The sequence below is a fragment of the Euleptes europaea genome, chromosome 2 (assembly GCF_029931775.1).
Source record: "Euleptes europaea isolate rEulEur1 chromosome 2, rEulEur1.hap1, whole genome shotgun sequence".
NCBI lineage: Eukaryota > Metazoa > Chordata > Lepidosauria > Squamata > Sphaerodactylidae > Euleptes > Euleptes europaea.
In genome coordinates, this window is record NC_079313.1 from 81,450,579 (window position 1) to 81,522,667 (window position 72,089).

Sequence of the window (72,089 nt, forward strand, 5' to 3'; positions counted from 1 at the left end):
CAGTTCCTTATCTATAAATGGTCCGAACTGAGATTCTGCTGAGGGTGATCATAATGGGTTGAAAATCCAAGTCAACATAATTCCTGTGTTGTTATATATTTGACCAACTCGCTAGTTTATAAATAAGCCCAGAAAATTAGATGGCATTTTTTCAAATCTTTCAGTAAATACGTTATTTGCAGTTCTCTGAAACTGGTGCAATTTGTCCCCACAGCCTTAATTAGACAGCTTATTTGCTTTCTAGTCTCCCACTCTCCACATACACATTAGGGAATTTTGTGACCCCAGCGATTTACTTTCTCCACCACTACTCACCCCACAGAGCTCAGCAGTATTGATCCCAGCTCAATGCTTTACCTGTTTGCTGTGGAGATGATTGCCCCACCTGTCTCACTAATCCCGACACAAGAGGTCACAGCAATGTGCAAAAGAATACAATGGACATATGGCTAGAGAGCTTCTCCACACACATAGGACATAGAGAGAAATGATACAACATTGAAGTGGTTATGTCAGGATTCTCACTCTGCTATTTAGAGCTGTATTTGTTCTTGACCATTTGTAAATACATCTGATGTTACTGTAGACAAGATTCTCTTTGTATCAATATTTACAGCAGAGGATCGCTTATACAGCTTCAACTAAGTGTAGAAAATCCAAAAATAAAGAAATGCACATATAAAGCATGGCTATGGTGTTTTGTTTTGAAAAGTAACTTAAAATGTAGCTTTCAATATCTACCTGATATACCCTTAAAGAAATACATATGGTACATTCCACAAAGGCCTAATAGAACTAGTGCAGTTCACTGGATAAGGCTGTATTTGAGAAAACTGTATTCAAACTGCAGCTCAACTACAGACTTCTACATTGTGGTAAGTTGCCACAACAAAATGAGACTTGCAGGTGTGAAACCGTCACAAGATAAGCCTCAGACAGAAAGTTCATTCACCCATAGGTCAAGCAATGGTTTTCAATGCAAGTATATCTCCATTTGTGAAATGTGATGTGAACTGAATATTCACTGCAAGTAGCGCAATGTGATTTTTTTGTATTTCCAAAGTAAACAAGGGAGAATACAGATGAATACTTATTTTAATCAAAGAGTACCTTACCACAGTGTGCATGTAGATAAAAGGTAAGTTGATCATCTATCATCATATCAAGTGACAAAGAAAATGTTCTCACTCTTCTGCTGTGATAGTAACCATTGCACATGGTAAAAAGTATTCTTGAAGCAGGGTTTCATATATATCCACTGTTATGACTTCTGCAGCAAGAGTTGGCAAAAATCTGGCCTCTATTCTGACCTACTGTGCCAGCTGCCCTATCCAATGCAAATAAAACTTGGCAAAATATTGCTCTAAGATCCAAGACACAAAAGCGTTACAACTATATACACTGAGATTTTGCAGTATCAAAAGCTAATCAATCTAACTAAAATCTTTATTTGCAGAAATAGGAAATGCAATTAGTAGCAGAAATTGTCAAAGATCATGGGTGAATTTCTGGAAATGGCTCCAAGAAAGTTAGGAACATCTAAGCTTTCAACTCACCATTTTAATATTGCCAGTAACTACATCACGTTGAAACCTGTACATGATAAATTTGGAAGTCTCAATGTAATGATTTCAACAAATAAATGTACTGACTCTGGTTAAGAACATCACTACAGTAAAAACAATGGCAAACAGGAACTTGGCACCACATTTACAGAGTAAAGGCATGCTGTTGATATATTTTAGAAATCTCTGAAGAGAAAAAGCCTGGTAAATGCAGAACAAATTGTACTGTCTACAAAACTCCCCACTGGTTTAAGACCAAACACACATACAAACAATTATGTGGTTGATTAAGTAGCTTTGTAGCAGCACATATTCCCTCTTTTCCAGTTTGGAATTTTACAATTTTCCTTTTTTTAAACTGAAAGCCACTTTGGGCATTTCGTAGGAGGAACAGGGTTCTGCCGGCTACAACGGCAGCACACTCAGTGGTTTGGTAATCAGCATAAACCAGGCTAACCTTCCCATCCCATAAGCCAGAAAAACCTGTTACCCTGCTGCAGAAAATCTCCTTTTTGAGGAAAAAAGCTTTACAGCACATGAAGCATAATGGGAACAAATTATACATCAGAAGAAGCCATAGCTTTAGCCATACAAATCCTAAGGCTCTTTTAAGTAGTTGCAGTAATATCAAGTTCTGACCACACTGGGTGTTAAAAACAAAAGGTTCCTGCTAAGAGGAATACTTTCTGCATGAGCTGGTCATACCATGTGCATAGTTAAGTGATTTTTAAAAACAGCAAAATGTCATTTGCAAAGAAATACAATTTAGACAAAATATAATTTTGATGGAAAAACCTTAAAAACAGACTAGTGGTGGGTTATTAAAAGAAAGAAAGCTACATATCGAAGTTCTGGGACGTGAACTTCATAACAGCTGTACACAGTTGAGATTATGTGATCCGAGTGACACTTGGATGGTCAAAAAAATCACAACAGTACTTCCTTTTTAAAGAGTCTAACTTTAGCATCCCATATCAATAAAAAGGTCCCTAGTACAGAAGATTGTGCTAAAGAATGCAAGGATTTTGCATGCTGTTTTCATTCCCCAGTACTGTTCATGCTTGCAGCTGTCCCACGAGGCAGCAAATAAACAGTCCAGCTCTTAAAACACCACATCTCAGAAATCTGAAAGAAAAATTCCTCATTAATTTAGCAATTATTCATTTTATAGCTAAACATATAGTCAGTGCAATGCTAAAACTCAGAGCAGCCTGCAAAGCTCATGAATTTACCTTTCACTGTCATCCTCTCCTTTTAGTAGAGTCCACATTCCTTCAAGTTGTTTTTAATTATAACATCCGTAACAGCATCAAAAACAAACTGCACATTCTTGGTATCAGTGGCACAGGTGAAATGGGTATAAATTTCCTTGGTGTCTTTTCTCCGGTTCAGATCTTCAAACTGACACTGAATGTATGCAGCTGCCTCCTCATACGTGTTAGAACCTAAAAATTAATGTAAGAATGTAAGATGCTTGCTGGATCAGACCAGCGGTCCATCTAATCCAGTTATCTTTTTCACCCAGTAGCCAACCATTATCCTGAATCTATTCAATGTAACTGGGCTTCCCCTGCATGCTAATATGCGAAAGGGAGAAAAAGTCCACCTGGATGTATTCAAAAGGAAGACCACTCTGAATGCAAGACAACCCCATTAATGTTACACACACACAACAAAATTATTTAACATAACTGTAACTTGTATGCAAATATAGGATGCCCCCCTTTTTTGATGGCATACCTGAGAAAAAAACAAGTCTTGCATTTGAGTTATCTACTTTCTCCAACCCATGCATAGTTCTATAAATGTTTACCATGTTCCCCGTTAGCCATCTTTTTTCTACTCATCTTATTTATTTTCAATACCTTTCCTAATAATCCAATCGTGGAGTTTGCCTTTTTTACCCGTTGCACACTGAGTCAACATTTCAACAAACTATCTAGAACCCCAAGATCTCTTTCTCTCTCAGTCTAGGCCAGGGGTCTGCAAACTGCGGCTCCCGAGCCGCATGCTGCTCTTTGGCCCATTGAGTGCGGCTCTCCGAACTTTGTTCGGAGTCCCTGCTCTCGCCGGCAGCCGCACTGCGGAGCCGGCGCGTCTGAGAGAGCGAGTGAGCACGAGAGAGCAGGCGAGCGGGCGCGCTGTCTCTCTCCCCCCCCCCCGCCGTGGAGAATGGCCAGGTCCCCCTTTCCCTTGCTCTCAATGGTTGGGAGGCTAAAGCCTCCCCTCCCCTCTAGCTGCGCGATTGCTGGGCGGGCCGCTCGGCGGTTCCTGCCCCCCCGCCTATCAGCTGTTGGGTGGGGAGGGCTTCCTTTGGTAGACCTGGCCTCATTGGGAGGCCATGTCTACCCACTAGCTTTCTTGGCGGTAGACCTGGACTCTGAGGAGTGGAAAAAGTCCCCCTTCAGATGCCAGGTCTACCAATTGGCTTCTATGGGCCTCCGGAGGCCAGGTCTACTGCCAAGAAAGCCAATGGGTAGACCTGGCCTCCCAATGGGACTCAGCCGGAGACCAGGTCTACCAATAGGCTTTTATGGCGGTAGACCAGGCTTCCAGACGAGGACTCCAGACGGGGAGGGGGAAATGGCAGGGACTTACAATTTAATTTTTATCAATAAATAAGATCACTATTAAGTATGATATCAAGTTTTATTCAGTGTACCTATAGTTTAATTAAGACTTAAAACTTTAATTAAAGTTTATTAAGTTAATAAACAGTGTGCCTACCTATATAGTTTAAGTTTAAGAAATTTGGCTCTCAAAAGAAATCTCAATCGTTGTACTATTGATATTTGGCTCTTGACTAATGAGTTTGCCGACCCCTGGTCTAGGCTACCCCACCAGCATATATTTTTAGATTTTTTGTTCCAATGTACATCCCCTTTATACTTATCAACATGGAATTTCATTTACCATGTTGCTGCTCGCTTGCCTAACTTAGAAAGATCCTCTTGGAGTTCTTCTCAGTCTGCCTTGATGGTCACTATCTTACACTATTTGTTCTAATCTGCAAACAAGGTCACTATGCTGCTTACCCTCAATTCGATAACTTACAAATTAAGTGGCACAGGCCCTAATACTGATCCTTGCGGGACTCCGCTGCTTACTTCCTTTTACTGTAAAAACTGTCCATTTCTTCTTAGTCTCTGCTTCCTGTTTAACTTATTTTTAATCCATAAAAGCACCCATTCTTACTCAGGAGTCTTTGGGGAGGGACCCTGTCAAAGGCCTTTCAGTAGGCCACATACATGTCTACCAGATTACCCTTACCCACAAATGCTAGGTAATCTTTTCAAAGAACTCCTAAAGACTAGTGAGGAAGGTCTTCTTTTTGCAAAAGCCATGGGATTGTTTGCAGCGCACCAGACATCAAGAGTCACTGTAGACGTAGTAAGAGGAAGCACTTATTTGCCTGCCCATCATCTCCTGCAAAAGCATGCCCCCACTGTTCAGCCAGAAAGTTACTGCATGGGGTCATAAGCTACTGTGTCCCCAACACTTTGTAGTGATTGCATGAGTTATGAGCTGTGAAGTAGGCAGATTTTTATTCACTTGAAGAGACAGGGAGAAAACCTAACAATGCAATCTCATGCACGTTTATTCAGAAATCATTTCTACTGAGTTCAGCAGGACTTATTCTAACTGAGCAAGAATGTTTACCCAAGTACAGTTTGCAGAATCTGCTAGGTAAATGCATTACTTTGTTTGCTTAATGCAGACAGCACAGCAACCAGAGGGTGCGCTTAACTAGGTCCCAGACAGCCATTAGGAAACTGTGTTTGTGACTCTATGCGAGATCTCTGCTCCAGCCTTTAAGGGGGGATTCTAGAGACTGAACTTGGGACTTTGTGCATGCAAGCCATGCATTTCACCACCATGGGTTCAAGCTCTCGCCTCAATAACGGCAAATATGCTACAAAATTTGCTATTCTTGTTTCCCCTTTGTAATACGCTACTTCTTTTAGACAGGGATTTTAAACCAGGCATCTCCACTCCCACTCCATTTTTAAACAGCAAACATTTTATAAAAATACTACACTATTATAAAGATCCTATACAGTTATCCATATTTTGGGGTACAAGCAATACACAAAATGCTTTAAAATTACTAGTTTGAATACAGAAGAACATAACCCTTTCCTAAAAGTGTTTCTTTGTGGATCTCAGCAACTGTTTAACAAATCCCTTTAATATATACATACATATAACCTTTATTGTAATAAAACCCTTTAGTAATATAATCTCTCTTTGTACTCACCACCACGTAACCTACCAATCTCACTGCGGCAGGTAATAATGGGGGGACCACCATGATATTTTCTACCAACCAGCTGTTAGCTATTACAAAAGTGGCAGCTGGCCAGTAGAAACTAATAAACAGTCACCAAGCTCATCCACAACTTTGGACCTCTGTATGCGAGAAACAGCAAGCTCAGCATAGTACATTAGATTGTCAAGAGCAGCACTTGTTTGAAGCTGAGAATTGTTATAACTTGAATGGATGCAAACAAATGGAATGTTCCACATGTTATCAAATTCTGACCTTGTCAGGCAGTTACACTAGGTACCTGGCGCACAACAAAGCCAATAATAAGTGGCATGAATACACGATGGTCTTAAGAGAATCCTCTGCACTAGTTTCAGAAATTTAAAATACCTTATTTTAGTGCTGAGAGAACTTCCTTTCCTGTGCTCACCTACATTTCTATAAGCTGAGTTTCAGATTTCATAGGGTAAGTGAAAGGCTAAATTTGAGTGAGTGTAAACATGTTAACACACAACCGGATTAAAGCCGAAAAGTCATCCAGCTGCTGATGCAAACAAAGGCGCAAGGAAAGTCTAAAGTCCTAAGCTTGTACAACACACATAATACTCTGGAAATGAGAAGAAACAGTGTTGCTCTAATAGTGAGGCAAGACATAGCACAAGCAACCGGGGCTACAATCAAAAGCCTCACCACATAATATCCATCAGATCTCATGGAAAGCCTATCAATATAACCATGATTCAAATTTACACCCCAACTGCAAATGCTGAAAAGAAATGGAAAGCTTTTATGCATCACTGGATGGCCAATACAGAAATCAAATAGGTTATGTAATGGGAAGCAGAAGATGGGGGAAGCTCTATTCTTTCTGCTAAAACAAGAGCAGCAGCCAGCTGTAGTACAGACCATGAACTGTTAATATAAAAAATTAAAATAACACTGAAGGAAAAACATTAAGATGATCTTGGTGCCAACACATAATTCCTGAAGAGTTTGAAGACCATGTAAATAATAGTTTGCATTAGTTAGTTCAACTGAACATGAACCAGAAGAATTGTGGTTTGAAAACAAAGATATTATTAAGGAAGAGTGCGCAAAGGCTACGGACAGTAGCCAAAAGAAATGAAAAGTCTTGATGGATGATTGATGAAACTAGCATAGAATCACTTTTACGCCTAGATGGTGGAACAAGAAGAGCAAGCAAGGATCAGATTCAGAGGTCACAGACACTAAACCACACAAGTCCACCTCCAGAAATTAGTCAACGTTCTACTGCTTTTATGATATATTTGTTGCGCCCTATCAACTCAGCAGTTTTTATCTTACCTGTGTATTCGGGGTAGCAAATTGTTAGTGGGCTCCTCCGTATTTTTTCCTCAAACAAATCTTTCTTGTTCAGGAAAAGAATGATCGATGTATCTGTAAACCATTTGTTGTTGCAAATGCTGTCAAAGAGTTTCATACTCTCATGCATCCGATTCTGGAGTGGGGGGAAGGTTTCCATTAAAAAAAGCAGTACTGATACAACTTAGTGGAGTGGATCCAATCTTCCTCCAACTTTAAAGTCATTTGAATTAAGTGTCCCCTCTAATAAACAGCTACTTAAGCTAGAGGAAGGTTTCAAACTTTGCTCAGTAGAGTGATAGGATTCATATCAGTAATTATACAAAGCTGCTATAAACAAGCTACTAGTATAAAGAATGGAATAGTCAAAGTTGATGTTCATATAGGAAAACGTTAGCAACCCTTTGGACAAAGACCAAAATTCCTCCAGTGTGACTGCACAAAAAAGCCCTTAATTGCCTATCTTTTCAGTTACTACAATTAGGTATTTTTCCACAAAATGTAATCCAAATGCCTTATTTCCTTCACTGCTAATCAAGTACTATTTCATTTGCAGACTGAAGCCTGAGTCAGGGGAGGTGGGATTTTATCTTCTATAGCATGGCAGCTTCAGAAATGCTATTGCCTACTCTCACTGCAGGGAACTTGAGAAAGCATAAAGAACAGATTGTTCCTATGCCACTCTGAAACTTGGTTACCATGAGTAATTCTCAAGACAGTGAAACAGCAAAAGAAGTCATTTGGATTAACTGTTCTTAAATAAATTGCACAAAGCTCAAAGTTGACTTCACATTTTATAGAATACAACCAGGTATTAACTCTATAGCAACATACCATTTCTTCATCCTCTGCAAGGACAAGGTCATAATCACTGAGAGCTACGCAGAATATAATTGCTGTCACACCTTCAAAGCAGTGGATCCATTTCTTGCGTTCTGAACGCTGGCCACCAACATCAAACATCCTGGTAGAGAGAGAAATAGCTTGAATACCATTATGCTACACCAAAATGAAGGGAAAGATAAACTTGCTCAGGCTGCTAAAAGCACATAGCAATGGGTATTTTAATAGTCTTTTCCATTACCAGTACCTATACAATTCACATTCACAAGAAGAGCACTACTGAAATTAAGTTTTTTCCAAACTACACCATTCTAATTATTCCTACCAGAAATAATTTCTATAAACTGGCCTCTAATCAGCTCTGATTGTAATCTTTAACCAAGAGCCAGATGAATCACCTGAGACTATTAGGTCAAGTTCCTCCAGCACTAACCTGTTTACCTGAACGCACAGCTCCCAGGATACACTGCCTCCAGCCTCTATTTAGCTTCACTGTATTTAGCAAGCTAATTCAGTTATGATATTTAATGTTATAATCATGTGAAAATGTCACAGCATCAGTATCAGCAATCACAGATCTCTCAGCATCTCAATAGCAGTGGAACTGAGTTTACAGACAATGATCATTTTGGCTGTGTGTGTGTTCATTCAAAATTTAGAGCATAGGTTTTGCCAGAGATGCAGTTAACTAATGAAACCTGACATCAGAAGGCACAATTTGGTAACCAATTAAGGTGGTAAGTGACAAAAAAAGCACTGACTCTCAAAAGCATACCCCCAAAACCTTGTTGGTCTCTAAGGTACTACTGGACTCCAATCTAGCTGTCCAGACCAACATGGCTACCTGCTGAAACTAACTATTCAAAGAAACACTAGTTCCTTCAAAATGTTTATGCATTTCTAAATATTCCCCCCCCCCAAAAAAAGAAGAAGACCAAACACACTCACAGGATGTTACAAGACAATACAAAATTTAAAATATTTACATCCATAAAAATTACCCAAGGCAGTTTATCATAATCATATCAAAACCATAAAGCACTCATGAGCTTGCTGAAGTGCATGGAAAGGAACAAGTTCTCAGAAACTGTCCTATAACAGACCTGGGAACTACATATCTGAAGGACCCCCTCATCCTGTATAAGACAATGTGCCAATGTGACGGACAGATGGCTGTCCTGCCCCAAAGGAAAAAAACAGCCACTCAGCTGAGTCTATAGGTGTGCTGCTCCAGCACCCAATCACCTTTGAGAAAGGGAACAGAACGTTGGAGGGAAGCACAGGAGAAGGGAGTTCAGGCCTGTCTCAGGGAGAGAGCAGTGATAGCTCAGGTCTGCCATGGCAAAAGGTCAGACAGAGTGAAGGGTAGCACTGTCTGGCAGTGTGGCTTAGCTCTAATCATTGGGAGAGAACAGAGTACCCAATTGTTAGGCTTGTTTCTGGTAATGAGTAGACCTTGTACCATTTAGTCTGACTCTTGGGAAAGGGCAGGCTGATGTGGGTGGAATCCTGTGGGTGAGACAGGATCCAACCTAGTGGCTAATCAGTAAAAGACTGTTTGTACCTGAAAGGATTAAAGAAAATTATTTCTGAAGCCATAACTAGTTTAAAGTTATGTGTCTCAGACAGGTTTCTCCTTTGTCTACCTGGAGACCTGTGCTGCTGCTCTGCTCCTTGAAACCAATCTGTAAATAAATACATCTTCTTTGTTGTTTATGTACTAACACCACCTCAGTGATTTCCATATTCTATTTGTGCTCCACAAAACTTACGTCACAGCAGTGAACCCATTCCTATATACACTTGCTACCTTAAGAACACCTGGTAACCAAGGGGAAGGTCTATAGTTTAAAACAAACCTGGTTCTCCAAAATCATAAGAGGCTGCGTGGATCCTTTCAGCATGTAGAAAAGGTCTGCCACAGCCAAGTATATTATTTGGATCAAGTCCTCCTTTATGTTCCATACACCACACCACCCACAATGTGGCACATACAGCTCTGCCAATTCCCAGACTTCTCCAGCCCTGCCCCTGTGTTATGGAACAAACTCCTGTAGGTGGTGAATAAGACTTCATCTCTGATAACTTCCACAAGATTTGCAAGTCTCTCTTTTTCCAGTGGGCCCTCCTGATGGTTTTAAAAAACTGGAGTGGATTTATCCTTTCAAAAAGAAATCAGTGTATCCTCTACTGCTCTTTTTAGAGTCTGCACTGTATTAATCATTTTAGACATATTAAAAATTTTAGAAATTGTCATGTTTGTAAGCCGCCTTGGGCTAATTCGAAAAGGCAGGATACAGATATTTTAAATTAATACATAAAAATGGGATACATTGAAACAGAATATACTACCACCACAAATTACAACACGAGATCAGCATCTCCCAGTGGAGACCTAAGGGATTTATATCCTACCAAGGCTAAAAACAACACAAAGTAACTGCACCACAACAGCAGAAATAGCCTACTTGCTCAAGAAATATTCAAGATAACAAGAAGGACTTCTCTATTAAGAGAGAGATGTCTTTCACTTTGTTTAGTTATCCTGTAACTGCAGTAATACCTGCAAAGGAACTAAAAGATTTCATTCCCTCAACATTCGTATCAGAGAAACAAAGTCAACATTGTTCAGGGCCGAAGTGGCCATATGAACAGTATCATTAAAGTAAAGAAACAGTCACATTCTTCACTACTAGAAAACAGTTATATTGAAAGCAGACGTCCCTCAGTTTAGCAGTTCTTTCCTTTCTAAATGAAATGCCGCGTAGGAAGGAGAACAGAATGTCATGGGAAAACATAGGAACTTCTATTATGACAGACATACCTTGCTCATCCTGGAACTGGAGAACTATCTAGTGCTTTGTTTACCATACTCTGCTGCTTGGGAACATTGTTTAGTTTGGCTGCTGCTACACAACATTTTTGATTATGCTGCAGATATGATCATTTAATATACTACCCCACAACAGGGAGACTGTTAATGTGCTTATAAGGTGCTTGCTGTGAGCAAGCTATAGCCAGCATTTACAAGCAGTAACACAAGGCATTCTAGTATTTCAATTTTTGCCCCATATCTAATGAGGAGACGGCATGCAGAAAGGATGATTTCAAAAAGCATTTAACTAAATGTCACAACAATGTGAGTAGACACTCCATTCCATTAAGTCCACCTATGTCTGGGCTAGCTTATATAAGGAACCTACTTAAACAATAACAGGGCATGCTGTAGTGCCTACAGAAGCATCATGAATTCTTTACAAATTAGCATAATGCTCTCTCGCTGTTACCGGTCTAAGGAGGTCTGGTTTCCTGTTTCAAGCTTCCAAAGACCACTGAGTATGTGCTTTGGCCTGATCTAGACATAGTCACATAGGCAAAGATGTAATACAAGATGTTTCTATGTGCAGCAGCTGCTAGGGATAGATACACCAACCATAGGTGGATAGATTTTTGTCACTTGTACTCAGAAACTAGCTCTCTGCATCTGAGTGCAAATATCAGAAACATTTCAGAGCTCATGGGATGCATTCCAGAGATCTGATAACACACTGAGGTGTGCTCATTTGCACATTTGTTGCAGGGGAATGCAGCCATTCCCCTCATCTGAGCAGTATACTCTTCATCTATCAGGATTCTGTTGGGTTACATGTACTTCAGACAGAAAAGTGTACCTGTGCCCCCTTCTCTGTATCATTTTGGGTGAGACTATAAGCAACAGCTCTACTGTGTGAAGTAGGACTTCAAAGAGTAAAGGAGCTTTATTTACTATACTCTGGTGTTAAAGCAACTCAGGCAACTTCTGGCTATGCACTTTACTAGCTACGAGTCATATTTCTTTTCACTGGGGCAGGAAGGGAGGACAAAGATAACTAAAATGCTTAAGTATCTCAGACACTAACTTAATGAACACATCTTTGATGGAAATGTTTTGATGGAACAGGCCATCAAGCTGCCCTGGAATTTACAGCTTTCTTCTAGACTAGTTAATAATCATTAATCAGATCTTGGATACTGGATGTTTTAGCGATTTCTACCACACAATTCATATGTGGTAAAGTAAGTAAAAGACAAGCAGGTCCAGAGGCATGTGTTACTTCTCATGTAAATAGCTCTTTTAAAAACCAAGAAGTACTTGGCAAGCTTTATTTTCAAAAGAACTTATAGTAACAGATGTAAGATAATATATCTGTAGAAAGACTGACATAGGTATCCAGTGTGTCTCCTTTTAAAGGGAAGCAAGAGATCTGAACTGAGACTGCCCAAGTCAAATACTTGACTCATTGAAGTGGACTGTAGAAAAAGAGCCATATTTTATACTCGTTATTCGACAACACGGCACCCTCCTCTATATGACAGCCCCTCAAGTACTTGAACATGGTTATCATATCCCTTCTTGGTCTTCTCCTCTTCAGGCTAAACATACCCTGCTCCTTCAACCTTTCCTCATAGGACTTGGTCTCAAGACCCCTTACCATCTTTATTGCCCTCCTCTGGACAAGTTCCATCTTGTCTACATCTTTCTTAAAATGTGGTGCCCTAAACCACAGTCCCTGTCTCATTCACCTTCATATGCAAATATTACTGTTTCCTCTTTACAGAATGGGAACAGAGGCTTGGCCATGGTCATTTTTCTAACGTCACTTTGTGGTTTATTTGAATGGGCTTTTAACTTAGGACTGAGCTCCACACTGCAAAATCCAATTCAAAATAGCAATTCAGTCGATCATTTATAAAAATTATTAACACACATTAACAAAGGGGGTTTGAAGTAAAGAGCTATAATTAGCCCATGACTATAGCCTGAAATAATGTCTAATAGCACAGTGGCTGATGGGAGAATACTGTCTTCATTGCATCCTTAAGACTGACATGAAGGATAAGAGTTAACAGTAAGGAGTTTATATTAAAGAGATACTGCCTAGTTGATGTGGACACCCCTTCATACCTCAGAGCTTTGTGAAAGGAATCCCAACATGGAAAGATGCAGTCTTTCAAGGTTCCACTCACTCCACATGGTATCATTTTATAAAGAAGTGGAATTTACTACCAAGACTCATGATGACAGCAGAACCAAAAGAATTTACTTGATGAGAATATGGCATCCCTCCAAGGTCCACTGAGAGAGAAGGCTACATAAAGGAATAAAGGGGTCACCTTCCTACACCAAGTACTATTAATTCCAAGCACTTATTTTCCAAACACATCTGTGCATGCTCCCTGCCAATGTTCTGTACTTCTAGCTGGTTAGTGCTAGCGCTGCAGTTTTGCTAGAAAGCCATGCACAGTTCAGAGAACCATGTTAATTTCAGCTCCATTTGCAACACAGGAAAACAACACATGGCAAACTGGAGTAGTGTGCATGGCCAGCTTTTAATTTTCAAGATTTCAATTAAAAAGTTAAAAATATAAAACAGTAGCCAGTATCCTTTTAGTACATATGTTCCTGTAAAGCAAGGGTTCAGTACCTGTATCTGTGATCCCAACATAAAAGCAGCTGAAAAGAACAAAACAATGAAAATAAAAAAGTGAACCGATACCAAGCATCTCCAGCAAGAATGGAATTTAGTAACAAAGATGTATTGCATTACATTTGAAGACAGAGTTAAAATAAGACTGCACAATATGTGCAGGAGTAATAGAAACTTCAGCACCCTACCCCGAAGTAGCTGTGACATAACAAGGAGTTTTATGTGACACCTTGAAGTTCACATCAAACTTACTTGAAGTATAAGTCTTTGAAGGTGAAGTGCGTCTCTACAATGCCTGTCGTTTTCACTCTGGTCCGCAGGACATCTTGCTGGGTTGGAATATAGCTCTGTTGGGATATTCTGTCCAGATCATTAAGGTAGCTTAAAGAGAGAGACACAAAATATAAAGAAGTAGGTAAGAGATACCATTCCTGTGAATGCTGATGTAAACTAGTCTTTGGGGGTTACCGCATTATGTATTCCCAGCGATGTATTAAAAGTTTGAAAACGTTATAAAAAATACCGTTTGCACTTTCTATGTATTCCCACCGATGTATTAAGAGTTTGAAAATGTCATAAAAAATACTGTTCGCACTTTGTTTGGCCCCTTTAGCTGTGAAGACGTTTTCCAACCATTTTTAGCGATGTTTTTTATAACATTTTCAAACTCTTAATACATCGGTGGGAATACATAATGCGGTAACCCCCTTAGTCCCATCCAGATATGCCTCTAGGAATCCTCTTTAGTGTCTCATTCTCAACAAAAACAAAAATCTAAAGGTAATCTGTCACACTTCTCTTTCTTGGGGTCATGTCTAGAGTAGTGGAATATCTGAGATTCCATATTAGTAAAGTAACTTACAGCTGGATCCTACCACCCTTTCTGCTGGCACTAGAGGCAGGAGTGATCTTGCCCAATTCCTCTCTTCACTGCAGCCCCCATATCACATAGTTTTGTTGTATGTGTAGGTCACACAATCCCACCATAGCCTTTGTGGGGGTCAAAAGTAGCTCCTCATTTCTCTGTTGTGCCAGCTGAACAGTTGATAGGATGCAACCCTTAATGTGCAGCCACCATGTAAAGTACAGTAGATGCTGTTTTTTTTTTAATGAGACAGACCTACACTGAGAACTGCATTGAACATGCAGTTTGTACAATGGGGGCTCAATGCTTCCCACAACACATACACCATTGGATCCATTCAGGGACTGAAATGGCCTTGGACACCCTGGTGGATGACTTGTGCTGAGAGATGGACAGGGGAGTGTGACCCTGTTAATTCTCCCAAACTGCTCTGCAGCTTCTGATACCTAGTTCATCGTGGTATCCTTCTGGACTGCCCTTTGAGGCTGGGAGATACTGTTCTGTGGTGACATTGGTCCTACCTCACAGATAGGTTTCAGTCTGTAGTACTGGGGGACTGCTGTTCCGCCCCTTGGCCTCTAGCATACAAGCTTCTTTGAGGTTCCATCTGGTCTCCCAAGATTTGTAACATCTACATACAGCCACTGGGAGAGGTCATATGGAGATGAGAGCTGAGTTGCCACCAATAAGCAGATGACACACAGCTCTATCTTGCACTTCCAGTAGATCCCAGGGAGTCTGTGAAAACCATGAACAGAAGCCTGGAGGCAGTTCTAGGATGGATGAGGGCTAAAAAACTGAAACTTAATCCCAACAAAATGGAGGTGCTATTGGTGTACATGGGGGGGGGGAGCTTCACCCAGAAACCGGGATATTTCCTGTTCTGGGTGGGGTTGCACTCCCCCCTAAAGCAAAAGGTTTACAGCTTGGGAGTGCTGCTAGTCCCGGGCCTCCTTTTAGATAAACAGGTGGAAGTAGCAGCCAGGGGTGCCTTTCACCAGCGCTACTGGTGAGCCTGCTGCAGCTCTTCCTGAGCAGGAAATATCTTGCCATTGTGGGGCATACCCTAGTAACATCTAATTAGGTTACTGCAATGCACTCTACTTGGAGCTGCCCTTGAAGACTGTGCAGAAGCTGGCTGGTACAGAATGCTGCAGCCAGAGTGTTGAGTGGGTCATAAGGACCATACCAATCATGTCTTTTTCCATCTATGCTAACTCCCAATTTGCTTCTGGGCCCAATTTAAGTTCCTAGTATTGACCTTTAAATCCCTGACCTGGATAGCCTAGGCTAATCTGATCTCATTAGATCTCAGAAGCTAAGCAGGGTCGACCCTACCAAGTATTTGGATGGGAGACCTCCAAGGAATACGAGGGTCGTGATGTGGAGGCAGGCAATGGCAAACCACCTCTGAATGTCTCTTGCCTTGAAAACCCTACGAGGTCGCCATAAGTCAGATGTGACTTGACAGCAAAAAAAAACAAAAAACCTTTAAAGCCACATACAGCTTAGGACCAGCATATCTTAAGGACTAACTACTTGCACATGAACCTACCTGTCCACTCCAGTCATCTTTGCAGGCCCTGTTTCAAATGCCCCCACCATTTGAGGTGGCAGCCCAAGAAAGGGCATTCTCGGTTGTGGCACTGAAACTTGGAAACTCCCTCATCTGTCTTCTTCTATTGTTGTCTTTTGCCAACCAGTTAAGATTTTTTTGGTTTAGTTTGGCATTCCCCCAGTAACTGCAATTGGCGCTCTTGTCCAGTTGTGTTGTGTGTGTTTATGTTTCACTGAATTGTTTAAATATTTTATATATACTTATACTTTAAATGCCGCTTTAACATTGAAATGCTTTAATGTTGTGATGCTTGCCGCCTTGGGGAAAGTATTTGGGTAGAAAAATGGCATTAAAAAAGGGTAAAGGTCCCCTGTGCAAGCACCGGGTCATTCCTGACCCATGGTGTGATGTCACATCCTGACGTTTTCTAGGCAGACTTTGTTTGCGGGGTGGTTTGCCAGTGCCTTCCCCAGTCATCTTCCTTTACCCCCAGCAAGCTGGGTACTCGTTTTACTAACCTCGGGAGGATGGAAGGCTGAGTCAACCTTGAGCCGGCTACCTGAAACCGACTTCTGTCGGGATCGAACTCAGGTTATGAGCAGAGCTTGGACTGCAGTACTGCAGCTTACCTTTACCTTTTTACCTAACACTTAAAATAAAAAGTAACACTTAACTGCCTTTGAAAACTGCCAAAAACTTCAATTGATATGAACTGCAGAAGCCTATCATTAGGGATTTGATATAAAGACTGATATAACGATAGTATCACACCTGCACTGGCTAGCCATCTTTTCCCAGGCACAATTCAAAGCACTGGTTCTAAAGGACTTTAGAGCCAGGATACGCGCTATGCCTCTTCCCATACTGTCCAGCCCACTAGTTAAGATCTACCTCACAAGCCCTGTTCTCTGTTTCCCCACCTTTAGAGATGAGGCAGGTGGTGCCTAGAGAGAGCCTTTCCAGTGGTGGCATCTTTTAAAAGATGACCCCCTTGAGGCTCATCTGGAACCTACCATACGGTCTTTTAGTGCCAGCCCAAACCATTTCTTTTTACCCAGGCTTTTAACTGCTTTTATATTTTTACTTGATTTAGCGGGTCTGCTTCTAAGGTCTGCTTTGTGAACTTTATAGGATGTTCAATGGTTGTTTTATGCAGCTGTCTTGTTGTGGTATAGCTTAACTTTTTTTATATATAAGCAGCTTCAATCAGGACCCTGAAGAGGCAGGGTATAAATTCCCTAAATAAAAAAAAACTGAGTGCATGTTGCCATGTAGAAAGAATGGGCAATTACTATTATGTTGATGGGCAAAAGCACCATCCAGAGCCTGAAATATGCATCACTGCCTGAGTTGCTGAGAAGATGACCTACTGGAGACCATTACAATGAGGTGCTTTAGGAGCACAAACAATGGGTTGAAGACACTAATTAAAATGTTATTCTAACATGAAGTCACTGAGTAGCTTTAAAGCCAGCGTTCCTCGCCATCAGACATTGCCCAACCAATGTCAGGGATCAATATTAGCTACTCCTGTACCCAGCCTTTTCTCCAAGGAGCTCAGAGCAGTATGTAGCCTTACAACACACCAGTGAGGTAGGTTAAGAGGACAGACAGTAGCTTGCAGATGGCCATCAATACCATGAAGTGTGAAGCTGGGTTTTTCACCTCTAAAGCCAACACACCACAAGTACATGTACTACTTGGGCCTCTGTTTTTCTACTTCAGAAGGAATTTCAGCTAACTTGAGGTCTACAGTTTGTTTAAGAAGTACTTGTAAAAAAAGTTTTTTTAAAAAAAACCTTACTGAGTAACATGGGACTTACTACTAAGTAGATCTGGTTAGGTCTGTATCCTCTGCCCCTTTGCTTCTAGGCAGTCTTCCTTTTCATAAAATCAGTTAGATGATTTAAGCTTTACTCAGAGCATAATTGCTGCCCAGGATGCTGTTTCTTTGCTGAGGCAGACTTTTTTTTAGTAGGTGTATGATTTTACTAACTGCATTTGAGGAGGGCAGAGTTCACTAGCTCAGCTCCTTGTGATAAGAGTATTTCTGCTGAGAAACAAATATCTCATCAACCTTTCAGGTCAGATATAAGTTATGACCAGGAGAAATACTAGAATTTTGCTGCAGCTTACATTATTGTCTTTCTTATATATCTCTCTATATATATATGTTTTTCCTTCCCAGTGGACCCACATTAGAGGAAAGAGAATGCTGTTCCACTTTTAAATTAGGCAATGGAACAGTGTCATGAAGCTTAAAAATAAAATGCAGGTAATTAAATGAAAACTGAGCAATTTCTGTGACATAAAATGGCTGGCTCAGAAGAATACAAGAGCTACTTCAGGACCTGAGAACAGCTCAGTCTTGAGAACAAGAACCAGTGAATTATTTAAACAAATGAAATACTTCCCTTGTGGGAAGCCAGTCATCTGCATACAACACCGTCAGGTCTTTGCACCAAATTCCGAGCAAGTAAAACTGGTTTAATTCTACCTTATTAGGTGCTGTGAACAGCTGATTCAGCAAGTATCTCTCACCAAGGAATTAACACATTTCTTTGCCCATATGCTAGGATGCTCTCATACATGGATGCACTCCAACGGCTACTAGGAAACTTTATCCTTTTCATGCTAGGGAATCTAGATGTCCATTGCATATTAACTGCAAAAGTCTAATGAGATGGGTTAAAGGGCTGGAAAACGCAAAAAACAAAACCCAGTTATTCAACAGAAGAGAAGTATTTCTTCAGTTTTTCTCCTATAACAGGCTAGTCTGGATCTGCCATACATTCTTTTACAGCAGTTTTGGCAAACTATACAGATGTGGCTTGCTGGTGAAAACCCAGCATTTCCCATTATTGGGTTGCCAGCTCTAGGTTGGGAAATACCTGGAGATTGTGGGGGTAGAGCCTGGGGAGAGTGGGGTTTGGGGAGGGGAGGGATCTCAGCAGAGTATAATGCTATAGAAACCACCCTCCAAAGCAGCCATTTCCCCCAGGGAAACTAATCTTGGTCATCTGGAGATCAGTTGTAATAGTGGGAGATGTCCTGGTGCCACCTGGAGGATGGCAACCCTACCCATGATCCTAGATGGCTTCCGCACAGCTGTTTTACATTTACTCAGCTGAACACATAGTGGAACAGTCACAGAAAAGACAGCATAAAGATGTCGAAAAGACCATAGCTTACCAATAGCTCAATATCCCCAACAATGTTAGTGGAAGTTTTCGGAAGAAATAATAGATTTAGCTGCCATCCAAAAAATTATTACCATTCCTTTCCAAACAGGATGACTATGTTTTAACAAACATCATGGACAAAGGAGCAATCAAGAGCATTTTCCTCCAGCTTTGATTCATATCCTGTGTTGCCTGTGTACGGTACACTTTAAGAAATTTATCTTCATGTTTTAATGCTGTATGTTTTAAACTTCTCCCCAATGAGCAGCACTAAATAGAGAATGTAACTGTAGAGTTCCGAGCTTAGCCAAGGCAAAACCAACTTGCATGATTCTGGAGATAACTCATTTACAGAAAGGAAGAGGATCAGTACAATTTTGGTCTGCAGTACTCTTTACATTCCAAAAAAGGAGATCTGAAGGAAACAAACATGCCATTAAAATGGATTGCCCAATGGCCTAACAAAGAAACAAAAGTGCACGTTGCTAAGACCGATGGCTCAGCTATCTCCATCGACCCACAAAACTTGGTTTGTTCAACTAAAGCATGATCCATCGCATCTTCAAAGTCAATCCTCCATTAATAATACACCGTCCAGTTTACCAAGCTTGAAGATTTTTTTGGGGAATTGCATGTGTACATCCTCAAGCCTTCTGAGAAACAAAGCCACAGAAGTTCCCCTTGCATTTCCACAACAGCTCTGCAAAATGAACAGTTCTGAAATGTAAACTATAATGCTTTTTTTAAGTGGTTAAGAACACAAGCTATTCTGTGAAAAGTGCTTAAAATCTGTAAAATGATTCTTACTACGATGCAGAATCATTAAGCTGGTATTCTCTTGATCGGCTGAAGCATGCTTGAACCCCAGGATCTCTCCATAACCGCTTAATCACTCCTGCAAGCTCAGGGGTCATAACTCCTTCCTCTGCACTTCCTGCCAATACGAACAGCTGACGGGCATCATCCTGCAGAAAAAGGTAAGTATTTTTGTTATGCTATTACCTCATTACCACACATTGCTCAACTATGAGTATAGGAAGTACTGTTTCTCAGCTGCAGTTTTACAACGGTGTGGCTGACCTCTGCACCCACCAGCGACTCTTTCCTTCCTCAAAAGGATCCTCCATCTGAAAAGCCAAATGCTAGTTGCAGGAACAATTCTTTGATGCATGCCATGTTAGGCAGTAAACTATACTGATCAGAACCCTCCCCCTTTAAAACCAAGTAAGAACAACTGTGGTGTATTATACATCCCTAGGACTATTTCTTCAAGGTGAACACAGTGTTACATACAGATTGAAGAAAGAAGTTTATTCATATTATAGCTCTGTCATGAAGCTCACTGAGATATGAATTGGAAGTGCTATAGAAACAACTGATTATGAGAATGAAAACCTTAGATAACACTAATAATAAAGCTCACAAGAATAAAGGTGGGCAAAATTAACTTTCAGGAAATTAGATATTTGAATTTACAATAGTACTATAGGCAAAGATTACAGAAATGAAATACAATTTTAAGAAAGAAAAACTTTATTAACAGTGCATACAATGCCAGCATAAAAAATCATGGAATTAAAATCACTGTCCTCACAAAAGGGAAAGTCACTGATCTACAGGAAGGCCTGCCCAACACAGCATTTTTACACTGACTGTGCATTAAAGATCCACAGTCTTGGAAAATTGCTGCTTGATCAGTACAAGGTTTCATCCAAACAAATGCTGAATAAAGTTATGGAATGGGCATCATAGTAATGGTAACAGAGCACAAAGTGGAGTGTTATCAGTTTCTTACATACACTCAGATGCATGTATAAACTATCACCAACTTGCTTGTTTGTATTTCCATCACCAGTTTTATAGATGAGTATTGCAGACCACTATGATCTGCAGTACTACTGAATTAAGATTAACTTACCGCTCTGGCAACTTCTCCAAAGTCTATTTTTAATCTTCCCATTGCTCTTATTATTGCAATGATAGATTGAATAGTATTGCTGTAGACCACCACTTTGTATTGCTTGCATTCTTCCTCTGAATAGCCATCCTCATGAATGATTCTGGAAAAGAAACAAATTCTAACTAACTGAATTCTAAGTACAATTTTTGACTCCTTACATCTCTGTAAACATTTGATACAAGCCGCTTGCCCTGTAGGCAAAGCAATCATGGAGGATATTGATAGAGGTCAACAGAGGACCCCCCTCAAAACAACATTATGGAGACAGAGGACATGAAGGCATTTAGAGATCTCTCATTCCTTCTAATGTCCCACTGGGTTGCTGTTATTTAGTGTTGCATAAGGAGGGGAAAGGGTGGGGGAAGAGGAACAAAGCTCTGTTGAGCCTATCTGGAAGCTACGTATGCATGCACCATGCCTGCGATACAAGTGGATTGTGCCCATATCCTTTTATCAGCCTAAACTACATGCCATTTTACTTACTTCATCTGTTTCACAATGGTACTTTTCCCAGATTCTCCAGCCCCTGTAAAACAAACATAAGCAAATCAGCACTAGCCTGATTAAAGACAAATGAAATTCCCACACCAGACAACTGAGAACATGGGATTCCAATGAACAACCTCAAAAGTGATTTCCCCCCCCCCCCACATTAACCAACTGTTCTGGAGCATCCAAATATTTTTCTTAATCAAGGCTGCAAGAAATCATTCAACAACTTAAGCCCAATTATATATTCTGATGCCCAAGGTAATAATTACTCATCGAAATTATTTAATAGAAAACTAGGACATTAAGATGTCTATATGACACTACCAATCACCCTTCTGGCAGAGCTCATTATATTCCCTGCAGCAAAACTCAATTTCTCTACCCAAACAAGAGCTGTTTGCATATAAATACCAAATAGTTAAGCATACAGCCATGTATGTAAAGGTAGCCCCCTGTGCAAGAACCGGATCATTACTGACCCATGGGTTGATGTCACATCATGACATTTACTAGGCAGACACACTTTTTTTTTTTGCTGTCAGATGACTTATGCCAACCCCGGGTTTTCAAGGCAAGACACGTTCAGAGGTGGTTTGCCATTGCCTGACTCTGCATAGTGACCCTGGTATTCCTTGGTTGTCTCCCATCCAAATACTGAACAGGGCCAACTCTGCTTAGCTTCCAAGATCTGACAAGATAAGGCTAGCCTTGGCTAAAGTGGCATAAAAAGGTATAAATAAATAACTTTGCATGAAGTAGACCTAAATTAACCAGAGTACTGTAAGAAAGATAAAGAAAATCGATCTGGCTGGATTAGTCAGCTTTCATTCTTGCAGAGGTTCAGATCAAGAGAATATATAAAATCTAATTCTATAAAAAAAACAATTATGGAATTTGAACAAGTTAACATAGTCAAATTCTATTCATGTATTTCGACTGTTTGCTTTGTATTATTTAAGAGAGTTTTTTCTTTTCCTTTCTTTTTCCAGAGTAACCAACTTGCTGGGGGTAAAATGTAGGTGACTGTGGAAAGGCAATGACAAATCACCCCGTAAACATACTCTGCCTAGCAAATGTTATGATGTGTCATCACCCCATGGGTCAGTAATGACCTGGTGCTTGCGCAGGGGACTACCTTTACCTTTTTTTTTCTTGGCAGAATTCAGCACTTTATTGGATATAAAGACAGGGACTGGGAAGAAAAAGGCAAAAGCTTATGGAACAGGAGAGGCAATTAAATAAAGCAAGGACAATTTAGTCCGAGCATCATAATTTCAGCATCCAGATGCTTAATTCAGTATTAAAACATGCATATCATCTTGAAAATGTAAGTGTTTATTTTTAAAGACAAGCAAATTTCTGTCCTTTATAGCTGCAAAGAAAAACATAAAAACATGTGAGCAACACAGAAGTCAGAGAAGGGCTAAAAAGGGATTGCAGCAGAAAGAATAGGTACATCAGTGTCCATGAAAGCTTTCCTGTTCTCCTGCGGCTACTGTTCTTGGACACAACCACCACACTCTTCCTATTTACGTAGTCCTTCTCAAAAAAACTCCCAAATCTTTGCAAACATAAGACTCTCAGAAGCAAAATAAACTATGTAAAATAAGCAGCATAAACAAACTCAGAAACAAAATATGCAAACTAGTATACTTATGTATGTAATTCTGGCTGCACAGAATTTGGACATGTACACACATACCCAGTTGAGTGTATAAAATGAGCACAACAGGGATTGGGATCTATGCTGAATTCTGAGTGCAGAAGGTTACCTTGGTCTTTAGAAATTTCAGTACATGCTGACATTTTTCCCAATTAGAAATAGAGAATTGCTGTTTTGCTGAGGTTTTTACTTTTTAAATAGAAGTATGGATTCCCAAGATTATACAGAAACTAGCTAATTCTACATTAGAAGCCAAATTTAAGCATAGCTGCAGTTACATCATGAAATAAGAAATCCCGACCTTCATGGTGATAATACATGGTGAGTAGATAACAGGATACTGATTTATTACTAGAATTTCCAGACTGACAGACATCCTGAATAGATTGAAGACTACTTTCAGGAAACATGTATTTCTTCCTACTTTCCCCCCCTTTTAATGCAGTCCTGCACAATAAAGGCTTTGACTGAAATGAAAACATTGGGGGGACGACACAAAATATGCATATATGTGCAAAGTTCCAGAATATTGTTTAGTATCCTTTTTAGGAAAAAGAAACAGAAGTCTAGTAGTATTTTAAAGACTAATGCAATTTTATTCCAGCATAAACTTTTATGGAGTAGAGACAAAGTAGGTTCTAGGCCATGAAGCTTATTCTGGAATAAAATCTTGCTATTCTTTAAGGTGCTACTAGACACCTGTTTATTTCTGCTGCAACAATCAGGCTCTGCTATTGCTCCGGAATACTTTCTACAACACTCTTGGGGTTTATAAGGATGTCTGTCCTTACTCCAAATGTCCTTATAGTAGTACCGTTTATGAATGAAATAGAGAGAATAATCATCATATACTGGAAAAAATAATCATCATATACTGGGAAGCATCCTGGAAAGCCCAAGATACCACCTTCCCCACTGTCTTTCCATGTCATTTCCCCCCCAACTAGGCTGCATCAGGATTACTGAACTCCAATGTCCCTACTCCTTTCCTTACAAAAGTGAGATAAATTAATTTCCAGTTGTTGTACATATATTGGAATAAGACAAGCACCTGCATGTAAAAGAGCTTGCAGAAGTACCAGTTTAATGAGTTTATAATCTAGAATCAAATGATGCTCCTTGTTTACCTACCTAAGAATCCCTTGGAAATAGTATCTTAGCAGCTACTTTCCCCAGAAGACTGTTTCTAAAGCATGTTGCACAAACTAAGTTAGAGCTGGGATAGGAAAGAACAGTTTACATGTATTTCATCATTAACAGCTTTTGTTTCAGTGAACTGAGAGCCAGTTCTCAACTGTTATGCCTTTGAGCCACTTCCTAAGCCTGTGGGAATAATACACTGTGTAAAATATTAACTGCCTTTCAAGTGGCAGATCAGATACCAATATGCCTCAAGTTCAGTTACAAGAAGAATAGGATTTTAATTTACATCAGAAATGTGTTGCCAGATGAAGTCAGAAGGCCAGCAAGGAATGACAAGGGGCACTCTTGATGTTTTCAAGAACTAGACCATGAAAACCACAGCACTATATAAATGGCTAACACAAACCAAACTGAAATACTACAGTTTTCATTGTTTCAGTAGCACCCTGTACATTCATTTGTTATAAAAACATCCTTTCCTTTACTGCACAAGCAACAAGATTAATCTGCTGCTGGCTTAATTCAGTGGTCTTGGATACCAAAGCTGCCCTGAAGCTCACACAAAAGAAGTTTTGTGTTTATCTGTTTTTTTTACCTTGACATGAATCATCAACAGATATGAGATTCTATCACATCTTATTTTTGAAACCTGCTAAACCAAGATGGCAAGACAGACTCCTTCAAATCATCATAGAATCATAGAGTTGGAAGGTACCACCAGGGTCATCTAGTCCAACCCCCTGCACAATGCAGGAAATTCACAACTACCTCCCCCACAAACTTCCAGTGCCCAGAAGATGGCCAAGATGCTCATGAACTGCCTAAGTTCATAGAATCAGCATTGCTGACAGATGGCTATCTAGCCTCTGCTTAAAAACCTCCAGGGAAGGAGTTTCCCACCTCCCGAGGAAGCCTGTTCCACTGAGGAACCACTCTGTTAGAAAATTCTTCCTAATGTCTAGATGGAAATTCTTCTGATTTAATTTTAACCTGTTGATTCTGGTCCGACCTTCTGAGGCAACAGAAAATAGTGCATATTTAAGAATTTATCTAGCACAGAATATGAGATTTTCAAAATTCTAGATGGTTGGGTGTTTTTCACAATTTTGCTCTATATGTTATGCAGGTTCATTGCATAAAAGACCCTGGGCGAAAATGCATGGGAGGTTTTGCCTTGGATTTACCACTTTCCCCAGCCAAATTCTCAGAACTAAAAAATAAGCCCCCATGCTGAGTTTTCAGAATTCAGATGGGGAAAATGTGTATCTAGAGAGTGGCAAATCCAAGGCAAAACCTCCCATGCGTTTTCGCCCCTGACTATTCCCTACAAACTGGCGCTGTGAGGCAGTGACTGATGTTTAGAACCTCCGCTTTATCCTTGCCGCACCTGTTCCCTATAACTCATCATCTCAAGGATATCTTTATGTCCTCCTCAACAAAAAAGGCAAGTGGGAGAGTTGCAGGGGAAAAGTTAAGCTCATTTTCCTTAGCCCACAGCTTTTAACTGCAATACTTGTCCCCTACAATGTTTGACAGAGATTAAATCACTGGGATTTTATTACAAACTGTCTATATAATATGTAGAATCTGCACAACAGGGGCACCCAAGGTTAGGTATTTAGTTCTGCAAATCCAGGAAAAACATCAAGTGTACAAAAAAACCCAAAAGGGTTTAACACTGCTCCCCCCCCAACAAAGAGCAATGTCCAGGCATGCACAGCCATTAGAAGTGTCAGAGGTACAGTGAACAAGGAGGGGGAAGCAGTGCAGAAGCAAAGTGGGAAATGCAGCGACAAGCACAGAGGGGGAATAAGTTTATCTCCAGTTTCATTCAAGCCACCAGGCCTTGCATTTCTTTGCTGCAGTGATTGCATTTTGCACACATGCCTGCCTTACCCATAGGTAGAGAAACTTCATTAAAATATTCCCAAACTGAGTCTCTGTTATGGCCTCCTGCCATTATAGATTTTCTCCTCCAGGGAGAGAATAATATGATAAACCTCGGCTATACACACAAAGATCCCAAAACTTGTGGAGTATTCTGCTCAAAAGGTTTCACTTGCATTTTTGCTGCTTGCCCCTCCCTCCTCACACTTAGTTCCTTGTGGAGATCTATTCCACTCCAAACAATTTTCTATTCATTGAACTTCCTGAAATTTAGCACTTAAGAGGTAAAAGGTTGATTCTGTGTGCTTAGATTTGCAAATGAACAATGGGATTAAGGACTTTTTCTCTCTGTGTTTATTTTATAACATTTTGAATGTGAAGAGGCATGTTATCTCTGCAGACACAAATTCAGTTTTGAGAACTGCAAAACCAAGCATCTGTGATAATATCTTCTAGATAGAAAATTGCCCAAAATAATCTCACAGAAACATCTGGAACAGCATGACACTGTGAGTGGATTAATGGTATTCATTTACCAAAAAATTTAAACACTGTACAAATATATAGTCTTGTGCTACATAATTAAAAACTAATCCTTATGCCATGATGAATAACCTTTGGACTGTAATTATCTTCAATAGAAAACTCTTTAAACTATCTTTAGATAAATGTTTCCTTAAAAAGCATTTTATTTAAAAAATCTGATTTAAATTTTTAAAAATCTGATTTAACTTTTAAAAATCTGATTTAACTTTTAAAAATCTGATTTAAAATTTAAAAATCTGATTTAAAATTTAAAAATCTGATTTAAAATTTAAAAATCTGATTTTTTAAATTTAAAAATCATTAATTTTTATCCACCCTGGAAGGGGGCAAGTGGACTAACACTCTCACTCACATGGAGATTCCCCACCACCACCACCTCTTGGGTATGATCAGGCAAGGGGACTGGTGGGGGGGTGTAGATTGTTATTGCATTTACCACAAGACAGCTTGATTAGGACAAGGCTGAGGAACAAACTGCAGGAGCAAATGTCCTGACTCTCTACTATGTGACTACAGTTTAAAGCATGTGTGTATGTGGGGGGGGGGAGCTGTATTCCATTGACACATTATAGAGTACACACTGAGAAATCAATGAATTGGGGCTTTAAGACATTTAGCCATTTTAGTACAACAGAAAAACCCTACAAAATGTTGGCTAAACCGAGTGGTCTTTCACAAAGCATGTACCTGAAGGCACTGTAATAATGGAACAATGGAAGGGTTCTCTGGAACAGACATATGGGGGGAGGTTAGAGGAACTGCTTATAATTCACCTATGCTCACATATACATTAGAAAGCTGATCTGTTACTAAGGGGAGATATCACCAAACTGAAAGTATACCCATAATGCCACCAGCTCAACTACACTATCATGTCAAAGAAACTTTAAATCATCTGAAAGACACTGATTACTTGGCTTTCACAAAAAAGCCAACTACCGTATTTTTCGCTCCATAAGACGCACCTGACCGTAAGACGCACCTAGGGGGAGGGCGGGGCCAGCAGCGCGTCCAGAGACCGCCGCCCAACCCCCGGCACAAACGGGGAAGTGAGGGAAGATGGGGGGAAGGCTGACGCCAGGGCCTGGGGGAGGCTAGGGAGGCAGGACGCAGGCTTACCTGCTCCCTCTCTCTCCTCCGCAGGACACCAGCCAGGAGGGGAAACGGGCAGAGACCCTCAGGTCGGCCACCGGGGGGGAATCAAGAGCCGCATCTGAGGCAGCGAGCAGGCGCAGGAGTGGGCAGGGCGCGGCACCCCCGCCGGCCAGCTGAGCGTCAGCCGGGCGCGGCACCCCCGCCGGCCAGCTGAGCGTCAGCCGGGCGCGGCCAGGGGGAGGGTGGGCCAGCAGCGCATCCAGAGACCAACCCGGAAGCAGGCGAAAGGGCCCAACCCTTATGGGCTCGGGGGCGGGGTTTGGAGGGGAGGCAACCTTATGAAAGGGAACCCCAGCAGCCTCCTCTGCAGCAGGGGGAAGCAGCACTCCGCCGGACAGACCGCCGGACAGACACAGGATCCCCAGCACTTTCCTCTCAGCGATTAGGCTCCAATTACCGGTAACATACACACATTCACTCCATAAGACCCACAGACATTTCCCCTCACTTTTGAGGAGGAAAAAAGTGCGTCTTATGTAGCGAAAAATATGATAATCGCTTCTTCACATTTGGATGAGTACAACATTCAACTTAAAAGAGCTTGTGGAGTGAAAATAAAAAATTGTTTGTAGAAAAATCAGCAACTATTGTATGAGCAGAGACAAAGGAAAATATTATGATCGCACATTCAGTCATTTTATGTAACAGCTTGCAGAACTGCCACCACAGAAAAGAGCATACTTTCCTACCATTTCCAGGGAAGCATTCTTGAACACCACCACCACATAAAGCAGCAGACTTTAAGGAACAAGCAGTGTTATCAAATGCATAATGAAAGATCCTTCATTTACTCTGTGCTTGTGTGTTAAGTGCCATCAAGTAGCTTTCGACTCATGACAAGCCTATGAATCAATGTCCTCCAAAACATCCTATCATTAACAGGCCTTGCCAACTGAGGGCTATGGCCTCAGGTCTTGCCAACTGAGGGCTATGGCCTCCTTTAATCCATCTAATGTTGAGTCTTCCTCTTCCCGCTGCCTTCACTTTTTCCTAGCAATGTTGTCTTTTCCAGTGACTCTAGTCTTCTCATAATGTGACCAAAGTACAATAGCCTCAGTTTAGTCATTTTAGCTTCTAGGAACAGTTCAGGCTTGATGTGAGCTAGAACCCACTTATCCGTCTTTTTGGTGGTCCACAGTATCAGTCTTTTTTGGTGGTCCACAGTATCCATAATACTATCTTCATACACCACATTTAAAATGAATCAACTTTCTTACTAGGTTTTTAAAAGTAGTGACTACAACAATACATTTTATTACATGTTGTTTACCTTTTGGGTCAGTAACAGAATGACTCCTCAGTTACAGCAAAAAACACACAGAATGGAGTACATTTTTTAAAAAATCTTTAATGTATAAAGTCTGACTCCAAATTCAACACTTAGATAAACATTGCCATTTGATTAGCCTTAAACGCTCACTGAAAGTAGCTCGCAAAGGAACACCTCTCTATTGGGTATTTGACCTCAAACGTGATCAACTGACTGATCAAAGAATGCTAAAGTAAATACCTCACTGCCTTTGGTTAGTCAGATTCTTGAGGCAACCAAGCTTTACAAAAGTTGGATTTTTATTTACTTTTACGCTACAAATTACAAATTTGGCTATGTGTTTACAGATACATCAGAATGCCCTTGGGTTGCCAACCTCCAGGTGGGGCCTGATGATTTCCCAGAATTACAACTTTTCTCCAGATTACAGAGATCAGTTCCCTTGGAGAAAATGGATACTTTGGAAGGTGGACTCTATGGCATTATACTCTGCTGGAGGACTCTCCCTCCCAGACTCCATCCTCAAATGTCCAAGAATTTCCCAACCTGGAGTTGGCAACCATACCTGAAAGTCTGAAACAATGCTAAACACTGGTGAGTGAAGATATTTCAGGTGAACTGGATCAAGTGCAGTGTTTCCACAGGTAGAATGGCTTGTGGACCATGACTTTAGTGACCTTTTCCCCAAGTGGCAGCCTGAAATGCCTCTTCAAATCTTGATCCTAAGGTTGCCCTCTCACCTAAGAACAGGATTTTGGGAGGGGGGACTAGCAAAGGTTACAGTCTAAAAGCAGAAGTCCTTCCACCTGTGGAAATGCTGTGTTTGATCCAACCCAAAGCATCTGAATTTCGGCAAACATCATATCAACGTATTAGTAATAAGCCTAGCTCACACAAAGAGAAAGAGGTGGTTGGTGGCTTCAATGTTAAAGGATTTTCCAAGTTCGTTCTACTTCAAATTAATGTAGCCATTATTCTGATTGTTGTCATAGTTCCTTCCTACCCTGCTAGCTATATTGGATCTGGACAGTTAAGCAAAGACTCATTCAAGGTTATTACAGTCAAAGTAATAGGCTATTTGTGCAAGTTAAAAATAAAACTGCATCTTGATACCACAGTATGCTTTAATATCTTATTGTATTTTCAGTGATCAACAGCAATCATGTTTACTAACTGATCGCCTTGTCTGTTCTGACTTCCCCACTCCAGGCCTGATGGCAGTAATACCATTAAGATGCCCTGTATACAGCTGTGATTTTTCCTTAACAAAAGAAGAAATCAAGAACTTGTGGCATCACACATCTGACACTCTATAAATACACTTACCTGGGAATTAGTCCCACTGAATTTAGTGGAACTTACTTCTAAGTAAATATGCACAGCAATACTCATTCTCTTTCCTCAAAATATCCAATTACATCATTCCATTATTCCCTAGAACTGACTTCCAAATAAGGCTACAACCCATATGCCAATTAGCTTTGATTATAAATATTAATAACATAACTGCTCTGGAATAGAGGGTGGGGCAAAAACCTAATCAATTAAGATCTAAAACCCCTCAATATTTCTATAGTTGTGCTGCTCTGATAATACAGATTCCTACCAAGATCAAACATATCAAAATACCTGCACCAATAAATGTATGTAATTAAGTAGGCCAACAAAGACAAGCTCTCTGAAAAGCCATACCTTTAAATAAAAATTCAATTTGAAAATACAGAGTCCCCTGCCAAGAAATTTACTTTCTACACCACCAGCACAATTATTCCTCTCCAAGCATTTAATGGTTTAAACCACCTACCAGGATTTCTCTTTTCATCTCACTATACTGCAAAGACCTAGATAGCCCAGGATAGCCTGATCTCAGAAGCTAAGCAGGGTCAGCCCTGGTAAGTATTTGGATGGGAGACTTCACAACGGCAAACCACCTCTGAACTTCTCTTGCCTTGAAAACCCTACAGGGTCACCATAAGTCAGTTGTCACTTGATGGCAAAAAATACATATGCTGCAAATAACGTCACACCTTGACCTTCAGTAGTTTAAGTACTGTTTATGCGCACACTTAAAAGCATCATAACTTCTGCAGCACAAAGAAGTGAACTTGACACAAACACCTTGTGGAGAAGGCTTCGGCTCAATTCCCTGATTACAAAAGGAAAAATAGAGTGCTGAAATCAGAAGAGGGAATTAAATGAAGACACAAGTCTTGTCTTAAGGCAAAAAATCATCAAAATTGCCACACTAAGGCTGCAATTCTGAAAGGGGGGGAGCTCCTTAGGAGCCGGCATGACCCTGCACCTGCGTAAGTGCCCCTTTAACCCAGGATAAGGGGCACTTACACCATCCCAGGGGAAAACATGCCGGAGTCAGGGAGCAGCGGAACTGCACTGGCCCCTGCTGCCAAGCACAGCGGCACCAGCAAGGAATTCCCGGAAGGGAAAGCCTGAGGTAGCATGGGGGGCATTCCAGGGGGCGGAGCTGTCTTTAGGCAGCTTCCTAACTTCTTTCACCCCGGGAACGTCCTTTGGTAGTGAAGCCTCGCTAAGCTCTATAGGAGATTTTCAGGTAAGTTCACTTTTCTTTTTAAATTTTTCTTAAATTTTGTCTCAGAGGCTTCCTGGCCACCGCGTATCCACACACACACACACACCTTTAGGAATGGGCTGCCCAGCTTGGTATTACGGATTTTAGGACTTCTGAATCATGAAAATGCTATGATCCTTTATCATGCTTGTTATCGCACCTAAGACCTCCCCACTTTGTTATAGTTTCACAACAAGACTGAGACAGTGAGAGGCCTACCCCAGTATGTTTCATAACTGCCGAGGGGTATGAACCCAGGCTGCGCAAATCAAAGTCCAATATTCTAGCCACTACCCCATACTGGCTTCTGAAATTGGTCCATTATTGATTGCAGAACTTTTAATTCATATATTTTCCCAATTGTAGTATTTCTGTAAAAATAACTTCTGTGGATCAGACAAATTTTTCATCTAGCCCAGCATTCTACCACCAATAGTGGCTAAACAGATGTCTCTGGTAAGCTACCCCTAGTGCAGGTATAAATCAAATGAATGAATCAATTGGTGGTAGCCATTCTTTTTGTTTTCATCATTTTGTAATCAGAATTATGTTGCATGTGAACACGGAGGTTATATTCCACCTTTAACCCCAATGGGGACCCAAAGTGGCTTACATCAATCTCCTCTCCTCCATGTTATCTTCACAACAACCCTGTGAGGTAGGTTATGCTGAAAGCATGTGACTGGCCTGAAGTCACCCAGCAAGCTTCCATGGCACAAGTGGGGATTTTAACCTGGTTTCCCAGATCCCAGTCTGACACTTTAACCACTACACCACCCTGACTCTCTATTTACAGCCCCTCCATTGTGAGAACTTAAGTGTAGTCTTATTTTCAGATTCCTACTCCCCGCCCCCAATCACTAATTCACAAGATGATCTCCTGTCTTCAAATCCCTATGTTTCCTGAGGTGATTCTGCCTCTGTTTTGTGACCCCAGCCTCTATACTTTTTTGGTCCATAACCAGTCTACCTGTCCTACTAACTTAAGAAAAATCTGGCCCTCCCTTGCCTAAAGAGTTGTTAAATGAATGAACTGGGTTAGCCTCCATTGAAGGATGTGTGCTTTCAATGCAGAGGAGGCTAAATCAATCAGGAGAGTAGGCTGAAGCAAACCCCCTTGGCATGGCAAACCTTTAATCATGGAAGATAATGGCCAGGTAGTTTGGTTGCTGAAGGATGAAGTCTTGGCACAAGAGGACAAGCCTAGAGAGAAAACTGAATCACATATGATTGTCCCTGACACATAAAAGATCACCAGTGATCTCAACCTCTAACTAAAAGATGCTATTCTCAAAGATACTCTTATTTGAAAAGCCATCTGCTTTGAAAACCCACCTTGAACACATCTCCTATTTCATGACTTTCCCATACACCCCTCTGAATCAATCCACAGGCTTGATAACTCTATGTCCCTCCAATCCTGTGAAAATCAAACTTGAGTCTCTATTATCCCTGACCCCCATAATAAGACTTGCCCCTCATTCTTCCAACTTATGCTCAGCAACACATCCGACCCCAGTCCCTTCTTTGTTAATCAGTTCTAATACTTCAGTTTTTGTGACCTTTAAAATGTGGCGCCATCAGCCTACAAGAAAAAAAAGTTTGGCATGGATATCCTCAGAAGTATTGAAGATAACTGTTCATTAGCAAAGATCATTAGTAAAACTGTTCATTACTTTTTCTGCAGTTTCTGGTCTTCCTTCAATGTTTCTTCTATGCCTGTCATCTGATGGTCATGTCTTGCTAGCTGTTTTTTTCAAGACTGTTCCCCACCTTTTGTGATTAACAATTTGCTGCTGAATCTCCTCCTTAGTTTCAAATTCCATGACAAACTAGTCCCTTTTACCCAGCACTCACAATCCTTACCTACCGCTCCTGGGGGTGGGGGGAAACAGGTACAACTACAGATATCACTAGCAGAAGCCAGGCTTGCCCACTGCCAATGCAAAAGCAACCTATACTTTATACAAGAGAAGTAAATTAAGCCTATTCCTATATTCTTCGTTGTATTATCCCAACTGTCAACTACTGCAGAACTCATAAGAGAAGGGAGGAGTTAACACAGTCTTCTTATGCGTGAATGAAGAGTGGTACTTTCCCCTTTCCTGTACAAGGGACTAGGGTATTGGATACCAAGAACTGAAAACCTTCACTCACATAGCAGAATGAAGTGGCAGAACTCTTAAAGTGGCGCTGTACCGCCGTTTATTCTACCACCATGGTCTACTGTCACCTTCTTTTTCTGCCTGTAGGCACAAGGCCTTAGAACTCATCTACAAGCAAAGCAAGCAATGGTACTGAGCACAGCCTACACGTGTATGTTACAGAAACTGTCCCCCACCCCTTTTCGAAGTAGCGTGCTACAGCGGACTGAAACCTGGAGGAAGAGCAGGGGTTTTTTGTTTTTTTTTAAGAACCACATAAACGTCCAAACAAACTTAACAACCGCACGGCCCATAATTGGCGGCCAGCAACAGATTGGCGCTTATAACCAGCCTCTTCGAGGTCATCTCAGGGAAAACGCCTTACATTGTTCGGATACCTTCAAAAGGCAACCCCCCCCCCAAAAAAAAACCCTCATCTCCTTGTCACTCAGCTTAATTTTACTGGGGGGAAGGGAGGGAGAAAGAGGGCTGGACGCTCTCCGCAAAGCCCTGCAGAAGACTGTGAGAGGGGCCCAACACGGTTGAGAGACCACTACCACGACGACGTCTTTTTGAAAAACCCCGACCGGCTGGGAAACTAGCCGTGGCTCCAAACGGCAGCGAGTCTCCGAGAGGGCTGCCGCAGCGCCCTGCGTGCGGCTGGGCCGAGGGACGCGCCCCGATGCCGGAGCCGCGGTGCCAGCCTAGACAGGCCGCCCGCCAAGGCGGCGCGAGGCTCCCCCTGAGCCCGGCTGACAGAAGCAGCGCTCGGGGCGGGCAGAGGCGCAGGCGGCCTCGCTTCTGAGCAAGCACGGCTGCCCTTCTCCTCCGCGCCTGCCTCTCGCCCTGGGAGAGCCCTGGGAGAGCAGCAGGCCCCGGCCCCACCCTTCCCCCTCGGCCGCCGCCGCCGCTTCTTCCTTTCTCACCCAGCAGGAGCAGCTTCACCTCCTTGGCCGCCTTCTCGCCGTCTTCGCGCAGGTTGCGGTCGATCATGCGGCTCCGCTCGGCGGCCGCCTTGTCCTCGGCGCTCAACGTGCAGCCCATGGCGGCGGCGGCGGCGGGACGAGAGAGGCGAGCAGCGGCAGCCCTCGCTCTCCTCAGCGGCCGCGGGCAAACGAGCGGGGAGGGGGGTGTGCGGACAGGGAGGCAACGGAAACCTACCGACTTCCGCCTCCCAACGCCCTAACGACGCACGTCCAACTGCACCCTGGGAAACGTAGTCCGCGCGCGCGCCTCGGTGCGCCGTAGTCTTAGAGGCGAAGCAAGAACGACGTCCGCTGGACTCGTGAGGTTCCGTAGGCGCATTGTACGCCGGGAGATGTAGTGCTGTCAAATGAATACCCTCAGACTTCTTTTGTTTTCTTTTCAAGCTCTGACAATTCCTTTGTCTGGAGAAGGGACTAACTGGTTTTTGTCTTTTTTTACCCCCTTTTTTTTTAATTGGAGCGGTGATAAGAAATAGTGGCGCTCAGGAAGCGGTGGCGAAATTTGGGACGTGGTGTCGCCGCAGTGGCAACGTGTCTAACCGTCACACCCACCTCCCACGAAACAAAAGTGGAAGCCTACTCAACTTTGTTTTTAAAAAATCTGTTATGCCATTGCAATACATCGAACAGAGTAACAGCAAATATCATGATGTATCCCTTGCCGTTTTCATGTTTGTATTTTATTTCCATTGGAAGGTTTGGACTTTAGGGCCTCAGGAGCTCACTGGGCAAGGACAGTTGGTAAGATGGCTCCAGTGTTACCAATCGCAAGAGCTCCGCTCCCCCTCTGTCAGTCTGGCCTGCAGCAGGAGAGGGAAAGCTCAGGGCTTGACTGAGGGAACTGATAATTTCTTTACAGGCCCAAGCCAGAGAAAGATCTGCAGCAGCAGCAGAAGCCACAGAAGAGCAGATGGGGAAGATTCAGCCCTGCACTTCTAGTTAACTTTTTGGACTTTCTTTTTTTCTCCTTTGTATTACTGGGCCCTATTTGTTATTTGCCATTGTTCTGAGGGCCCTTCCTGAAGGGCACTGTAGCTGCTGTCTACGTCAGTTGGGCTATAGTCATAGCCATTATGATTTACTTTTAGTTGTAAAGTTGTTGTGTTTATATTAAATGTTTGTTACGTTTAATGTTGTTTTTCTTGTTTGAAGCAATTTCACATTTAAAAAAATGTTTTCTATATAAGGAGAATACAAAGGGAGGTTTTTGGGAGGTTTTAAAGCAGTGGCTAAATGGTCATATGTCAGCAATGTTGATTTTATGACCCTAGGCAGATCATGAGTGGGAAGGCAGCAAAGTTTGTGTCAGTGCTTGGCTCTCATGGCACTTTCTTGCATGCCCAGGGTAGTGCCGATTGCCACTTTAGGGTCAGGAAGCAGTTTTCCTCCAGGCCAGACTGGCCAGCCATCCTGGAGGGTTTTTGTTTTTTTGGCCATCTTCTGGGTGTAGAGTAGGGGTCATCGGGGGTGTGGAGGGGGGAGGTAATTGTGAATTTCCTCCATTGTGCAGGGGGTTGGACTAGATGACCTTGGTGATCCCTTCCATCTCTATGATTCATAAGTCAGTTGTGACATGAAAGCACATATAAAAAGTGCTTCTAAGACCTTGCAGTATAAAACACACCATCTCTACCCAAGCGAACAATGCTGGATATTCTTTTTACTTAGAATGGATGTCTCTTACAAATGTTCCCAGAACATCCCCCTGAAAGGAAATGTTATGGCTGTAACAATTATTTCATTATCTTTTCTTCAAATTGGAAAGTTGCCATCCATGGCCTTCTATTACCTTCTAGATTCTGGGGCACTGCATCTCCAATGACTGAAAACAACCCTATTTTGGATTTTTGTGGGATGGCTCCCATGCCTGTCATTCTGCAATCTATGTAAAACAGAATATTCAAGAGGATATTTTTACTAAGGGAATAGGGCTGCTATAGTCTAATCAAATGCCTCGTCTATTGTATGTAGTATTCTGCTTTTAGAAACATAGATCTGGAAGGTACCTCAAGGGTCATCTAGTCCAACCCCTTGTACAACACAGGAAACTCACAATTACCCCTCACTCCCCCAGTGATCCCCTGCTCTATGTCCAGAGGAAGGCAAAAAACCTCCAGGATCCCTAGCCTATATGGCCTGGAGGAAAATTGCTTCCTGACCCCAAAGTGGTGATTGGCATTACCTTGGGCATGTAAGAAAGGGCCACGAGAGCCAAGCACTGAGGCAACCCTTCCTGCCCTCCCTTGCATGATCTGCCTAAGTTTGCAGAATCAGCATTACTGTCAGATGGCCATCTAGCCTCTGCTTTAAAACCTCCAAAGAAGGAGATCCCACCACCTCCCTAGGAAGCCTGTTCCACTGAAGAACTGCTCTAACTTTCAGGAAGTTCTTCCTAATGTTTAGCCATAAACTATTTTGATTTAATTTCAATCCATTGGTTCTGGTCTGACCTTCTGGGGCAACAGATAATAACTCCGCATCATCCTCTATGCGACAGCCCTTCAAATATTTGAAGATGGCTATCAGTCGTCTCCTCTCCAGGCTAAACATACCCGGCTTCTTTAACCTTTCCTCATAGGACTTGGTCTCCAGACCCCTCACCATCTTTGTTGCCCTTCTCTGGACATGTTGCAGCTTGTCAACATCCTTCTTAAACCATGTTGCCCAAAACTGAACACAATACTTCAAGTGAGGTCTAACCAGGACACAGTAAAGCAATACTATCACTTTGAGTGATCTGGACACTATATTTCTATTGATGCAGCCCAAAATTTCATTTGCCTTGGGTAGATTTTCATTCTATAAAGAGAAAACTTCATGGGAATGCCAAGGAAAAGAGAAATCAATCCAGATGTCTGGAAACAACAGTTGTTTTCTTTTTGCTCATGGTGCCATCTGCTGGCTATGCCTTGAAACTACATGCAGAAATCTTCATTTTGTTAAGACCAAACCTTATATTCAGTTTTATAGACCTCAAAAAACATACCATATGACGCCAATATGAATGTGAAAAAAGATCTGCCATCTTGCAAAATGATGGCTATAGAAAAAATGGCTGTCTCTACAATTAATATAATAGTGTATTTGGCTTCATCTAACTCAAAAACATATTTTGACGCCAATGTGAGCATCCTATGTGAATTTTAAAGATCAAAATAACCATATCTGCAATCTTGGAAAATGACAGCTACAGGGGGGGAAATGTCCCAACACTGGAAAGTCTACCCAAGACAATTTTAAAGTAATAGTGTTCTGAAACTCACACAAACAATAACATTCTCTGTTCATATATATCTATTTGCAAGGGGCTATTGTGGACCCAGGACTTCAAATTATTGTGGACCTGCTTCAAATTAGGACTTTCTTTCTTTGGTTGGAGTCCTTGCCAATGTAGTCCCAAGTAATTGGTTGATTTAGCCATGCTCTGAGGTCCTAGCAACATCTTACATTTTCCCAAGGAATGTCTCCCTAGTTGGTAAAAAGGCATGTTCAGAAGTTCTGTACTTCCCAGGCACATGGGAGTCTGATGTGAATCTGGAAAAGGTGGTTTAGACCTTCTGTCGTGCCATTTTCCTGACCTGAAATGGGAGGGAGGGGTGCTATTTGGCATACTTATAAGCCACATGTTACATTTCCACAATAGGGCAACTAGCACCCTAAGGACATTTCAAATTGGGTAAATAGTGAGGGGAAAGGTTTAAGCCCCTTCTCTCCCATTGTGGTCCCAATCCAAATCACATGTTAGAGATTGAGTGCCAACCCAGCTGTACACTGACTAAAGTATAGTCATTTTGCCTTCTCAAGTCTTTTCCCCCTTTGTGCTTCTAAAAAGCTGCTTCTATCGCAACGAGCCTGTTAGAGACAGCTCTTGCAAGATAATGCAGACATGGAGGGGCTTACTCTGAGGTTAATTGTCTACAAGAAGAGTAATGCTGTGGAACACTGGTACTGAGCGTACACACTGGCCCACACATATTTTAAGACCCCAGAGATAAGAGAACCGAGTGGCCTTCGGGGCTTTACGTTTTATATGTCATATGTAAAATTAAACATGGACAAGGGAGTACAGTCTGGCCAGTTGCCTTAGAAAGAAAGTAGCATGACCCATGAACATCCTAAGGCGTAAGTATGGGGAAAGGGTATAAAAAGGGGGCAAGTTCCTTTGATCAGGGTTCACCTGCCCTCCATCCTTGCAGAGCAGAACAGCACTTGTCATCCTTCTGCGGCAATGGCCAGCTAGGTAAACTCTTTGTCTGTGATGCCTGAGTAAAATCCAGGTACTCTGTGCTCTGCTCTACTTCTTGTTATCTGCTTGTTAAATAAACTTTGTCAAGACTAAGAGCTCTCTTTGTATGAACATGGCAATTCCAAGCTTTGCCACAGTTGAAAGATACCAGTGCTTCTCACTGGAGAAACCTGATCATGTTCTCTCAGGACAGGCACACCAACCTTCCAAAATAGCAATACATTTGCTATTTTATATGCACTCCAGGGAAACCTGGAACTTCAGAACACACCTCTCCATCCCACCAGTGGATGTCCTTGGGGAAAACATAACAGGTAGTTAGGCCCACAGAGGAAGAGTTAGCAGTTTGGCTTGGAACCTGGATAAGGTTTTATGGGCTTTCAAGCTGCAAATTCCAGTGTAGTTGCTGTGTTGTCCAGTCTGTCGGAACTGAATTCCTTTTACAAGAGGAGTGAATTGGAGGAATCCAGCGTGTTGGGGGACTGGAAGTAGAATTGTCAACTTCTAGATGGAGCCTAGAGTATTTCCAGAATTGCAACTAGCTCCAGTCTACAGAGATCAGGTTCCCTGGAGAAAATGGCAGCTTCACAGAATGGACTGTATGGCATCATATCCTTGGTGAACTCCCTCCCCTCCCCAAACTTTGCCTTTCCCAGGTTCCTCCCCCAAACCTCCAGGAATTTCCTAACTCGGAAATGATGACCCTAACTGGAGGAGTAACAGTTTGGCTCATCACAAAGTTTGCAAGCAAGAGTCAGTTTTGTAATTGAACTCACAGAGGCTGTTGGAGATTCATGGAGGAGAGGCCTATCAGGGGCTATTAACCATGGTGACTGAAGGGAACCTCACATGCAGAGGCAGTAAACCTCTGAATACTGGTGCCATGAGGCAACATCAGGGAAAGGCCTCATCCTCTGTACCCTGGACCTTCAGAGGAACTGGTTGGCCACTGTGAGATGATGCTGGACAAGATGGACCAGTGGTCTGATCCACCATCAGGGCTCTTATATTAGATACAAGAAGGATGGAGGGAGAAAGTTCAGGAGTAGAGAGAATGCTGAATGCCATTAGTGTATAAGGGTGGTACTAAAAGGCTGGAGATTTGATGAGGTCACCTGGGGGCAGTATATATAGAGAGAAGAGGGGAACAAGGAGGACCCCACGAGAGACAGGGAAACAAGAAGAACCTATCTTTGTGGAAATGGTGAAGAAGAAACTCAATGGTTAGGAAGGAAACCAGCTGAGGACAGAGTCACTCCCAGATCTTTACTGTGTGAAGGGAATCAACCCAAAGGGAGTCATCAACTGTACCAAAGGTGGGTAAAGAGTTCAAAGTGGATGAGGACTTCTAGATGTGGCAGAAAATCCGTTTTAACCTTCTCACACATGAACATTCCTGTTCTTCTGCCAGGAACCCAGCTTTCTGCTGTGTTGCTTGATTCTTGGCAATTTGTGTCCTGCTTGTGACCCAACAAGTATTCTGAGGAATTATCATATCCCAGAAGCCTTTGAAAGCAGAGTCTTTATTGAACTGGCCTCATAGCACTAGAAGGCCTTGCATTCTAAATTAGAAAAAAGGGGATAGAGCTTGTCCTGACCCTCTTGCAGAAACCAGGCAGTTCAACCCCCTGCTGTAGCTGTTAGAATTCCCCTCTGGGATTCAGTGGCTGAAAAATACTGCAGAGAGCAAGGACAAAAGAGAGAAAGAGAAAAAACAATTTCCTCCAGAATAAGACACCACAGGCTGCCGATCAAACGTAAACTATAAGACATGACCAGTTTCAAGCCAGGCTGCAGGGAAGCAGCACCTGTGTTCGAAAGTTATTTGGATAACCAATCTCTTCTTAGCTACAGAAACCTTTTGCTCTAGTTTCAGAGGCTGAGAGCCCATTACTCACACAGGCAGGGAGCAAATTTCATAATAAATAAAAGCTTTATTTGTTGCTCGAGGTTTCAACTGTCCTACATAAAGACTCCCTCTCTTTGTGCGAGGTCTCAACGTCAGAAACAGGGTGTGCTCATATAGCACTGTTTCTGTAGACTTGAGAGAGCCCGTTCAGTGCTAGGTTTCTAGTAAAGTCATGGGACACAGAGGGCATGACCAAAAGTTGGTCCCATCATACCCCGCAGAGAAAGTGTTAACGATGATTACCAAGACCTGCACACAAACCGAACCAAAATCTGGAAGCAACCGTGTCCTACAAAATTGGCCATGAACATGCATTCTGAAAATTGAATGGATTGGCATAACTTTATAGAGCTCACACAGTTTTCAAGTTGCATCCCTACCCTCTGCTGCCTTTGGATTTTAGAGGGAGGAAGTTCAGTGGTACAGGTACATCAGTTTGGTTGATATTATTAAGCACACTTTGAATGTAAGGTCAGCCCAGTCCAGAAAGAAATAGTTAGACTGCATTCCTCAAATGTGTGCTTTTACAAATCAAACCATACTTTAATAACAATCTGATATCATAGGCACAGAGTGCATTTGGAATACATCTCTAAATACATAACTGGGCTGTCACAAAATTGTTTTATCTGTTGATTTGAGTCTGTGTGTGTGTGTGCATAATATGTTTCACTAGACCATTGATGAAGGCCTGAGAGCCGAAACGTGTTTGGCATGTAGTTTTAAATTATCAACCTTGAATTTGTTGCCATATAGGCTTCTTTTTAATATATGCATGAGCGCTTTATAATAAATATATTTCATAGTTTACCGGTAATTGAGTTCTTTCCACTCAACTTTAGGGTACCCAGGATAGATAATAAGGAGCCACAACTAAGAGCTTGATTGTGTGCGGAGTCCCTCTGATCATTATGTACCCCATTCAGTCCCTTCTCTTTTTCGAACTTTTAGCAAACACTGCTCATATGTTTTCCATGTAACAATCACAAGGACTTTATTTGAAAAATGAGGGTTGAGACCACAGAGAGGCTGGGAAAAAACAGATTCTTTACTAGAAAACAAAATGCTATTATCTCACTGTACAGTCATATTCATGCAAAGGTTGTTTTTTTTAAGGGCACCAAAGGTACTCTAGCTGGTCATGTTCACAGGGCCACATTTTGCATTTTGGGCGCTACAGGGCATGCCCTAAGGCATTGCAAACATTTGGTGTGGTGGTCATCCCCATTTCTATACTACCTGAGTTGCCGGTAATTCTTCTGCTTCTTTAAGAGTATACTCTTTTCTTCAGGTGGCTGAAATGGGAGAGATCATCTCTTCCACCTTAGAATGCTGTGTTTGGAAGCAGAGATGACTCGGGCCAAACCAGATGTGCACTGGGAGCTCTATGTCTGGAGCTCCCAGTGATTTTTAAAACTCTGTTATTAGGCAGAAGAAGAAGAAGATGAGTTGGTTTTTATATGCTGACTTCCTCTACCACTTAAGGAAGAAGCAAACAGGCTTACAATCACCTTCCCTTCCCCTCCCCACAACAGACACCCTGTGAGGTAGGTGGGATTGGATGGGTAGGTGCCAAAGGCCTGATTCAGACTGGCACCACAGCAGGAAGGGAGAGGAAGAAGCATTTACTCACTGGGAGCTCTGGACACAGAATGCCCAGTGCACATGTGGTTTGGCTCACAACATGTAATGCTAGTGCTAAGCAGTGGTTGGAACCTATAGATCTGGACCAAAGATACTCTCTCATGAAAACAAAAACAAAAAAACTCTATATCTCAGGGGGCTAATGAAATCATGTTCCCCCTCCCCCAACACACAGAACAAAGTTCTTTTAGAAGGGGGGAAGAGAGAGCAACTATAAGGAGAGAGACAGCTGAATGAAAACAGTTGTGGGCCATTGCTTACTTTGAAGAAGAGTTGGTTTTTATATGCCAATTTTCTCTACCACTTAAGGAAGAATCCAACCAGCTTACAATCACCTTCCCTTCCCCTCCCCACAACAGACACCCTGTGAGGTAGGTGGGACTGAGAGAGTGTGACTAGCCCAAAGTCACCCAGCTGGCTTCATGTGCAGGAGTGGGGAAACCAACCCAGTTCACCAAATTAGCGTCCGCCGCTCATGTGGAGGAGTGGCGAATCAAACCTGGTTCTCCAGATCAGTGTCCACCACTCCAAACCACCGCTCTTAATCAGAATCAGATAACCTTTATTGGCATAATAACATTGATGGTCAGGCTCTTAATCACTACACCAAGCTGGCCTTCACTGCTGAAGAATCAATCTGCTAATGAAATTCTAAGATGCTGAACCATCAGCCACAATCAGGCATGACATCAGTGAGCAGCGGCATGAGATATTCCAGAGTCTTCATCACTGCCCAAAAGCCTCCATAATGAGGCCAGTGGAACTAGGAATCCTTGTGCTACATACAGTATAGGGTGGCCAGGTGGGACCCCGCATCTCACCTGGCCTCCGGTGGGGGATGAGGAGCATAGGGTTGCCAGATCCACGTTGGGAAACTCCTGGAGATTTGGGGATGGAGCCTGGGGACCTCAGTGGGGTACAATGCCATAGCATCCACCCTTCAAAGCATCAATTTCTCCAGGGGAACTGATCTCTGTAGTCAAGAGATGAGCTGCAATTCTGGGGATCCTCAAGTCCCAAGTGGAGGCTGGCATCCCTAATACAGTCCCTGGGGCTTAGTCCTTCCTACTGGGGTGGGAAGTATATAGCAGCAAGTGTTGAATGTTGAAAGGTAAAAAGTTGCCCAAATGTGGGCATCCTTACTGAGCTCTTCCGTCAGCACTGGTGACCTGGGGCCCAGTACTCACATGGTAATTGCCCAGTTTCAGTGACTTTATTCTCTTGCACTGTAAGATTTTAACAATGTCTGTGCCTAGCTGAGGGTGAAACCTGAGTTTGCCCCAATTGAGTATGGGTTGGGAAGTCCACTATTTAACACACAGGACAAGTGAGGTGAGCTGAACTTCCTTGGTGTCTACAGCTTGACACCTTTCCATAACCCCTTTCACCCCAAGCACTTTCCTCACAGTTGAGCTCACTTTTGGAACTCAAACTAAGATGAGGAGGAAAACACCTGGGAACAGTCTACTGGGAGGAAGGTCATGGGCAGGGGGCAGGGTTAGCAATTCCCACCCATATGCCCCTTTTGCTCTAAAATCTGGAACCCCTCTGGACTGAGACAGATAACGGTTTAAACAAACAGGTCACATCTAGCTTGACCCTGATACTTAAGATACTGCTAGAATGATCACTTGTAACGCTGGTGGCACTGCAAACCCAGAAATTAAGGGGGAAGTAGTACCTCCATGACAGGGGCACTAACTAGCATGGAAGTGGGGTACCACTATTGCTAGTGCTTTGGAGCAAAGGCTGCTTTTCCAATGGCACCAATTAAAGTTGTTATGGATAGTGAAGATGCCAGCCACCCACAGATCCCTTCATCTGGAAATATCTAAAAGCAGATGATCCAGACTTCAGGAAACATCCTACAGTATCTGTGGATGATGCAACAGGGATTGGATTCACATAATGAAATAGGGAGCGGGGTGGGTGGGTGTTAAAGTGGGGAACAATTAACCCTGCATTCTGTAGGTCTAACTTGGAATAAGTTGCTGGAAGACAACCGGATATGGAAAGATTGTGCTGGTTATATGGTGTGGGCACAAGAAAGCCTTGAGGAAGCAAGTGCTGAGGCTGGCTGTGTATCCTGTATGAGTGTGAAAGGTTCTGGACCACATAATAGCCTAATTGGTGACATTTCATTTCCTGTGTTAACTCTTTCTTTCCCTCAGGGGCAAAAATGCACTGGAAGCCCAACATGACAAGGATCCTGTTGAGGGGAGGCAACAAGCCACCATGCACTCCCTGTAAAGAGACCTGTTGCTTCACCACCTCTACCACTATACATGGCAGAACCCCTTGTCTCAAACAGTCACCACTGTGATGACTGTGCATTTTACTTCCTCTGCGGAAACCAATGACTTCTATTGAAGTCAGCTGCCGCAGGGGCTCAGTTCAAATGAGGCAAAACCTGGTTCCCGCTGACAGTGGGATCCCCAGGATATGAACAGGATATGAACTTCGATCTTTAAAACATTCCTATGCCATCAAGGCCAACTGATCTGCCTCAGCTTCTGTCTCCAGCTATCCTTCTTCTGACTCAGTCATCCCTCATCCACACAGCAGTGGTGCCTCACTCTTGAGTTACGAGTAAAGGACATTGGCTTGGCAGTGCGAGTTGGGCTGTGAGGAGAAATCCTTACTGCTTCCCTTCTTTTTCAACACAGAGTTAAGTTCAAAGGAAGTTATAAAAGGGCTAGCAGATAACATAAATGGCAGTTACCAACAAAATTTTGGAAATTGGGAAGGGACTGATAGAACCTGTGATACATTTTGAAACAAGGCTGCTTTTAACTCTAACTTATAAGAATGAGGTGGAACTGGACGGAGAACAATTCTCATCGTATATTGGTCAAAACAGAATAAAATGACTGAGATACTAGTAGCAGGTGTTTCTTGGCTTGAGCAGTGAGCTGAAGAGTTACGGTTCCAATGGCATGGCCGTATTTATTAAATACCCCCATCCACTGCTATGTTCTGCATTATTTCACACACCAGTAGAACTAGATTGTCAAGCGCAAAAACAGCTACGGCTCAGACCTGGGTGAACGTGCTGCCCTGATGTAGCTGTCAGAGACAGTGATGTCACTGTTCATATGCTGGTCCAGGAACTCTGAGGTCTCCTCTGCAATTTGTCCCGGGATCCGGAAATCAATGGTAGGCTGGTCCCTGTTAGGACTAGGGTGGGTGAAAGTGTTCCTTGCCTCAGCATTGCAGCCCGTCCCTTGCAGGAACTGCAAGAAGTTCTCCTCAATGGAGCCTTCCCTACTTGGTAGCCTGAGGTCCTCCTCCAGTGGCTGCTTGAAGAAACACGTGAGGTGCTTGCTGAGCTCTCCTCGGATCTGGCGGTTGAGGCACCCGTAGAAGAAAGGGTTGGATGTGAAGGAAAGGTAGCCAATCCATGTGACCACGTTCTCTGTCTGCCGGCCAGGGAAATGGGAGCTCAGTGCAGAATAGAGGTGAAAGGAGAAATATGGCAGCCAGCAGAAGATGAATTGGCCTCCCACTGCTAGGAGGATGATGGCAGCCTTCCCTCCTCCAAACATCCTCTGGGGGGTAGTCCGAGGGGCTCCTGAGCTAGTCACCATAGTGGATCTACTGCTAAGAGACTCTGATCTCTGCCGTGGGGTATCCATCCAGGTAGGAAGTGGACCATGATGCATGGCAGCTACCCTGGCTACTTTGAACATGCTGCAATAGACAACCAAAATAATGAAGACTGGCAGGAGGAAGTAGAACGTAGCAAAGAAGACCACAAAAAATTTGCAGTAGGCACTCCGACTCCACTCCAAAGTACAGCTGTGTCCACTGTATGCTGAGGAGCCACCAAAGCGGTCTTGGGAAAGCCATCCCAGGATGGGGATGATGGACATGACTACCGCCTTGATCCAGACCCCAACGAGTACACAGACCACCAGGCCTACAGTCATCTTGACCTCATAACGCATGGGGTGTACCACATAGTAGTAGCGTTCAACATTAATGGCTGAGATTGAGAGGATGCACATGGTGGTGAAGCAAACACTCAGGAACAAGTAGACCCGGCAGAGGGCATCCCCAAAGATGGTGCCATCGAAAAAGGCTGAGCTGGACAACATGGCCAGGGGCATGAGGGTGAGAGCAGCCAGGAGATCCACCAGACAGAGGTGGAATACAAACACAAACTTCCTCAGTGCTGGCGTCTTGATAATGACTGTCATAATGGCCACGTTGCCTACAATGGCTGTCAAGTCGATCAAGAGCATGAAGAAGAGACCCACAGACTCAGAAGCCACATCTCTGGTCTTGGCATCCAGGCTGGAATTGAGATGCATAGAACTCTCGGATGTCTGCAGCAACCTTCTTATCCTGGCGGAATTCCGCACCCATTGAGTGGGGAGAGGAGGCTCCATGGAGACTAGCACCTCCCTTTACAAGTCCATCACCCATCCTATTGTGGGTCTCCAGAGAGTAATCAGAGAGAATCAACAGTGGCCGTGAGAACCAGCAACCCCCAACCCCCAGAATTACATTCTTGCCATCTTTTTTGCCAGTTTTATCTCCCAGCTGAATAACCTTGTACGCTGAGGGCTATTGCACCTCCCAACGCCCCTCAGTTCTGCAAGCCATTATACCCTTGGACTATACTTAAATTGGGTGTTACTGTTTTCATCTCATTTTGATTGTACTTCTTTGGGCATAGCATGACATTATGGAAAGACCACGAGAACTGTGCTGGTTATGGAGAAGGGTCCCTTCCTTGCTAACTATGTAGATTCTTACTGGATCTCTTGATGTGTCCTGTCCCAGGCAAATGGTAGCACCTACAAATAAACATATTTATAGATTACAGTTTATCAGAAAAAGAGGATCCTGGAACATTTCCTGAAAAAAATTCTACTGAATTTACAACTAAGAGCTTGCTTCATTACTAAACAGCCCTGATCCTGAGGGGGGGGGAGTAGTGGGACAATACAAGTGGGTATTGAGCAGGGCCATCCTTATCTGGCAATGCATGACATTTATTTTATTTACCGCATTTCTATCTCACTTTTCTTCCCAAATAGGGACACAAAGTGGTTTACATATAAAAACAGATAAAAGGAAGTAATTTCTTCACACAACACATAGTTAAATTGTGGAACTCCCTGCCCTAGGATGTGGTGATGGCTGCCACATGGAATGGACATGTTCATGGAGGACAGAGCTATTCATGGCCACTAGTCAAAATGGATACTAGTCATGATGCGTGCCTATTCTCTCCAGGATCAGAAGAGCATGCCTATTATATTAGGTACTTTGGAACACAGGCAGGACAATGCTGCTGCAGTTGTCTTGTTTGTGGGCTTCCTAGAGGCACCTGGTTGGCCACTGTGTGAACAGACTGCTGGACTTGATGGACCTTGGTCTGATCCAGCATGGCCTTGCTTATGTTCTTATGTACATCATTCTCCTCTCCTCCATTTTATCCTCATAACAACCCTGTGAGGTAGGTTAGGCTGAGAATATGTGACTGGCCCAATGGCACCCAGCAAGCTTCCCTGGCAGAGTGGGGATTCAAACCTGGATCTCCCAGATTCTGGTCCAACACTCCAACCACTACATCACACTTTACATGCTGTCTACATGCTCTTGCAGTTGGGAAGCTCAGGGCAGATAATGAGACCCCTGTCTCTGCAGGCGGTTTCAGGACATCCTATCTTTGCACAGTACAGTTTTTACTCAACAGTGGCAGAGGACCCAAACATCTGCTCTCCAGGATGCATTTCTGTTACATAAATATTATATTTATCCAGCACTCAAACAGCAATATGGTATAATTGTAGATTTTGTCCTTGCTCTGTTAACCTGATTGTGACATTGGTGTTTTTCCACTGTAGATTCTATGTACAGGCATGCTTGGATTTATTGGAACCCGTAGTGGCTGACAGAAAACTGTTCTCAGAGCAGAAGACTCTCAAAATCTTATTACAGTAGCTGACCAAAGAACTACTGTATCTCTGGCAAAGGTTCTGCGTTCGGCAATGAGATAACATCAAGTGCATAATTTACTCAGATTCTAACCTGTGAACCTTTTAGACATATTAGGATAAGTAATGTAAACAGAGATTTTATGTTGATAATTATTTTATATTAGGGTTTTTATTTATCTGTTTTACTCTGCTTCTCAATGGCCAATGGGCTGTAATAAAGACTGGCTGGCTGGCTGACTGACACTCTGATCCATGAGGGTGAGGGCAGCAATGCTCAAATGGTGTGGGTCCAGAATTTGCTCTGGTCTCAGTTTATGTCGATCACTGGAAACTGGAGACCTGCTGGTTCTTATTGAGGAGGAGCCAAAGAGTGTTTCCACTCATAGCCTTCAAGCTTCTTCAAGCCCATCATACTCCGTTTACGTGCACGTGTGAATATTACGAATGTGTAACATAAAATGCGTGTGTGATAGCACATTTTAAATTGAATATATACTTTAGCCAATGTATGCCTTACATTTACATTACAGATGTAAAAACATTTTGTACAAACTTGTGTAAATATCATTTATGAAAATGTAACCCCCAAAGCATGCTTAAAAAGCCACCCCAAGGTATGGAATCCAGCATCATTGCTCTGTCACAAGACAAAACAGTGGTAATGATTTATCTAAAACAGACACCAAAAGATAAATGCCAATTACTCCAGTGTAGCCAGTCCATTAATTGGCAGCAGTTTAACCATGCTCAGGGCCAAACTAGATGTGACAGTGTCCTCATAGCTCCCACAGGGACACTGAGGCACTCTAGTGTTCCCTTCCCCTGTGCCTTATCAAGTGTCAAAACAGCCGAACCCCCCCCCCCCACACACACACACACAACTGTACTTGAAAAGGTGCTGGGGGGGAATGGGGACAAGAACAATGTACTGCAGGTCCAGTCAGGCCCAGGCCCTCATGGTAATTTTAAACCGCTTTAAAATGGCAGCAGCATCCTCATGGCAGCCACAAGGACTTCATCATGTCCAGTTTGGCCCTCAGTTTAGAATTGTACTTTCTTTGGAATTACTTATAGAGTGGGTTAATTACTTTACAAATGTGTTACTCTTAAACTTACTTCCACAGCTTTCCCCTTTATGATTAGACTTTGATTTCAGATCTCTTTGTGGAATTTTCTGAAAAACCAATGAGGGGTAACCATACTTGGCAATTGCTTGCTATATGAAAACCCCTGTGAGGAAGCAACTCTTTTTTACTTTTATAAAAAGAAATGTAAAATACGGCCCAGTCATTCTTGACCTTTGGGCAGGCACATTCCTGTCTAATTGCAGTTATGTAGATTTGTGATCTGGTTTCGCTTGCATGGTTGCGAACGGTTTTGTCTGAGATAGAATCCTCATGAATTTCATGCTTCCTCCAGATTTTCCTCTGCAGCTGTCTCTTTCTTTCTGATTGTTCCCAAAGTATACAGCATCCCTCCCTGTTTAAAGGGAAATTGTTAATGCATCTTCAATTATAGCTGTAATACTTTCTCAGTTCTATGAAAATTTGTTGTTTAAAGTGTTGGACCTGGTTTTAGTTACACTATGGCCTATTTATAGCATTCTCTCTGTGTGAGGTACGTTAAAATGTAATGTAATGCATCATAACTTAGGATTGTTGAGGATTTCTATAGACCTGCCCAGTTCAACAGTATATTTGCATTTTCAGTGAAAACGGCCACATCTGTCATAAGGATAGATCATTGGTAAAGATTTGTTTAGTTTGCCTCAAATGGTGAAAAATTACAGTGTTGCCAGAATCTAGATATTTGGGTGCATGGGACAAAGATGGATAGATGGCTAACAGAATCTGTGCTTAGAGAGCTCTAAAGGGGCAGAGGGTTTAATCCAAAAGACAGTTAAAATCTTAACACATTTCAGACTTACAGCCCATCTTCAGGGACCTGTTTCAAGCAAAGTGCAACATGGAAGGGAAACAAAAATCAAATAGGCACAATTTAGGATTGCCAACCTCCAGGTAATAGCAGGAGATGTCCTGCTATTACAACTGATATCCCACTGATAGAGATCAGTTCACCTGGAGAAAATGGCCGCTTTGGCAATTGGACTCTATGGCATTGAAGTCCCCCCCCCAAACCCCGCCCTCCTCAGGCTCCGCCCCAAAAACCTCCTGCCAGTGGCGAAGAGGGACCTGGTAACCCTAGCACAATTGCTTGAAATACTACCTTGAATATCCATTTAGAAAACACCTATTTTTATATGAGGCACCATACTCTTTTAAAAAAAGTGTCATAAAATTTACTTCCAAATAACGTACTTTTCCAGATTTCAAAATGCAGTTTATTCTATGGAAAATTCTGCATGAAAACTTTGGAACTGTATTTCTAAATGTTATCTAAACAGAAGCAAACCAAGCGAGTAAAGTATTCTTACAAAGCAAGCTGCTACATCTTCAGCATATGCTCGAGTACTGGGTACAAATTTGGCATGCAAGAGTAACAGATATCCACTAGTAACAAATACAGATAGATCCATAACTTATTAATGATTAATAGCTTCAGCCAATCTAGCTCAATGAAGTTGCTGGGAATAAATTAGCACAACCAGGTCACAGATAAAACTGGAAATAAAAATAAGGCCAAGGCCAATGGTGCAAAATAGGTAAAAAGATTTTTTTTTAATTCCTTAGACTAAAAATTCCCTATGTGTTTCGCCCAAGGGGCTTCTTCAGGGAAATCTGTAGTTATTGCAGTAGTCCATAAGAGTATAAATTCTGTAGCTCATAAGGACCACTGCAATAACTACAGATTCCCCTAAAGAAGCCCCTTGGGTGAAACACATAGGGAATTTTTATTCTGAGCAATAAAAAATCTTTTTACCTATTTTGCACCATTGGCCGTGGCCTGATTTTTATTTCCTGTTACTGGTACAGGCCTTTTATTTCTTTTCGCAGATGAAACTGACTAAGATGCAGTGTATCCTGTGCATTGCTTAATTTCAGCTGATGCAATTTCAGCCCAAATCTCCAGTACCTTCGCAAGGCAGTAAGGCCGGATTTCAACACGATAGTGGTTGAAGCGAAAGTCCTGGGACTTAGCACTTGGTATTTTGCACAGTTAGCAGCCCAGTTTCAGCAAGACATTGTGCGAGCTGAAAGTCCTGCGGCTTAGTGCTTTCGTCTTGCCAGCATCCCACTAAAATCAAGCCTGAGACCAAATCAGACTATGGTTGGCAGGGAAAAGCTGTGTAGAAAACAACAGAAGTGAGACTCAGTGTGTCTGCTTCAGGAGGGAGGGAGCTACATTCATTTCTAACCACATAGATATCCTTACCCATTTGAGTATTTTTTCTCTCTCACTGCTGACATTTCACTCAACCCCAGACCCAAATGCAAGCACCCAGAGAGTGTGCTACTTGCCTTCTTGAGTTGCACAGGAGCAAGAAACAGCCAACTGGTCATTGTTTCTTCAAGAAGGACCATGTTGTAATCCACCACTTTCCCTGCACACCATTTCAACAAATATTCTTGAAACATAGACCTGGGAGGGAAAAAAGAAGGGCACGTCTCTGATGACAACAGTTCTGATGGTTCTAATAAGTTCCACCGTGTTCTGTTTGGTGCTGTTACACCCATTGGCAAAAGGCCGGAAGGAAAGACATGTCTAATGGGGGCAATGCATAGGAAAGGAATCCTGGCAGCCCCACCTTGTTCAGTGCTTCTTTAAGTGTTCCACAGCACTGGATGCTTGTAAGACATCTGTAGGCCAGTGCTAATGAATGAATGGTTTTATTTGCACTTAGCCATAGGCCATTACAAACATGTCAAGGATACCACAGATACATAATAAAAGGAAGGACGAGGTTAATAAAATTCTGGATTGATAATAAATATACATAATAAAACTGTGCTAAAAACAATGCATACAAAGAAATAATAACTAAAAATTGTGGTGGTGTCCCAATCGGCCAGTGGGACCAAACAACCATTAAAATCAACTCGAAGGTTCAGCTCTCTCAGCAACCATACTGGACCTTATTTTCTTTGCTGCCAGAACATACAGGTAAGTCCTATAAGAAACAAACCCATCGTTGTCTTTTAACAAAAATACTAATTTCTCAGCACTAGGACAAGTATTTAGGCCAGAAACCAACCAGGCAAGAAATTTAACCCTGGGTTCCACATATAGAGGGCATTCAAATAAGTAGTGGTTATAAGTCCTCCAGAGCAGACGTTCCACAGATGCAAAAACGTTGATCTTTTGGAATTCGGCAATAATGCCCGGTCAATACAGCCGTCGGCTTTGTTTGGAACCGTAGGGAGGCCAGTGCTAATGAGGCAGCTACTTCGCTCCTATTCCCTACCTCGACTCTCAACCCTGGTCTCAGCAGCTGCTTTCCATAGAGCAAAGAGGAATGAAGGTGTTTCTGATGCTCCCACCCACCTACCCGGTTGTCTAACTCTGGGAGAGGGCTGTGGTTCAGTTGTGAGAGTTCCCACTTTGCAAGCAGAAGGTCTCGGGCTCCTGGTCTACCTCCACTGAACAAATTTCAAGAAGCAGGTGTCAGGAAAGACTTTTATCCACTTGAGAACACAGAGCAGCTGCCAGTCAGCACAGATGATAGTGAGCTATTTGGCCCATTGGGCTGACTTGGTAAAAGGCAGCTTCCTATGATGTTAGGATTCTGAAAACAAGAAGCTCTTCCAATGCCCAGCAGTGTGCCTCCCTAGGATTTCCAGGTGTCCTTTAATTTAAAGGATGCTCTCTTTAAAAAGAAAAGAAGTGTCTCCTTTCCACACTGAATGGATCTCCCTCATTTCCATACTTCCCACTTCCAAAGGATATCAAACGCGCCTCATTTCAGATAGTACAGTTCCAAAATGGCCCTCAATCCTGAAATTGTTGTGTACCCACCCTCTTGATTCAGGAGTGATTGTGCAGGTAAGTGCTGTTCTCCAGCCACAGAAAAGGACCTAATCTGTCTATAGGAGACACCCGCTCATACACACATAGACACACACACCCTCCTCCCCAATTCCTGCTCACATGGAGTCTCCACCGAGCTTCCTTCAGCCCCACAAGACAAAGCGCTCCCAAGTGCTGGACTTTTAATTTCTTCTGCCGCTCCTTCCCAGTGCAAATCCAAAATCGTGCCTGCCCTGAGTGAGAATGCCACTGTTGCTGCCCACTCCCTCCATCTGCAGAAGCCTTACCTGGTGCTACCCACCTGCACAATGCTGCGAGACTGAGCATCTTGCCGGTAGGCCTGAGCTGGTGCTGGAAGGGAGAATGTTAAGGATCTTGAAGGCAGAAGGGAATCTTAAGCTGGCTTTCCTCGTTCCTTTGCCCTGCTGCTGGTAAATTCATTCCCTGCTTCAGAAGCAAAAGGATCCTCCTGACACAGCTCTCTTTACTCACTCCACTAAAGATCTGTTTTTGAGACCTCTCTTCAGTTTAGATTCTCCGGTACTCATCTCTACACACCATCTCAGCTTCTTTGGAGGGATGGACTGGCTGAACGCTTTCCTCCCCAAAATAGGCTCAACAACTGGGTGACAGACCAGCACCGGCAATATTCTCCCCTGGAGTCGTGCATGCTTGCCTGGCCAGAGCTGGACCTCTGCTTCTCTCTGATCCAGGCATCAGTCAGTTCATACCTTCCTTGTCCAGGTTTCCAGCATACTGGGTATTTCTCTGCTGCTTCTTTCCCACTGTAGCTGATGCACAGATCCACTGCAGTGAAGGGTGAAAGGCAGCCGGCAGCTTGGAGAGTGAGTCGGCTTTTGGGTCCTAGACACCTCCTGATTCCTAGTTCGGTATTCCAGGTACTGCATGGGCACAGCCCAATATGCCACAAGTGGTGGCGATGCAAACTTTTAAAATATGAAAGATAGCCAATCAAAAACATTTGTGCCCAGTGCCAACTGTATAAGATGGGCAGAACAGGATAAATATAAACATCTAATCAAGAAAGGTGCAGTGTGAAACAATATAATTAGAACTAATTAACAACTAATTAACAACTGGTTTATACCGAGCCTTTACAATCTATGTCAGAAGTTACTGTCTCCATGTCGCTGCTACCCTGGCAAGAGACAATTGGACCACTTTGAAGGATTGAATCAACAAACCTCTTAAGGTTGCCAACCTCCAGGTGCTAGCTGGAGATCTCCTGCTATTACAACTGATCTCCAGCAGACAGAGATCAGTTCACCTGGAGAAAATGGCCGCGTTGGCCAGTGGACTCCATGGCATTGAAGTCCCTCCCCTCCTCAGGCTCCACCCCAAAAACCTCCCGCTGGTGGCGAAGAGGGACCTGGAAACCCTAAAACCTCTGAATAGTTACATAGATCAGAATCATTTGTTACTTTATTGAATCATTATAGAAAGCATGCCTGTTGATTCCAGCCATCTCCTCCATTGGACCCAGCATTTCCTACCATCAAGCACATGATACCATTATGATAAATTCTCCTCTGACTGAGGGTGCTTTCTGTTCCTGCTGCAGGAGTCCCTGCCCGTTCTTCTGAGCACCAGAGCCAACAGTCTGAGAGCGCCTGTTATCTTGTCCTGCCGGGCGGTGCCTCTTCCACGCTCTAAGGCTAAGCTACATTTGTACTTGCAGCTCTCTTGATGCTATCACAGGCTAAATGGTTCTAACACGTAATTACCTGTTTAAAGAGAAATGATCTGTTGCGGGACATTGTTCCTGGCACAGTGCAAACATTAATGGCACCAGCAAGTGTACACATCTGCAGTACCCATTAAGCAGGAAAGTTTCACAGTCAGACTTGAAACCAAGAAGAGGAAGAAGAGTTGGTTTAGTGTAGTGGATAAGAGCAGTGGTTTGGAGCAGTGTACTCTGATCTGGAGAACCAGGTTTGATTCCCCACATCCCCACATGAGAAGCGGAGGCTAATCTGGTGAACCAAGTTGGTTTCCCCACTCCTACACATGAAGCCAGCTGGGTGACCTTGGGCTAGTCACAGTTCTCTTAGAGCTCTCTCAGCCCCAACTACCTCACAGGGTGACGGTCGTGGGGAGGGGAAGGGAAGGTGATTGTAAGCCGGTTTGATTCTTCCTTAAGTGGCAGAGAAAGTCGGCATATAAAAACCAACTCTTCTTCTTCTCCTCCTCTGTTCTAAGTGGCTTACAATCACCTTTCCTTCCCCTTCCCACAACAGATACCTTATGAGGTAGGTGGGGCTGAGAGAGCGCTAAGAGAACTGTGACTACCCCAAGGTCACCCAGCAGGCTTCAAACCTGGTTCCCCAGATTAGAGTCTGGCTCTCTTAACCACTATACCATGCTGGCTGGATACGGCTTGCAACCAAGCCATACGAACAATGTGCAACTGACTCACACGCTTCCTCTCCTGAAGATACACACTACTACCAAATTGCATTTTCTGGCTAAACTGTGAACATTCTGTAGTTTGGTTTCCTATAGTGTTGTACAATAATCAGGATAAGGCACAAAGCCACAAAGGCTCCCTCTTCGTCATGCAGTATATAAATAGCCTGCATGGATCTAAAAAGTGATATATGGCCATGTCATTAAACAAGCACCCTCCTGAGTGCAAACTGTGAAGTATACTAATATGCTAGAGCTTCACAATGAGCTACAGAAGTAATAGGGGAACAGGGCTTCATCACAGCCAGAGTCGCTTTCAGTCTGTTTTTACTGCAAGAGCTCAGTCTCAAAGACAAAAGTATTTTTGAGCATATGAAAGGTATCTTTGCCTTACCACTATAACCAGACCTTACGCTGAGGCAGAATGTGAGACTTGTAGGCAGGTTTGAGTCCAAGAACCTTTCTTTTAGCAATCAGAACTCTCCAAGTAGGGCAAGGTTTATCTTTGGGTGGCTATCCTTTACTTGGGAATTACTTGGGCCTTTCTGTACAATTATCACAATCGCATGCAGGAAATTCACTTTTTTCCTCACTTGTTGCATATGAGCCAGCATGGTGTAGTGGTTAAGAGTGGTGGACTCTAATTTGGAGAACTGGGTTTCATTCCCCACTACGCCACATGAGCGGCGGACTCTAATCTGGTGAACTGGGTTGGTTTCCCCACTCCTGCACATGAAGCCAGCTGGGTGACGTTGGGCTAATCACAGTTCTCTTAGAGCTCTCTCAGCCTCACCTACCTAACAAGGTGTCTGTTGTGGGGAGAGGAAGGGAAGAATGTAAGCTGGTTTGATTCTCCTTAAAAAGGTAGAGAAAATTGGCATATAAAAACCAACTCCTCCTCCTTCTTCCTTCAAGGTTATATTCAGGATATTATTTTCCCCCACCCTGGAATATTTTGTACCTGAAGAAACATTCCCCCCCCCCTCCCTGGCACTGCATCATTGCTGCTGATAATGCTACATGTGGAATACTGTGGTGTATCAAGGGAAATTATGAGATGGATTTGTGAAACTGCCAATTCCAGAATAGTGTTTGGCTAGACTTTAAAGTCTGGGTGTTAATGGTGACTGAACACATGATACACATTACACTTTTTTTTTAAAGGCTCTGATAATCAGGGGCATAAGGTGAGGTGATGGCTGAGAAAAAAACCCCAAAACATCTGTTCAGATCAGGTGATGGAAGTTTGTTCAACTTTAATGAGATATAAAGTTCTGCATTTTCAAAAAATCCCAAAGGCAGAATAATAAACAGAGCACAGGATGTACATGGTATTTAAGAAGCAAGCTTCAATGCCTGCTAGCCTCCTTAGGCTCTGCCCCCAAAACCAGCTGCCAACGGCGAGGCAACCCTACTATAGCCACAGATGGTGTGGTTGAAGAAACCGCACTGTCACAATGGAAATGAGGTCCACCATTCCTTCTTCGCTGGAAGAAGCAACGAAGTCTTTTCAAGAGAAAGGTTTCTGTAGAACTCTGTCATCCTACCATCAATTCTATGGTGCTCATCCTTTCTGAAGCTCCAAATATAAGATCAAAAATATTAAGGGGAGGAACAAAAACTTCCCATCTTTATATAGCACTATAGAGGCACCAAATTAAAACATACCATGCGGTGCTCCTCAAAAGCTTGCCTGGGGGATTCTTTTTTTCCTGTCCCTTTTCTAACCTAATGGTTGAAAACTTTCTTTAATAATCTACCCTAAGTGTATTAGATTGGATCATTCTTCTTTGCCCCGTATAAGGGTGTGTCCTGATCGGCAGTTTTCTGCACTATTGAGGGCAGAGCGGCATGTTATGTTTAGTTCCATGATTCTTTTAACATTTTTTTTTTAATTGTATGTGATGCAGCTGCTGGGGCTGTGATTTAAAAGGCAATACCACTGCCATTTAGCTATTAAGATGAAGAAAATTCATCAGTTAACAGGCTTTGATTCAAGGGAAAGTGTGGTTTAGATTTGGATTCAGGGGACCTAGGATCAAATCAGACAATATTGTAGGCTTTTTGGGGGGAGGGAATAGAACTATTTCTGGTAATCTCCCTAATCCCACAGTATCATATTTTGTACTAAAACCAAAGATACATATATGGCAGTTAATAATGGAATGCTACGAAGTACCTTTCAGCCTCCTCTGTACTATTAGTGTCATATGCAAACATTTTTTGAAGTTGAACGTACATTCGGATGGATGTCAGTTTTAAAATTACACTACAGGCTGGTTTGGCCAAAACAATTTAAGGCTTATTTGTGAAATCTTATATTTATGCAGCTTTAAGACTCTAAAACCTACGAAGAGGAACAATTGCAAGCAAATCCTTCATGCATGACAGGGCTCAATCCCTTTATTGCAGGACTTTATTCACAAAAAGCAACACCCATGCATAAGGTTTTCCAAAACTTGGGATATAAAAGTGTGAAACAAGAGAGGGAGAAACCAGGGACATGCTAACCATGAAAAAATGACCACATTCTACACTTGAGAAGACTGTGAAGTTTGGGAGCACACCTGGTACCTGACAAACTTAAAGAAACTGAAGCTCCACCCCTGACATCTAGAAATCCTGCTCAACTTCCCTACTGTCTTGTGAGATTTCTTTAGGCATTGCCCATGCACCTACAAACCTTTCCTTGCCATCAGACAAACCACTATACAGTCCTCCTTATACCAAGCCAGACTAGTGATCTACTATTTCAGTGCTATGTACTTCAGCTGACAGCAGCCCTCCAAGCAATTGAGATGATAACTGTCTTCAAGTACTTGAAGGGCTGTCATATAGAGGATGGTGCCGAGTTGTATTCTGTTGCCCCAGAAGGTTGGACCAGAACCAACAGATTGAAATTAAATCAAAAGAGTTTCCGTCTAGACATTAGGAAGAATTTTCTAACAGTTAGAGCAGTTCCTCAGTGGAACAGGCTTTCCTTCCCTGGAGGTTTTTAAGAAGTTAGAGGGCCATCTGTCAGCAATTATGATTCTATCACCTTAAGCAGATGAGAGGGAGGGCATATTGGCCATCTTATGGGTGTGGAGTAGGGGTCACTGGGGTGCGTGGGGGGAGGTAGTTGTGAATTTCCTGCATTGTGCAGGTGGTTGGACTAGATGACCATGGTGGTCCCTTCCAACTCTATGATTCTATGATTCTAAAAATTGAACCTGGGACCAGAGGCATGTAAAGGATATCCCTCTACCACTGAGTTATGGTTGCTCTCCCTAGGAACAGTTATGCTGCTGTTTAGGGATGATGGCTGCGGTTTATTTTTACCTGTCCCTTCTTTTCTCCTACATCATCTACGTTAATATCAGGGAGATAAAAATAGCATCCACCAGGGTCTGCTGCTAGTTTCTATACTGCAGTGCCCAGCCAGAGACACCCGTGCTTTGAGCATCCCCTCAGCTGTACCCTGCCCAAATGGTTAGATGTCTAGCAGCTGCTGTCACTGCAGGAGAGGAGCTCCTTGCATCCTTTGTAGCTGCCAACGGAGATGGAGTTTACTGAGGATCGCTGCCTGGAGAAGGCAATGCATATTCATGCTGCAGCCACTACTGGTCACGTGCACCTATTGCTAGGTTACACAGACCCAAAAATAAATCCTTCCAAACTAGATTAGAACGGAGGGACCTCAGATGAACTGTATTCCCAGAACTGTAGTAGCAGACAGAAAGCTAGTTATAGCGTGGATATTAATGAGAAGAATAAAAGAGGAAGACACAGGGAAGCCCTTGATGGAGGGGAAATGGGTCTTCCTGATTCAAGGTTCCTGCTTTGGGGGCACATCTTTCTTTGTGCAGTCAGTGTTCGCAGGCTGATCATGTTCTGCTCTCATAATCACTGCAGAGGGCAGCAGAACTCAGTGTTATTATACCACCTTGGAGTTTGGCCCTGTCTGTGCTGTATGCCTACAGATAGTTGTTTCTGTTTGGTACACTGTTGGTTGCATTGCTATCCGGATAGGGCTGCCTGTACCTTTCAGTGCTCTTCAGGGGAGCAAATGGTAGGGTGCTGCAGTGTGTGGGGACTGTTCCAGTAATGGTCAGGGTTGCCAACCTCCAGGTCCTAGCTGGAGATTTCCTGCTATTACAACTGATCTCCAGCTGATAGAGATCAGTTCACCTGGAGAAAATGGCTGCTTTGGCAATTGGACTCTATGGCATTGAAGTCCCTCCCCTCCCCAAACCCCACCCTCCCCAGGCTCCGCCCCAAAAACCTCCCACCAGTTGCGAAGAGAGACCTAGCAACCCTAGTAATGGTACTGCTCCCTGAGGACATTTTACGCTCCTCACAGGAAATCAAAAGACAAACAGAACACACATCAAATGCTGGTTTAATCTCTGCCACTGAAACAGCACATTCGATCCATAAATACAATATGAATCAACCATTCAGCATCAGAATATACCATGGGTCCAAACTTCAGGGTTCTTTTGAGATCACTCTTCCTAGAGATGTGCAGAGAGGGTTGATCATGGCTCTCCATCAGGTTATCCTTCTTTATAATTGGGTCACAACAATCACACCATGGTAACACTGAGATGTAAATAACGTCAATGAAAATCAGCTGTACCCTCAAGTTTGTATGTCAACACCAGCAGTTTTATAGGAATTGGGTCCCCATCAGAGAGAAGCAGCCTTCATAAAGTTAGAGTGTTGTCTGCTTCAAAACTTGATGAAAATAGTAGGCACAAGTTGTCCTTTTTTGTAAAAAAAAATCAATACATTAGTTGAGAATTAATAAATTGTTTTATAATTAAATTAACTTTTAGAAATCTTCAGCAGTTTAAGGTGAATTGGATATTCCAGATGAAGTATTCTGTAAGGTTAACTTGCTGCTTAGCACTTGCTTGCCCCACAGGCTCCATAGTTCCTATTCAGCTGCAGCATTTGGGGTTTCACAGAGAGCAAATGGAATCACACACAACATACATCACACTTAGGGTTGCCAATTGCCCGGTGGTGGCAGGTAAACTACCGCCCATCCACCAGGCTGCCCGCAGGCCAAATAAGGGCTGACAGGCACTGCGGGCACATGCGCGCATGTGCGCGCAGACGCAGCACACACGCATCACTTTTGGGTAAACCCAAAAGTGAAGCGGACGCTCTAGCACCCTTGGCTAAAACTCTGTGGAAACTATAGAGTTTTGGCCGGGATCGCTAGAGTATTCCCGTCACTTTCGGGTTAATCCGGAAGTGATGTAGGTGCATCGCGCACGGGCACACTGTAACAGGCGCGCGCATCATGCGCTAATGCTCAGCCCTGCAAAGCTCCCACCGGTGGAGCTGCGGGGCCTGGCAAGCCTAATCACACTTATTAGAAAAAAGTCCTTTAGCTCCCCTCCGCTTGTCATACTTTGTCCCCCTCAATTAAATTATGTCCCTTCTTTGCCGCAACTTTTCTACTCCATCCTTCCTTTGGCATGTGACATACTTTATGGATGGTTTCCATTATCAGTATTGACTGGCAAGAGGCTCTTCCCCTCCCTGAGCCCTCCTCCTCAAGCAAACAAACCTAGATCATTTCCTTGAAACCAAGCAAGTCATAGGATTCCCAGGACACTGTGCGGCCTCTGCCCCTTCCAGAGCAGCTTGAATAAGCTGTTGCCAATGGCTTATGCACCTCTTGGTCATCTGGAAGGAACCCTCCCATGCATTTTGGAAGTGTCTTACCAAACACCCTATGTAAAAGAAGCAGACACAAACATATCACATACATTTATTTATTCATGTACATTATTTACAGCCCACCTTTCTCATTGAGACTCAAGGTGAATATCTGAGCAACCTAGAATCCATGGCACTTCTGCAAACACCTGCCAAAAGATTTCACCAGTTATAACAATTAGTGGTTGTTGCTTTGTTGTGAATATAGTGGCCCCAAAGTGAACTCAGTTGCTGGTGAAGTACGGATTCCATGTCAGCTGTACAACAGTGAGCTGCAATTGCTAAACCAACCCACACTTGTGCATAAGAACAAACATCCTTGGACCAGGTAAGATGAAACTTACCTGTCTCCACCTTATTCCATCATCCTTGCTCAAAGAATCCACCTAGGTTCATTTACCTGTTATTTGTTTACCCTGTTGGGTAGTGGCTTCGGCTGGATACAGCTAGCTTGATGCAACATCTGAATAACTGAGAACAGTGCTACTTGCTCTAAACAGAGACTCATCAGCTGGTCAGGCAGAGCCCTTCTTTCTTCTAGCCTCCTACACAGTGGCCACAAACAGGAACCCATGGCAGATAAAAAAGTAAAAGCAAGTTTAAAAAGTAATTTTGGGGGGATGGAGGCTGGGGAGAGACCTTAGCGAGTTATAATGGCATAGAGTTCACCCTCTAAAGTAGCCATTTTCTCCAGTGGGACTGATCTCTGTTGTCTTGAGATCATTTGTAATTCTGAGAGCTCTTCGCCCCCCACCTGGAGATTGGCAGCCCTAAAAACTCATTTAGAGACACCCTCCCTGACCTACAAAGTCCTACCTTACAGCAGTATAGTTAAGTAACCACAAAAGCCCTCTCAAAGAGCTCTGACTTACAGCTCTTACAAAAATACAGTAAAGGTAAAGTCTGCCCTCCATAGGGCCAAAGTACCCAAGAAAAAGCTCAAGACTGAATGGCAGCAGAGTAGGGTTGCCAGGTCCCTCTTTGCCACCGGTAGGAGCTTTAGGGAGGCGGGGTTGGGGGCGGAGATCAGCATCATCTACGTGATGACGTATGTCCAGCACCAACTGGGGCCGCGGATAAAAAAGCAGCCCCAGAAGACCACCCCAACGCGTGAGCAAGGAAGGCAAAACAGGCTGGAAAACTGCGCCCGGTCCTCCTGCTTCGCGCAAAACAACTGATTGGAAAAAAACGGCTGATTAGCAGCGAGGCTCTGGGAGGAGCAGGGAGTATAGTTCAAGGGGAAGAATCAAGGCCCACCTTATCTCCTCCCCTCCCGCTCCTCCCAGAGCCTCACCTCTGATCAGCTGTTTTTTCCAATCAGCTGTTTCGCATGAGGCAGGAGGACGGGGCGCAGTTTTCCAGCCTGTTTTGCCTTCCTTGCTCACACCTTGGGGTGGTCGTCTGGGGCTGCTTTTTTTATACGCAGCCTCAGTTGGGCTCCTGAGGATGCCCCCCACCCTTTCCCCCCCTACTTCTGCCCGCCCACAGGTGAGAGTGGGTGGGCAAGAGGAGCAATGGCCAGTAGATTGCCCGCCATAAGTGGGCACTTGGGAACCCTACAGCAGAGTAAACTTTCACTGTGGTCGGAACAGCTGAGTGCCAACATGCGTGTTACACACTGACATGTGTCAGGACATGGGTACCAGACCTGACTCAAAATGGAATTCCCTTCACATTGAACCCCATCCAAGGTAGACATCTGGTCGGCCTCAATCACCTCCATCTTGTCAGGGTTCAAGAAAGTCAGTCCTGTTTAAATTAATGGGTCTAGGGTTGCCAGGTCCCTCTTCGTCACTGACAGGAGGTTTTTGGGGTGGAGCCTGAGGAGGGCGGGGTTTGGGGAGGGACTTCAATGCCATAGAGCCTAATTGCCAAAGCAGCCATTTTCTCCAGGTGAACTGATCTCTATCGGCTGGAGATCAGTTGTAATAGCAGGAGATCTCCAGCTAGGACCTGGAGATTTGGAAATTAGCACGGGAAAGTGGTACACAAATGCACATAAACAGGTTGCAAAAAACACGTCTATAATGAGTAATGAAGATGGAAAGAACAAAACAAGTGTACAACATGAAAGCTTAGCAACTAAGGGGTATAAATCCAAAAGCTAGGGGACGGCCGTTTCACATTCGTTTCTTCAGCCCCACATTGCATCATTCATTTTGTAGTAAGTCAATTACATATACAAGTTCTTTTCAATTCAACATTCTGCAGCAGCACTGTCAGCAGGTTCCCAATGGGATACTAGTATACCTACTATTGGATATCCTGCTGAACTGATTAATTTTGAAGCTCAGAAGAGGACTTTTTGCCTCCAGATACACACCAATAGACTGTTTCATGCTTACTTGTACATTTGTATATAACCAATCACTTAGTTGCTAAGCTTTCATGTTGACACTTGTTTTGTTCTTTCCATCTTCATTACTCATTATAGACGTGTTTTTTGCAACCTGTTTATGTGCATTTGTGTACCACTTTCCTGTGCTAATTTCCAAACCTATTTGGTATAGGCACGGAGGTGCCTTTGTTTTTGTTTTGCTCAGGACCTGGAGGTTGGCAACCCTGCATGTGTCTTAAGTTAGTTGCACCCAGCATGTCCTATTAATTTTAGTGGGATTTAACTTTCTCTGGACTGAGGCCAATAACTGCAGACTCAAGGAATACAATTCATCCATCAAACGGGGACAGATGTATGAGGCCTAGTCACACATGAGAGCAAGCCATCAGGCAGCTGAGCTCAGGCCCATCATTATGATGACAGCACCGGCTTTTTCTGGCTTGCTTGCCAAGTCCAACTTTACTGTGGCAATAGCCCTCATACTGTAGTTTTACCAAATCTGTTTGGAAGGTGACTACAGCAAGTTAAAGCTATAGAGAGCGAGAGCTGGGCCTCGTTTCAACTTCCTCGCACATGGTGCTAAAACTGGAGGTAACTCAGCACAGCCTAGTTTTTTTGTAAATGGACTAAACCAACACAGGCATATCTACATTTATTCATTTATTGTATTTAAAACATTTTAAAGCTGCCTTTCCACCTGGCAGCACACATAAAAACATTTAAACAATTAAAAACATTTAAAATTACAAAATAATTAAATTAAAAACACCAAAACAAACAACACCAGTATTTTTATTGTGCTGTTACATTGTTATCTTGCCTTTCCTCCAAGGAGCTCAGGGTGACCCCCCCCCCCATTTTATCATCACGATGATTCTCTGAGGCAGGTTCAGCTAAGAGATAATGATGCAGGCTCCTAGGGACTGTAAATATATCCTTATTTTAGTTATCCTCACAACTACGCTGTGAAGGAGGTTAGGCTGAAAAAATGCCATGGCCATGGTCACCTCGTGAGTTTGAGGGCAGAGCATGATTCAAACTATTTCATGGTAAACACATCTGATAGATGAACAAACCTGGTTTGCTGGTCATGATCACTTGTGAGCCCAGTGCGTGATCTGTTCTGGCCTACCACCTTGAAGAGCTGTCAAACACCTTGGCAGCTGAGTGGCTCTGCTGGTGGAGTTTCATTTCCTTACTATGTGGGAGGGGGTTGCATCTGTACAGCCCGTGAGATTGATTTTACCCAGGGTCATGGCTGCTCAGCTCAGGTCAGGTCATTAAAAGATGTGAGGAGGAAACTATGCCTCCCCTAAGGCTGTTAAATGCATGGCTAGGTTTTCTTCTTCTTTTTTTGTCCCTGTGCTGTCCCATGCCTTTCAACCCCATGTTCCAAAAACCAAACGCATGGGGACAGGACAGGGGCAAAAAATAGATCGCCTGAAGCCACTGCCCTGCAGCAGCAGCAGCAGCTTCCCTCTCCCACCCTGCGCCTCTCTCTCCCCCACTCCCACACCCTCCTCCGCCTCCCCCACTGCACCAGCTGGGATTTTTTTTAGCTAACCTTCCAGAAGCCCACAGCCTGCAGCCCGGAGCCCCACCGTCAGAGGCGGAGATGCGGCGGTGGCTCCTTCCGGTTTGGGCTGGGCGCCCCCACCCCACCAACGGGTGAGGCCACTCCGAGCTGGCTGCTCTCACCCAGGCGATGGGTGGAGGCAGCGGCTGGAAGTGTGTGGTGTTGGTGCCAGAAGGAGCTGCCGCCACACCTCCACCTCTGATGGTGGAGCTCTGGGCTACAGGCTGCGGGCTTCTGGAAGTTTGGCTAAAACCATCAGCTGGTGTGGGGGGAGGCGGAGGAGGGCGTGGGAGTGGAGGAGAGAGAAAGAGACGTGGGGTAAGGGGGAAAGGTGACACCGCTGCTGCTGCCGGGGCAAGGCAGTCTCCCCGTGGGGAGTTGACCTGGCAGGTAGTAGAACATGACATGCTCCTTCACTATAAATCGGAACAGCCCAGAACTTGGAAGACCTGGAGAAGTTCCGAAAGGAGCAGGGTCGATCACGCATGCGGGAGATGACCATGTGTGTAGCCTGCCAAGATTTGCTACATTCTCGGGAGAAACACTGGACAAAACAGCCATGCGTTTTCGGCCTAAGGCTGTGTGAAAATGCACATTTCTGAAATAGTGTTGATAATTATGGTCCTTTATACACGCATGTCTCACATTCGCCCCCAGACTGACCCGGTTGTTCCCTGGAGTTATGCATGAGTTTTCCGTCCCTCAGAGTTGACCTTGGGCCCACCCCGCACTTTTCCCAGGTTTTCCTAATGCTGTTTTGCCACTGGCATTACACCCCATTGAAGCCCTTCCCCTCCCCAAACCCCATCCTCCTCAGGCACCACCCCTAAAATCTCCAGGTACTTCCCTACCCGGAGCTGGCAAACCTACAAACTGGGTACATTGACACTAGAAATGTAAACTATTTTCCAGCCTGTTTTAATGTCAGGAGCTGTTCCCAAGCAATTCTGTAAATGCTATTTCTGTGGAAAGACTGTGATCTCTAGCAAACCATACCCAGCATCAACACAAATATGTAGAGTTGCTTAAAGGGCATGATAATGGTTCCGCTGGGTTGAAACCAGTTTCAAAGCAGTATGCAATATAAAAGTGCCCTCTGGTCGGGGTGGGATTGATGGAATGTATGAATAATATCCTCAGGCATATGGACTGGCACGGAGGTCAGCAGCCTCAGAAGCACAGTCATCTAACAAAGAGGCAAGGAAGTATGTCGATGGTTCAACAGCTCTCAGTGGAACCATTGCATGGCTGGGATAGGCTTTCTCTGCGAGTTGCAATGCAGTCTAATTTATCTTGGCATGGAAAAGAGAACAAGAACACAACGGATGTTGTATAGATTGTTTTTCAGTTTAAAATTCAGCAGCAGCCTGAGTTGAATGTTTTCCCATCATTGAAAATATTCATCACCAAGGGCTTTACTGATATTATGGGTACATGCGCTCCAGTACTTTGCCCTAGACCAAGAAGAGAAAGATTTGTTCTACCAGCAACTTCATAGCATTGTCACCAAATTACTCCACGATGGGTGAGAAACTGTGACCTATTTCTTAGGGTTGGACGCCATCTGATGCTGGGGAATCTGATTATAGATCTCCAGACATGTGTTATATTTGCAAAAAGCTTCTGCAAGGGGTGGCATGGCACTGGGGAAGGAGGGTTAACTCCCTAATGTTGTTTTCCTGGTTGAAAATGACTTTCCCCCACATATGCCTATGGAATTTAAAGCATCCCTGGGGACTTGCTCAGGGGCATAGACTTAACGCCCTCCTTCTACAACATAGGGTTTCAGCATAGACTTTCCCCTAACATCTAGCTTTCTGCATGCAGGGGTTCTTTTTTTGTATGGTGGGGCATTCAGTCATAAGGGGTCTTGTCTGCCATCTGAAATTGCAGAGTTCTCAGATATGGGTTTACTTCCTTAGTGAGACCCAGGTGCACCAAAGATAGCCAATTATATTATTCTCCATAAAGTGGGAGAAAACAAGCAATGGGCTCCCCACCCACCTATGGAGTGTCAGTAGAGCACTGCTGTTTCCAAGGTAACTGCTGAAACATCTCATGGCAATAAGTCCAGTTCTGGACATTAATAGCATCACTTGGCAGCATGCCCCTTACCTCTTATTAGCTTCATTAATAATGCTATCTTTTATATCTTCTGGGTATGAAAAGGCATTTTGCAGCGAGGAAAAGTAGACATTCCATTTTTTAATTATAGCTGGCCTTAGTCTCAGAGGATGTCTGTACACAGAGACAGCAGGCTGCAGCGCTGAGGGTGGAGGGACAACCTACCTGCCAATTGACTGAGCCAGTATAGGAGCAATGGCCTCCTAGCCAACTTTTCACCCCCTTGTGCTATTATGAGCAGAGACGTCAGAAGAAGTGTGGAAGTATCCAGAGGTATCTCACTGATCTGAATTATACATGTACATAGGCTCTGTTTCTGCTAATTGGTGCTCTTTAACGAGCTATCATGAATGTGTATTTCACTGATGTAATAAAGCAGGGGAGGGGAACGTCAGACCCGGGGGCCGTGTAAGGCCCACAAAACCATTTGGTCTGGCCCTTCGTGGGTCCTGGCAGATCTCTAGCTCAGAAGGATCTAAGACTGGCAATCCCCCCCCTCCTGCGAACAGGAATAACCTCTATTCAAGGCGGATGTAAGTTTGTTTTGTCGAGAAAAGGAACCTTCTTTCCCCCTTGGAGAAGAGTCCTTAGCTATGGAGCTGCTAGGACAGCCAAAGAAACTGTATTAACCCTTTCCCACCCGGGCCGTGGAGAAACATATTTCCTCTGTACTACAAGAGCGCTGGGGGAGGAAGTGGCGACAATGGAGGGGTTAAAGTGGGAAGGGCCACAACGGAATTCCTACATGGTAAAGATATGGAAGAATTTAAAAAGACATGGTCTAAGGCCGCCTCATATTGAGATAATTTGGCAAAAATGGATTTTACAGTATTAATTAACGAGTTATAGAAACCAGTTTTAATAATTTTACATTTTTGTGTTATTAAATATAATAAATACTGTTAAGACACTTCTTCGGAAGTCGGGTGAAGGGTCACTTTTCTTAGGCGGGTGGAGGGGGAAGGGGTATCTTTTTGAAGTATATAATTAAGCAAATATGAATATTACTTAAGATATATAGATACTCTTCTGTGTTTGGTTTTTTCCTTTTGTATTTTTATGTTAATTTCATTGTATTTGTTTTTTATGTTTTGTTATAAAAATTAATAAAAATTTATAAAAAAAAATTAAAAAGTGGGAAGGGCCACAATGTGTGGCCCGCGAATGATGTTATAAATATCCAAATGGCCCTTGGCAGAAAAAAGGTTCCCCACCCCTGTAATAAAGGTTTGTTTTCTTTATTTTTGAGGATAGTTTCAGAGGGTAGCTGTGTTGGTCTGCCGTACAAGAGCTAGATTTGAGCCCAGTAGTACCTTAGAGACCAACAAGATTTTCGGGGTATGAGCTTTCTAGAGCCAAAGCCTCCTTCGTCAAATACCCTTTGTCATATCTGACAAAGGAAGCTTTGACTCTCAAAAGCTTATACCCTGAAAATCTTGTTGGTCTCTAAGGTGCTACTGGACTCAAATCTAGCTGCTTTTTTTGGTGCTGTCTTGGTTGAATCTTGGCCATTGGTTCAAAGTTAAACTTTGTCCTTTTCCTACATTTGCTTCCCCCCTCCCAGCTCGAAACTGAAAATTCTACATCACTGGTAGCATCATTGGAGTGGGGAGCACTTGTAACAGATATTTGGAAGACTGTGAGGTACATAGATGAGCTAGAGGCTGGAAAAACTGAATTTTATATACAGCAGCCCAAACTTTATCTGCCATGGTTCAAGATATTTATTACACATATACTCTTTATACCTCTGAAGATCTCAAGAAGGCTTACATGTGGCTCCTAGGCAGTTTCCCTTATGGGACCGGTCTTCATAAGCTTCAGCAGGAGAACTTTGGTGGTTTATGCATGGGTACTTTCACTCACGTATGTCTCGGTTGTTCCTTTGAGTTATGCATGAGTTTTCCCTCCATTAGAGATGACCTCACTGCCAGCTCTCAAAAATCCCAGGACTTCCCATTCCTCTGTTAACCCGATTCTACCCTCTCCCCTGAGCTCATCCCAGGTGAAATCTCTGTGCATAAGGCAAAGTGCGGGTCACACAAGCTTAGTTTCGCTCACAGCCAATTACAAAGCAGAAGCAGAGATTCAAATACTTCCTACTTCCTGGGAGCTCTTTCTGAGCAGAAAAAAGGCTTTTTAAAACCGAGACTTGGATCTCTTCCCCCCTCCCTTCTTTTCAGATTGCTCCGTTTTTTGTTTTATGTTCTTCAAATGCTTTTTACTGCAGCTATTGAGTTTGGGAGGAGGGAACTTTTCTCTCACTACAGCGAATTACGAAGCAGAATTTCAAGGGGCGAGGATTCAAATACTTATTGATTTGAGCTTGGAGATTGCTGGTGCATAGACTCCCAACAGGAAAGCAACGAACCTCAGGTAAAACTCCCATGCATAAACAACCTTTCTCTTCTACCTCCAGACTAGGGTTGGGCATATTGATAAACCCAAACTGAAAAATAAACCCAAAATTAGCCATTTCGGTAATTTTCAGGATTCGGGTTTACTGAACGCAAAAACCTGGGAATAAAGCCAAACCCAAATAGGCGATTCCTGAAAAAGCCGAATGGGTTCGCCTATTCACCTTTGCTCAGAGGCACAGCTCTGTGCTTTCTCCCCTTTTTCTTTTTTTGATTGGTTTTGTTAGGGCCCCATTGGTGTGGGCCCTTTGAGGTAGGGGCCATGTAATTGACAGCAGTGAGCTGACCTGATCTGCACTTTAAAAAACAGGACTCACCCAGTCCGGAGAACATTAGTTTCCATCAGTTGCTCATGGCCCTTCTGAAAAAGACTCCCTCACCCGTGTGGATGAGCAATCTCCTTAACATGAGCCTGCTTGGTCATGACTTTGGCTGGCTGCGATATTGTTTCCTCGCACAGTTGGAATCTGATTTTTCTTGGAATCTGATTTTTCACGACCACAATTAAGGCCTCTCTCAGGATGTCATTTGCCACCAAAAGGAATGTTTTCCGTGCTTGTTTCTCTTACATTTAAGCCTTTTTTCTCCATTTGGAAGCTCATTTGCATGGGCATCATGCAAAACGACCCAGAAACGAAGGCAGACCCCAGACTTTGAGGCACCAGCCTAGAATCACCTGTTTCTGCCAGTCCTCGTCCACGCTGAACTTTTAAACCTAATGGACAGCTCGGCTCGCAAATGCCTGGAGGATGGGGGCCACCCCTTTGCGGGCCCATAAAATTGGATCTCCTGTCCCAAAGTTCACCAAATTTTGGTGACCATTGAAGGAGAGTCCCTTGCAGCCGTGCTGCAACTTTGGGGACTCTTACCTCCAAAAATGCCCCCCCCCAGGAGCTTCAAAAAAATCCCCATTGACTATAATGGGCCCGAATTTTTCAGGAAACCCAGAAATAAGCCAAATGCCCATATTTACCGGTATGGGTATTCGGCTTATTTTGAGTTTACTGAAAAATATTGGGCCAAAAAAACCCAAACACAAAATTTACCAGAAATTTTTTTTTTGCACAACCCTACTTCAGACCAGTGGATATTTACATGTTGCCAAAGTAGTATGATTCATTCATTCTTTAGTTTTTATCCCACTTCTTGGCCATTCTCTTAAAGCCACTTACTGACCATAACACTAAATTAAAAAATGCATAAAATGCATCACTACACTGAAAAACAAGTCTAAAACAACATTAACTCTTTTTAAATCACATTTTTCTACTCCAGGCACATTCACATCCTTGGAAGCTCTGACGCAGTAGCTGAGCCATAAGGAAGAAGGCATTCTTTCATGTAAACAGAGCTCAGGTTGCCCAGGGCTCTAAGGGCAAAACCAGCACTCTGAATTGTGCTTAAAAATTGATTGGTAACCAGCACAGCTCTTTGCAAACCAGTGTAATAGGACTTTTGAGCTCATTCCTTGTCAGGAACCTGGCTGCTGCATTCTGGGCCAGGCTGTAGAGTCTTCAACAGGAGCCCCACAAAAGTATACTACGGTAATCTAATTTAAAGGCCAGCAAGTCATGATGGAGGCCATGACATTATTTTGAGTGAGATGGCCCAGCTGGCATAGCTGAAAAAGGCACTCCTTGCCACTGCTGCTCCCTGAATTGCAAGGAGCAATGCCATGTCAAGGAGCACCCCCCACACTCCCAAGCTACAAACCTACTGCTTTAGAGGGAGTGTGATCCCCATCTAGGACAGTTTATCTACTTACTCTCAGATGGATAGTCCTGTTAACCAACATGTCCATCGTATTTGGAATGAGCTTCAATCTACTGGCCCTCATTCAGCCCATAACAAATTCCAGCCATCTCCTGGCACAGGCTGCAACCAAGGCCAT

General features: G+C 43.2%; 2 protein-coding genes across 2 annotated transcripts; both read right to left on the bottom strand.

Annotated features, from left to right (window-relative positions):
* Positions 1-2,803: 2,803 nt before the first annotated feature.
* On the bottom strand, positions 2,804-34,984 carry GNAI3 (G protein subunit alpha i3). Its single transcript, XM_056867560.1, has 8 exons — positions 34,866-34,984; positions 21,536-21,578; positions 21,011-21,152; positions 19,900-20,057; positions 13,740-13,868; positions 8,011-8,140; positions 7,159-7,312; positions 2,804-3,010 (listed from the first exon to the last, which is right to left on the bottom strand). Exons 1-8 carry the CDS (start codon positions 34,981-34,983, stop codon positions 2,820-2,822), a joined length of 1,065 nt encoding a protein of 354 aa, XP_056723538.1. The 5' UTR covers position 34,984; the 3' UTR covers positions 2,804-2,819.
* A 10,644-nt stretch (positions 34,985-45,628) lies between these two features.
* On the bottom strand, positions 45,629-47,435 carry GPR61 (G protein-coupled receptor 61). The gene has a single exon (XM_056867558.1). The coding sequence runs from the start codon at positions 47,113-47,115 to the stop codon at positions 45,751-45,753; it is 1,365 nt and encodes a 454-aa protein (XP_056723536.1). The 5' UTR covers positions 47,116-47,435; the 3' UTR covers positions 45,629-45,750.
* Positions 47,436-72,089: the final 24,654 nt, after the last annotated feature.

What these genes read in the sequence shown, in the direction of transcription:
- GNAI3 (XM_056867560.1), bottom strand. Translation starts at nt 34,983, where the DNA reads ATGGGCTGCACGTTGAGCGCCGAGGACAAGGCGGCCGCCGAGCGGAGC. An exon ending in GGTGAAGCTGCTCCTGCTGG is followed by an intron (nt 21,579 to 34,865) that starts GTGAGAAAGGAA and finishes TTTGTTTTACAG; the next exon opens with GGGCTGGAGAATCTGGGAAA. An exon ending in TTGCTACCCCGAATACACAG is followed by an intron (nt 3,011 to 7,158) that starts GTAAGATAAAAA and finishes ATTAATTTTTAG; the next exon opens with GTTCTAACACGTATGAGGAG.
- GPR61 (XM_056867558.1), bottom strand. Translation starts at nt 47,115, where the DNA reads ATGGAGCCTCCTCTCCCCACTCAATGGGTGCGGAATTCCGCCAGGATA.